This window comes from Phaseolus vulgaris, chromosome 7 (genome assembly GCF_000499845.2).
Source record: "Phaseolus vulgaris cultivar G19833 chromosome 7, P. vulgaris v2.0, whole genome shotgun sequence".
Taxonomy (NCBI): domain Eukaryota; kingdom Viridiplantae; phylum Streptophyta; class Magnoliopsida; order Fabales; family Fabaceae; genus Phaseolus; species Phaseolus vulgaris.
In genome coordinates, this window is record NC_023753.2 from 21609704 (window position 1) to 21681792 (window position 72089).

The 72089-nt window shown below is 36.6% G+C and overlaps 4 protein-coding genes across 4 annotated transcripts in view; 3 read left to right on the forward strand and 1 right to left on the reverse strand.

Moving 5' to 3' along the window:
- Nucleotides 1-1484, forward strand: part of LOC137828833 (receptor-like protein kinase) — a 4143-nt gene extending 2659 nt beyond the window's left edge. Inside the window, exons 1-2 of the mRNA XM_068635565.1 lie at nucleotides 1-771; nucleotides 893-1484. The exon at nucleotides 1-771 is cut by the window's left edge and continues 2659 nt beyond it. Of these exons, the coding sequence (XP_068491666.1) occupies nucleotides 1-771; nucleotides 893-1230 (1109 nt within the window). The 3' untranslated portion in view covers nucleotides 1231-1484. The remainder of the gene's footprint in view (nucleotides 772-892) is intronic.
- A 2976-nt stretch (nucleotides 1485-4460) lies between these two features.
- On the forward strand, nucleotides 4461-5492 carry LOC137829246 (uncharacterized). The gene has a single exon (XM_068636046.1). It carries the CDS (start codon nucleotides 4461-4463, stop codon nucleotides 5490-5492), a length of 1032 nt encoding a protein of 343 aa, XP_068492147.1.
- A 19302-nt stretch (nucleotides 5493-24794) lies between these two features.
- On the reverse strand, nucleotides 24795-47661 carry LOC137829247 (polycomb group protein EMBRYONIC FLOWER 2-like). Its single transcript, XM_068636047.1, has 22 exons — nucleotides 47606-47661; nucleotides 47382-47520; nucleotides 46968-47023; nucleotides 42287-42392; nucleotides 42011-42173; nucleotides 41848-41916; nucleotides 41586-41725; nucleotides 41355-41429; nucleotides 41125-41255; nucleotides 40765-40794; nucleotides 40008-40039; nucleotides 38685-38737; nucleotides 38538-38591; nucleotides 38395-38454; nucleotides 38042-38076; nucleotides 37807-37940; nucleotides 35299-36394; nucleotides 34741-34789; nucleotides 33442-33525; nucleotides 26018-26094; nucleotides 25423-25512; nucleotides 24795-25107 (listed from the first exon to the last, which is right to left on the reverse strand). Exons 1-22 carry the CDS (start codon nucleotides 47659-47661, stop codon nucleotides 25002-25004), a joined length of 2835 nt encoding a protein of 944 aa, XP_068492148.1. The 3' UTR covers nucleotides 24795-25001.
- Nucleotides 47662-52567: 4906 nt separating this feature from the next.
- LOC137829248 (uncharacterized) lies at nucleotides 52568-52969 on the forward strand. Its single transcript, XM_068636048.1, has one exon. The coding sequence runs from the start codon at nucleotides 52568-52570 to the stop codon at nucleotides 52967-52969; it is 402 nt and encodes a 133-aa protein (XP_068492149.1).
- The last annotated feature ends 19120 nt before the right edge of the window (nucleotides 52970-72089 follow it).

A 72089-nucleotide genomic window follows, 5' to 3' on the forward strand; every position in this document is an offset into this window, starting at 1 on the left:
ATCCTGGCTTATGTATCTCAATTTTCACTGAAAGAAGCTATTTAAGGCCATGTGATACAAATTCAAAAAAGTCAAAAAAGCTCAGTGAAGTTGCAATTGCGATGATAGCACTTGGATCCTCAATATCTGTTGTTCTGCTGCTGGGGTTAATTTATATATTCTTTATCAGAAAAATTAAGCAGGAAGCCACAATCAATGAGGAAGATAGTTCTCCATCCCTTCTCAATATGGTTATGGAAGCAACAGAAAATCTAAATGATCAGTATATTATTGGTAGAGGAGCTCAAGGAGTTGTTTATAAAGCAGCACTTGGTCCAGACAAAATTTTGGCCATAAAGAAGTTTGTATTTGCCAGTGATGAAGCGAAAAGCTCAAGCATGACCAGAGAAATTCAAATCCTTGGAACGATTAGGCATCGAAATTTGGCCAAATTGGAAGGCTGCTGGTTGAGAGAAAACTATGGTCTAATTGCATACAAATATATGCCAAATGGAAGTCTGCATGATGCTTTGCATGAGAAGAATCGATCACTCTCCTTAGAGTGGAATATCCGGAATAAGATAGCTATTGGAATTGCTCATGGATTGGCTTATCTCCATCATGACTGTGATCCTGTCATAGTGCACAGAGATATCAAAACAACCAATATACTTCTAGATTCTGAGATGGAGCCTCATATTGCAGATTTTGGTATTGCCAAGCTTTTGGATCAGCCTTCTACCTCCACACAGTCAATATATGTCAGTGGTACACTTGGTTATATAGCACCAGGTAATTCCTCTACACTATCCACATGATAACTGCACCTTTTTGTTGTTGTTGTTGTGTAACAACATCTTTTCTTTCTTGATGCTCCTATCATAGTAAAATATTAAATGATTTTTTATGACAGAGAATGCTTATACAACAACAAAGGGTAAAGAGTCCGATGTATACAGTTATGGGGTAGTATTGCTGGAGCTGATATCCAGAAAGAAGGCATTGGATCCATCATTTATGGAGGGAACAGATATAGTTAATTGGGCTAGATCTTCCTGGGAGGAAGCAGGAGTTGTTGATGAAATTGTTGATTCAGAGTTAGCTGATGAAATTTCAAATTCTGATGTGATGAAACAAGTTACAGAGGTGCTTTTGGTGGCTTTGAGATGTACCCTAAAGGATCCACGCAGCAGACCTACGATGAGGGATGTTATCAAGCATTTGAATGCTGATGCTAAAAAGTCCACATAAGAAATTTCTTTAGCCTTACAATTTGTTCTATAATCAGAAAAATTATGTTATACTTAAGTGGAGATTCCATTCTATATTTATTAGGACATATTTGTTAGTGATTTTATTTTATTTGATTTGTAAAGCTTTAAACACCCATTTTTTTTCTTTCATTACCTATTATTTCTTTTCTTAATTAAGTTGTATATCAGTCTATAAATAGAGACTGTAATAACATTTGTAAAATATCTTAGAAATATATCTATTTCTTTCAACTTGGTATCAGAGTTCCTGATCTGGGAGACTCTGCTTCTGCAATCTTTTTTTTAGCAGCCTTCATTGCTTTAGGCTTTGTTTGGATTGAGGAGGGGATTTGTGAGGAGGGGAGGGAGTGGATTTGTGAGGATTGAAGAAGATGTGTGAGGATATGTGAGATTGTTTGGATTAAGGGATGATAGAGTGGATTTGTGAGGATGATTTATTGTAAGTTTACAAAATTATCCTTCTTATTAAAAAATATTTAAATAATGAATTATGATTTTTTTTTTGTAAGTTTGAATTAATTAAATATTTTTAATATATAATATCCATAATTATTTATATTTTTAATAAAAAATTAAAAAATATAATATACAATATTTTGGTGTTAAATTGAAATAAATTTATTAAATACATTAAAATTTATGAAAATAATATTCATTTGTTAATTTATATAACTATATATATTGTTGATATTATAATTTTATTATTTATAATTATATGTTGTTATTAATAGTACAATTAAATATTTTTAAAATTAAAAATAATAAATAAATTTATGTTATATTTAATTTTATATATTAAAATAAAATGCATGTACAATGGTATTTTGGTAAAATGTAATAATCCTACTAAATCTCCACAAATCTCTTCATTTTGTGAAGAAAGAAAAAAGCCCTCCACACTCTCCCCCATCCTCTCCCCCACTCTCAAAACCATGGAAACAAACACAAAAAACACCCCCTCCCTCCTCCCACTTGGAAGCAAACACACCCTTAATCATTTTCCTTGCCAGCCTTCATTGCTGCAATTTTTGTTTTGAATAGCCTTAATTGCTGTAACTTTTTATTTTCCTTATCTTTTCTCCATTGACCACCACCACCACCACCTTGCACCATTGACCGTTACTGCCACCACCATTGACCGCCGACCGCCGCTCGCCGAAAACTGTTGCCGGCTCCGGAAACCACCACCGAAAATTTTTTCCAGAGGATTTTTTGTGTGAACAGGATCAAATTTTGCCAATATGAAAAACTCAGGTTTTGAGCTCTCATGGACTCCCCTAGTAAGCCATCTAGCTATTGTTCCTTCACTATGAGTGGTAAGAGTTCTAGTTTTTTTAATCTTTTAATGCTTCTAGTACTGAAAATATCTGGATTAAAGAATCTGGTGCTACTGATCATATGACGCCTCATTCCTCTTCTTTTTCATCCTACACTACTTTATCTGGGTGTTTCAGGTGGATACCAGGATGGGTGGAAAGGTGTGGCTTTTGAAACACAACACCTTTCTCTACCTTGGCTGAAAATAAGTGTAGTAGGAACCCTTGAGGATGGCATGGATTTTGGCATGTTAGGAGAGGAGATTATGAAGGGAGGAATGTCAATGATAAGAGCGAGATCCTTAGGTGATAATCTTGTCCTGATAACCCCAAAAGAGGGGGAGGTGATGGAGGTTATTTTGAAGAAAAACAAAGAGTGGTTCGACGCTGTGTTTACAAATGTCAAACCATGGTCGTTGGATAGCGGTGCAAGTCATAAATATGTCTGGGTGAAATGTTATGGGGTGCCACTACCGTTCTGGAATAAGGTTTGCTTTTCCAAAGTGGTCGGAGAGATTTCAAAGGCGGCTAAGCTAGTGTCCATCGACAACTCTACGTTAACATGGGAGGTCCTTGAATACGCAAGGCTGAAAGTCCGGGTTCAGAATCTTGGTAGTGTCAGGCTAGTGAGGAAAATGCGGATTAATAAACATATATGTAGTATTTTCATTGAAGAGGAGGTCAATGGATGTGAAGGACGAGGGTATAATGGCAATCCATATGTGGAAGACTACATTGATAGTGTGTCCTCCATGGATACATATGTAGATGATACCAACTTCTTTGAGGTGAATGGCGAGAAGAAGGGTAGTATGAGGTTCAGGGATGATCACTGGCCAGAAGGGGGAGAAGGCAGAGAGAAGATTGGGGGAGACGATGAACAGTACCAGGGAAAGTCAAACTTCCGTTTTGAGGGGTCTATTTCGAAAAGTAAGGGCTATCAGGGCAAAGGTGGTATGTCTTACATGAATGGAGAAAGTGTGGGTCAGGCGGCAAATGAAAATAATCTCTGTGTCAGTTTACCTGCCCCAGACTGTGCATGGACCAGCTATAGCAACCCTACTCTAGCTGACTTGGCTAAAGTGGTGGTTGAAATAGAATGTTTAAGTAACCAAAACGAATTTTCTGAAGGCTTGGGCCGGGTATGCAGGAGCGAGGCCCAATTGAGTGGCGGTGGGCCCCGTGGATCAGCCCAAAAGAACGTAAGGACTGAGGAGTTAGTGGTCCAGTCAATGTCTGAGGGTTCTGTGATAGGGGAATCACATAAGGAAGGAGATAACATGCAAACAACGCAGGTAGAGAGATCGGAAGTGAGAGATAGTTTAGAAGAATGGCAGACTAATAGCAAAAGGCTAAGTTCCAAAAAAGCAAATGAAATTCTAAACGATGCGAGTAGTGGGGAAAGGGGACTGCAAATCTGCATCGAGAAGCAAGGAGGTAGCGAACATGATGAAGTTGCAGGTGCAATGGGTTCGGTGGAGCGGATTTCTAACCTGGAAGACGGCGAAGCTGGAATCGCCGAGAGGAGCAAATCAAGCTCTCCACCCCGCCATCGTAAGAAGAAAGGGCTATCGGAATTGGGGGACTCTTGCCCTTTTCCGAGGCGGTCTGGAAGGATTAAAGCAAGAATGCCTCAAGCAAGGGCGATGGCTCACACTATAGACGAAATCTCATCATCCTCAATTTCCGAAAAAAACATCTATATGTGTAATTCGCGATTAGATGAACCCGTTGATCGGGCGGGACCATCCAAGCTATGGGAAGTGGGAAAACAAGTCGGGATTAGGTGCCGCAAGGAAGAAGATGAGGTTGTAAGAGAGTATGGGAATATGGAAGTCAGAGATTCAGAGGTCGTTTCACACTCTGAGACGGGTAATAAAATCTTGTCTTAATGATTATTGTGAACTTAAATATTAGAGGTGTGGGGGGAAGTTCAAAAGCGAGGTATTTGAGACAAGTTATTGCTAGTGAGGGGGCGGAGTTTGTGTGTCTGCAAGAAACAAAGGCTAAGGAGTTCTTGGCAGCAAGGTTCTATTCTCTGTGGGGGGATAACAAAGTAGGATGGGTTCATTATGAAGGCGTCAACGGTAGTGGCAGTCTGTTGTCCATGTGGCACGAAGAAGCGTTTAGCTATGCAAACCACGTCATGGGGAAGGGATTCATTGCAGTTTTCGGCAACCATGTTAAAACCAACACTAGCTGTGTAGTGATCAATGTTTATGCTGCTTGTTCCTTGAGTGAGAAGAAGACCCTTTGGGAGGATCTGTCTAACCTTAAAGCGGATTCACAAGAGTTGGTATGGTGCATGTGTGGTGATTTCAACGCCATCAGAAGTCGGAATGAGAGGAAAGGTATAAGGGAGAGGGCTAGTCAATCAGGTGAGATTACTGGTTTTAACAGTTTCATTGATACCAACTCTCTCTTCGAATTGCCTTTAGTAGGTAAGAAATTCACTTGGTTTAAGGCTAATGGATCGGCAAAGAGCATATTAGACCGAGTTCTTGTTTCGGAAGCGTGGATGGAGATATGGCCTATGTGTAAACAGTATGTGCAGAGAAGGGAAGTCTCGGACCACTGTGCAATAGTGGTAAAGAATGTGGAAAAGAATTGGGGGCCCAAACCTTTCCGATCCATCAATGCGTGGTTTATGGGAAAGGGGTTTAGTGAGATGGTCAAGAATAACTGGTCATCATACCCTGTGCAAAGGAATGCTTTCATAAACATCAAGGAGAAATTGAAGGCTTTGAAAGGTGATCTAAAAGTATGGAATAGGGATGAGTTTGGTAACATCCAAACAAATAAGATGAGGATTTTGCAGGAATTGGAGGCCTTATATTTCCATGATTGCATCAACGACCTTGGGGAAGATGATAGGCTGAAAAGGTATGAGTTGGTAGGTCGCTTGAAGGAAACTGAAAAGTGATCCTGCCTGTTGACCAAAAGCGCTGGAGCTTTGCCTCGTCAAACTTGGATCGACGTATGCGCCGTGTCAGCCTCCGTCCTTTACCGCGATCCACCTCAAGAACCTGCAAAAGACGAAACGACGCCGCTGCGGCCGATCGCGCTCCGACGCCCAAGTCAGCGACTGAACCACCAATTACTTAAGAGTAAAACTCAAGAACTCTAAGGAACCGTGACCAGTTCTCTCTCAGTATACTCAAGACTCGCAAGCGTAAAGAAGACAATTTGAACGTGCGTACCTCAGAAGTTCGTTGGAAACTCTTATATACCTGGACACTTTCTCTCTCCTGGCAGTTACACATCTGGACACGTGGCTCGCATCCAGCTGTACACGTGCCATCATCTGGAGCATCCTTGACTTGGGCGCTACTTCTGACTCTCCTTTGGCTAAGTTACTTATGCATGGTATACTCAGTGCATAGTTGCCTTGGAGCGTGATCTCTTCTGGGTGGCGAGTTCGGGTGCCTTCGTACACACCTTCCCTATGGTCTCGTCGGCCGCCTTCATGATCTGCACCGCCTGTTTCACCGTATATGCTCAAGTAAGCTGTCCCCCGACCTCATCCTCTGGCCAGCTGGGAAGTGTCTATTTGCCTTCATCTTCGGCGATGTCCTTGTTTCGGCGATCTCTAATCACTTGGTCGCCTGGGTTCACATCTGGCGACTTCATCTTCAACTTGGTGACCGCCGGTTTAGGCATAATGGAGATCGGAGCACGCCAACTTAATAACTGGCGACCACGCGAACCCCCCGACTTCCTCCCCTTCCGCCAGCCAGGTGCCCCATCCAACACGCCTATATAATAGTTCGACGCCACGTCATTACTCCCGACTACCAGGGCGGTACACAAGCCCCCCAGTCTTAAGCGAAGACTTGTCCAGCAAAAAGACTAAAGGAGTCACGTCACTGCCGATCTACGTGGCGCTGGCGCAGAATTCCAAACGTTTGTACTTTCTGCTTTCCTGACGCTCCACCAGACACTCTTCCAATCGCTCGACACGTGGCTCCATCAACGGTTACCTTTAACTGCCGTTTGCGCTTCCAAAACCCATTCGAAAAACCCTTAAACCCATTTCACTTCTATTGTTCCATCACTTCTTCGCTTTCTCAAACGCTTCAACCTTCTTCTGCAAAAACCCACTACGCTCTTCAACCTTCTGGATTCTCAACTTCCTTCGTCGTTCTTCCGATCATAAAAAGGTACTCCCTTTACTTCTTCTGCTGATTTTTCCTGCATTTTAACCGATTCGCATCATCCATTAACTGTCTGGTGCATACGCTGTGGGCTGTTTCTTCTATTTCTTTCTCGTAACTTAGGGCTTCGTCTTCGTTACAACGAACCTTCGTTCGTTCGTTTTTCACCCTTCTTTCACGATCGAGTCAGCCTCTGCGAACCCTGCTCACCTTTCCTTTTCTTTTTCCTTTGCAGTTTCCGCGATGGCTCGAACAAAGACCACCGCGAATCCTCCTCCCTCGTCACGAAACCCTCCATCTCAAGCTCACAACCCACCACGAGCACCCGGTGCTTCTTCTTCCCAAGCTGAGAGGCCTGCAACCTCCCGCCCTAACCTGGCTCAGGCTACTCCACCGGTCGCCGGAGGAGCCTCCATTCCTTCCCCAGACTTCAAAAAGCTATACCCATGGGCCAGCTCGGCACTGCTGAAAGAAACTTCTTCGATAAACTTTGAAACGGCGGTACTCCGACTAAGGAAAGGGGACCAGCCGGATCTTTCCTTTCACAAGGAGCACGATAGCAAGGTGACCGTGCTGCCTTGCCACCCTGAGGAGCCGATCTGTGCTGACGACAAAGCGAGCGGTGGCGAGTCGTTCTGCTTCCTCTACACAACGTTTTTCAAGAAGGTGAAGCTCCGACTTCCTTTCACTCGTTTCGAGAGAGAGCTGCTAACCGAGCTCGATATCGCCCCCGCCCAGCTTCACCCCAACAGCTGGGCGTTCGTAAGGGCGTTCCAGGTCATTTGTGCACATCTGGGACTGCCAGCGTCAGTGGATGTTTTCCTCTTCCTTTTTGAAGCCAAACACCCAGGAGATCGCCTTTGGGTGAGTCTGAACGGGATTGCTGGGAGGTCGATCCTTTCTATCTTCCAGCAATCTTATAAGGATTGGAAGGGGAAGTTCATTCAAATACGCCAAAACGACCAGGATGCCTCGATGCTCGACGGGTTTCCCTTGTACTGGGTAAACAAGGGAAACAAAGACGCCAAGGGAAGCTTCAGGAGGCCAAGAAGTCCTGACAGCATGGGTGCTTTGGACAAGGATCTGTGCTTCTTCTGGAAGAGCGTGGCAGACGCCAATATCACCTTCCTCACCACTGCGCTCATCTCCTTCGAGTTCTTCGAAGATCAACTCGAGGTTCGCATAGGTTAGAGCTCACCTCAGTGTCTAAGTCATTACTCTTGGCGATACTTCTGCTAACTGTTTCTGGGCGTCTTGTCTGTTGTGCACAAGACTTTGGTTTTATTTTTTGTACCACTTATCTGCTTTTGTTGCATACTGACTTATGTGTTTGTCTTTCTCTCTGAGCTAACCCATGTACCTTTGTATTATGCAGATCGTATGTTGGGCAAGGGAAAACTGGCTGAATTGAGGGCGCTCGCCCGAGCCCATGGGTTGGCGTCGGGTTCCCAGACCGTGCCAAATTCAGTGGTGGAGATCGCCGCTGCCTAGGGCAGATCGCCCCCCAAAGGCCCAGCTCCTTCCGAGGCCCAGCCCGCCCAACAACGCAAAAAACTCGTCCTCAGGAAACCAAAGAGGAAAACCCCTCAAGTGGTTCATGAGGATGAAGAAGAAGACGATGAGGCGACTGAGGATGGCCTTATAACTAAGAGGAAGAGGGTGGCGCCTTCTTCACCACCTACTCCACCTCCTCCCCCAACATCAACACCACCTTCCACACCAGCTCCACCTCCAACACTGCTTCCTCCCCCAGCTCCCACATCGCCAGTCCAAGCAGTTCCCCTGGCATCTGCACTTCCTGTGGTTGAGGCTGCCGAGCCCAACTTTATGGAGAACCCCCCGAGCGCCTCCACGCCCTATGTATCAGCTGGAGGGGGTCCTCCTTCAAACACCTCAACCGCAGATGCTGCACCAGGCGGGGACGAAGGTGCTCACAACTCGCCTATCCTCATCACCGAATCCCCGTCGTCGCCACCACGCCAAGAAGCTCCCATTCAACAACCAACTCAAGAAGGTGGTGGCGAGAACCAACAACAAGCTCCCCTGGTGCTCCCACGGGCAAACCTCTCCCTTGAGGTAAAAAGGGTGTGGGAACCCTTCTCAGCGAAACTCAAGATGATGGCGGAGGACTTCCCCTCCATCATATCCAAAGCTGTGGAGAGTTCCAGCAAGAAGCTCCAGGATGACATCTCCGTGCTCCAAGAGGAAAATCGCACAATAAGGATTGAGGCGGAGAAGTTATCCTGCAATCTCATGCTCGCGGAGATCGATCACTCCCGAGTGGAGGATGCTATGAGCACCGAGCTTCGGGAGGCACGCAAGGAGGCCACCGATCTACGCCATAAGGTGCAGCTCTTAACTCAAGAGAAGATCGAGCTGGAGAGCAAGCTGGTCCCCTATCGCGTCAAAGTGGCTGACCTGGAGGCGTTGATCAAAGCAGATGCCGCCAAGGTAAAAAACCTCGAGAAAAGGTCAGCAGATCGGGAGGTCTTCTTGGGAAAAGTTGAAAAGGAGAGAGACGACACCATGGCCAAACTCGCCGAGGCCAAAGAGGAAAATGGGAAGGTCGCCGCAGAGCTGATCCAGGCGCAGGCGGAGAACAAGAAGGTTACTGAAGACCTTCTTCAAGCTCGGGAGGGAGCTGAAGAACTGAAGCAGCAGAATGAGGGGCTCAAGAAGCATATTGAAGAACTCGAGCTGAGCTCCGCCCAAATTCTCGCTGCTGGGTTCGAAGCCGCCTTGGAGCAGTTCGCCTGCCAATACCCCGATCTGGACCTCTCCATGGTGTCTCTCAACAACGAAGTGGTGGACGGGAAGATTCTTCCTTCTGAAGACTGACTGCTTCCCTCCATCTACGATTCCTGTGCTTTCTCCTTTAGATGTACTTACTTGTAATACACTTTCCCTTTCCTTGTACATGTATTCTGAACTGGTGTTACTTATGCTATGACATTTTCCGCTTCTTTTTATACTCTCTTCTTGTTAACTTTATCTTCCTTGCACAAATCTCTTTAGACAAATTAACTTAGTAACTTCGTAAGCGCAATTGCATACTATCCGCCTCGAACCATCAGCTTTCGAACAATAACACTCTAATCAACTTGTAACCTCAAGGTAACGGACCTTAGCGTGAAATCGCTCTTCAAATAACGAACTTCAACCCAACTAATGGCTTAAGACACAGCTCATCTGATCTGCCTTATCAAAACGGGTCTTGACTTTCTCGTCATTGCTTGAATTTCTCCTGGTCGCCAAAGACTCTTGGCGATATCAGCTTCCTCTTGCCTTCACAACTTGGCCATTGTTCCTTTATCTGGGGGTAGAGGCGCCTTTCGGATCCTTCTCTACCTCCCTGAGCTTCAGAACAAAAGACCGGGTGGCTAGGCGTTCTCTTCGAACCTACCTTAGCCACCCTCCAAACTTCTTCCATCCTTTACACCATACCTGAACTCGTTCGAGACGAGAAGGATTTTATCTTGCCTGAACTCGCTCATCGGCGAGAAGGTCTTTAACTCGCCTGAACTCGCTCATCGGCGAGAAGGTCCTTAACTCGCCTGAACTCGCTCATCGGCGAGAAGGTCTTTATCTCGTGCCTCTACACTGCCCCAGGGGTTACATCTTCTCTCCCCCAGAAACACTGAGGACTTTTTGCTGGTGCCTCTACATTGCCCCAGAGGCTACATCTTCTCTCATCTGGAAGCACTGAGGACTTTTTACTGGTGCCTCTACATTGCCCCAGAGGCTACATCTTCTCTCCTCTGGGAGCACTAAGGACTTTTTACTCTTCCTCGCTTGCACTCGCTCGACGGCGAGGAGGTCTTTATCTCGCCTCAGGACGCGCGAGGGCGTTGAGGTCTTTTAACTGGTGCCTCCGATCGCCGAAAGACGATGAGGACTTTAACTTTAACTGAGGCCGCCAATCGCCAAAAGACGATGGGGACTTAGAAACTTTTTAGAAAGCATGCAACATAACTTCAACTTGCCTTAAATCACATATAAGTGACAAGGTCTTTCTTCAAAACTTTCGGAAAACAATAAGCATGCAATCTAAAACACTTTAAACTTTGAAAACTCTTCTTTATTGGGCGGCCTCATTAAAAACCCTCCTTAGGGAAAAAAGAGTGCCCCCTCCAAACTGTTTTAACAGAAACATTGTAAAGCTCTTCGTGTTTGTTTTTACTTACAAAGTTCTTAACTGTAATATATCTTGAGGTGCGTGGCGTTCCAAGTGCGAGGAATCGCCCCTCCTTCCAATGTTTCTAAGCGGTAGGCGCCGTTCCTAAGCGCCTCGGTTATTCTGAACGGTCCCGTCCACTTAGGCGACAGCTTATTCTCCATCTCGTACTGGTGGGCCTTCCTCATCACCAGGTCGCCCTCTCTGAACTGTCTTGGCATCACCTTCGAGTTATATCTTCGTTCAATCCTTCTCTTCACCGCCTCAGCTTTCAATCTCGCCTCCTCCCTGACCTCATCCAGCAAATCCAGATTCAGCCTTCTTTCCTCATTCGAGTCTTCCGCTACAAAGTTCTGGAATCTCGGCGAGCTCTCTTGGATTTCTACTGGAATCATTGCGTCGCATCCATAGATCAGGCTGAACGGGGTCTCATGGGTTCCTGACTGCTCGGTGGTGTGGTACGCCCAGACTATACGGGGTACCTCCTCAGCCCAACTTCCTTTGGCTTTCTCTAGCCTTCTCTTCAAACCTCTTAGCAACACCCGATTGGCTGACTCTACTTGGCCATTCGTCTGAGGGTGCTCGACGGATGCAAATACTTGTTGAATTCCCACTCCTTCGCACAGCTTCTTCAACAGGTGACTTGCAAACTGAGTCCCATTGTCCGACATCAGGCGCTTGGGCACACCAAACCGGCACACAATGTTCTTCCACACGAAACCCTCGATCTTGTGTGCGGTGATCTGGGCCACTGGTTCTGCTTCGATCCACTTGGTGAAATATTCAATCGCCACCACCAAGTACTTCATCTGCCTGATCGCCAGCGGGAATGGTCCCAGGATGTCGATTCCCCATGTATGAAACGGCCAAGGGCTGTAAATCGACTTCAACTCCTCGGGAGGCGCCCTGTGCCAATCGGCGTGCTGCTGGCATTGTTTGCAGCACTGCGCATACTTCTTGCAGTCTTCTCTCATTGTTGGCCAGTAGTAACTTGCACGGAGAGTCCTTGCGGCCAGAGCTCGACCCCCGACGTGGCTTCCGCATATCCCTTCATGGAGTTCTGCCATAATTCTTATACATTTCTCGCCGTGCACACATTCCAGGAGTGGGTGAGTGAACCCAAACCTATACAGCTCGCCATCAATCATTGTGAACTTGCTAGAATTCTTCTTTATCTTCCTAGCCTCCGTCGGATCCAGCGGGAGAAGGCCATCCGCCAGGCATCGCTTGTACTGCGTTACCTAGGTGTCTGGCTCTTGTGCAGCGCAGACCTGCATCATGTTCACCCTCTCTCCCCGACACGCTCTTATTCTTGGCGATCTCAAGGTTTCTTGAGTCAAAGACCTGTGACTCCTCGCCGCTTTCTCTGTCGATTTGCCTATCTGAAGAACCAGGTGATCTGCCACAAATGCTCTAGGCGTCTTCAGAGTTTCTTGAATCACCGTCCTCTGCCTACCCCCCTTGCCCGAACTGGCGAGCTTAGCTAGCAAGTCGGCTCGGGCATTCTGCTCCCTGGGCACATGCACCACTTCAAAGGAGACAAAGGAACTCTTCAATTCCTGCACATACTCCAGGTAAGCCGCCATTTGTGGATCTTTAGCCTGGAACTCGCCTGTTACTTGTCCCGTGACTAACAGCGAGTCACTCTTAGCCATCAGCACCCTGGCTCCCATCTCCTTAGCCAGCAAGATACCGGCGATCAGCGCCTCATATTCTGTTTGATTGTTGCTGGCCTTGAAGGCAAACCTCAAAGATTGTTCGATCAGCACGCCGTTGGGCCCCTCTAAGATGACCCCAGCACCGCTACCCTGCTGGTTTGACGATCCGTCCACTGAAAGCACCCAACGGAAGTCATTCCCTTCAACTCGTGTCGCTTCAGACGAGAGCTCGACCACGAAGTCCGCGAAGATCTGCCCCTTGATCGGACCTCGGGGCTCATACTTGATGTCGAACTCCGACAGCTCCACCGCCCACTTCACCATCCTCCCCGCAACATCGGGCTTCTTCAAGACCTTCTGGATGGGCAGGTCGGTCATCACCAGTATCGTGAAGCTATGGAAATAGTGGCGTAACCTCCTTGCCGAAAAGACTACTGCCAGTGCAGCCTTCTCCAGGGCCTGATATCTCGTTTCGGGGCCCTGCAGCACCTTACTAACAAAATAAATGGGCTTTTGAGCCTGATCTTGGTCCTGGGCGAGCACCGCACTCACCGCCCTCTCAGTTACAGCAAAATACAACCTGAGAGGGGTTCCCACCAGCGGTTTGCACAAAACCGGCGGGCTCGCCAGATACTCCTTAAGCTTGACGAAGGCTTCTTCACACTCCTTCATCCAGGCAAACTTGTTATTCCGCCTTAAACACTGGAAATATGGATGGCCCTTCTCTCCGCTAGCCAACACGAAGCGAGACAGGGCAACCATCCGACCTATAAGCTGTTGTACTTCCTTCACAGTGGCCGGGCTCCTCATCGTCAAGATGGCAGCACACTTATCAGGGTTGGCTTCTATTCCTCTCTCAGTTAAGAGGAAACCCAAGAACTTTCCAGCCTCCACGCCAAAGATGCACTTCTCGGGATTCAGCTTCAATCTAAACTTGGCGATTGTAGTGAACAACTCCTCCAAGTCCGCAACGTGCTTGCTTTTCTCTGGCGAGGTCACGACCATGTCATCCACGTACGCTTGCACATTCCTTCCCAGCATTGGTGCAAGTACTCGATCCATCAACCTCTGGTACGTGGCCCCCGCGTTCTTCAGCCCAAAAGGCATCACCTTGTAGCAGTAGCACGATCTTTCGGTCATGAAGGCGATCTTCTCTTCATCCATGGGATGCATCTTGATCTGGTTGTACCCCGAGAAGGCATCCAGGAAACTCAACAACTTACACCCTGCAGCACTGTCCATCAGGGCGTCTATGCTTGGTAAAGGATACGAGTCCTTTGGGCAAGCCTTGTTCAGATCAGTGAAGTCGACGCACATGCGCCATCTCCCGTTGCTCTTCTTCACCAGCACAACATTAGCCAGCCACTCAGGGTACTGGACTTCCCTGATATGGCCTGCAGCGAGGAGCTTCTGGGTTTCGTCTCTAATCGCCTGCCTCCTCTCCTCGTTGAACTTCCTTCTCCTCTGTCGCACTGGTCTCACCTGGTTGTCCATCGCCAAATGATGGCACAAGAAGTCGGGATCGATCCCGGGCATGTCCGAAGCGGACCATGCAAATGCATCCAGATGCCGCTCTATCACCTTGGCGATCTGGTCCTGGAGCTCAACCTCCAGATATCTTCCCAGCTTGAAGATCTTTCCTCCGATCTCTCTTTCGAGCCACTGCTCGACGGGTTTTGGCTTGGTTTCTCTGGCGATCACCGCCCTGGCGATTCCCAGCTCCCTCGCTTCCTCGGGGCGATTCCTCGCCTCTTCTTCCTCTAGATCGGGGTTCCCCTCCCCCAGCTCAGCATCCACCATCACCACGTCACTTCCGGCGGTCTCTTCTATCACCGTCGGTCTGGGCTTCACACCAGGAGGCGGGGTGGTTGTCACGTAACTCACCGACCTCTTGTTTTTCAGGCTATTCTCATAGCACTTCTTCGCTTCTTTCTGGTCGGATTTGATGGTGATTACCACCCCCTCCATAGACGGCAACTTCACCTTCATGTGCCGGATCGACGGTATAGCGCCTATTCTGTTGAGCGTGGGTCTTCCCAGCAGAATGTTGTATGCTGAAGGAGCGTTCACGACAAGGTACTTGATTTTCTCTGTTCTCGAACCCGCCTCATCTGTAAACGTAGTCCTCAACTCAATGTACCCCCTGACCTCCATCTAGTCACCAACGAAACCATACAAACACCCTCCATAGGGCCTCAGTTGGTCAAGGGGTAGCTCCAACTGCGTGAAAGTCGGCCAGAACATCACGTCTGCCGAGCTTCCTTGGTCCACCAGAACCCTGTGGACCTTCCTTCCTGCTGTGATCAGCGAGATGACTATGGGGTCGTTGTCATGAGGCACAACGTCCCGAAGATCTTGCTTTGTGAACGTAATGTCCACATCCGGCGAGTGGTCTTCGAACATATCCATCGTCATCACAGACCTCACATACTTCTTCCTCTGTGACGCGGTGCATCCACCACCCGAGAAACCTCCTGCAATGGTGTGGATTTCCCCGTGGGTAGGCATCTCGTGCTGTTGAGCCTCACCACCTGCTGGTTGGGAGCTCGACGCGCCCCCCGTCCTTCTGTCCAGCAAGTAGTCGTTTAGGAACCCGCTCTTGACCAGATCGTCGAGCTGGTATCCTAAAGCCACACACGAATCCACGGTGTGGCCAAAGCCCTGGTGGAACTCACACCAGGCGTCTGGCTTTGGTCCCAGCACCTTGTCGCCCACCTTCTCGGGCGCCTTCAGCCTAGCTGATATATTGGGAATGGCGATCAGGTCCGCCAATCCCATGACAAACTTGTGCTTTGGCGGGCGATTGTACTCCCGGCGTGCTGGTTGAGGGCGCCCTGGGCCCCTGCCCTTGTTCTTCCTTGGATCATAAGGATGGCGAGTCCTCTGATCCCTCCTGGCCGCCGCTGTCTCTAGCACCCTCTGTGGCTGGATCCTGGTCTGGGCACATGGCCTAGCGGGAGCCACGCTTCCCCTCTTCTCGGCGACCTCACTCTCATCGGCGATGTGGGCCACCGCAAGTCGCCTGACCTCAGCAAATGTGGCAGGGTGAGCCCTGATCAATGCCTCGCAGAATGGTCCCGGCAGCACGCCCTTCTTGAATGCGTAGACCAGCATCTCTTTGTCTTTGGCTGGCGAGCGGACCATCTACGCCCCAAAACGATTCAGGTAGTCCCTGAGGGACTCTCCCTGATACTGCCTTATGTCGAACAAATCATAAGACACCCTGGGCGGTGCCTTGTTCACGATGTACTACTCGACGAAGATCTTTGAAAACTGTTGGAAGTTGGTTATGTGACCCATAGGCAGGCTCACGAACCATTCCAGCGCCGTTCCCTGGAGGGTGCTCACAAACATCTTGCAGTACACGGCGTCTGATCCTCCTGACAGCATCATCTGCGTATGGAACGTGGTGAGATGTGCCTCAGGATCCTCCACGCCGGTAAAAACAGCCTTCACAGGTACCACACTCGCAGGGATAGGCGTGTCGGTAATCGCCTGAGCGAAAGGCATAGGAAAAACGCGAGGCGGCGTTGACGGCGCGACCTCTTCAGCGACTGGACGCCCTCGCTGCTCCTGAAGAGCTTGACGCAGTTCTTCAGTCACTCTGCTAAGCTCATCATTCCTGGCCCGAGAGGCGACCAGGTCCTCGTGCATTCTTGCCTGCTCTACACGCGAGGCTTCCACATTCGCCTGCAGCGAGCGCATGATTTCCACCATCTGCGCCATAGTCATGGCGCCTTCAGCAGCAACGGGCGCAACTGGACTTGAACGGTTGCTTCTCATTTTTCTCATGAAAACTTGACAAATCACAGACAGCAATGAACAACACCTTCTTCAGCGACGATCGATCGGTCAGAACTTCGCGAAACTTCGAAAGAAACCTCAAGAACACAACGAACCTTCACAGAAACCCGCAACTCCACCAAAAACCAAAGCTTCTTCCACGAAAATCCAAACGAGCCAAAGAACTCAGATCTCACCGATCAAAACTGGCGTAAGCAGCAAAAAACTTCACCTCACCGAACAAAAACCCAAACGAACGGTGGAAAACGCGAAATTACCGAACAGAACCTAGATGAACAGTGGACAATGGTTGCACCAGCACACAACCACACAGAAACTGCAGAAACCTTCAAGAACTTACGCTGTGGATGGGAACAGGTTTTACACGGCCCCACGGTGGGCGCCTGATGATCCTGCCTGTTGACCAAAACGCTGGAGCTTTGCCTCGTCAAACTTGGATCGACGTATGCGCCGTGTCAGCCTCCGTCCTTCACCGCGATCCACCTCAAGAACCTGCAAAAGACGAAACGACGCCGCTGCGGCCGATGGCGCTCCGACGCCCAAGTCAGCGACTGAACCACCAATTACTTAAGAGTAAAACTCAAGAACTCTAAGGAACCGTGACCAGTTCTCTCTCAGTATACTCAAGACTCGCAAGCGTAAAGAAGACAATCTGAACGTGCGTACCTCAGAAGTTCGTTGGAAACTCTTATATACCTGGACACTTTCTCTCTCCTGGCAGTTACACATCTGGACACGTGGCTCGCATCCAGCTGTACACGTGCCATCATCTGGAGCATCCTTGACTTGGGCGCTACTTCTGACTCTCCTTTGGCTAAGTTACTTATGCATGGTATACTCAGTGCATAGTTGCCTTGGAGCGTGATCTCTTCTGGGTGGCGAGTTCGGGTGCCTTCGTACACACCTTCCCTATGGTCTCGCCGGCCGCCTTCATGATCTGCACCGCCTGTTTCACCGTATATGCTCAAGTAAGCTGTCCCCCGACCTCATCCTCTGGCCAGCTGGGAAGTGTCTATCTTCCTTCATCTTCGGCGATGTCCTTGTTTCGGCGATCTCTAATCACTTGGTCGCCTGGGTTCACATCTGGCGACTTCATCTTCAACTTGGTGACCGCCGGTTTAGGCATGATGGAGATCAGAGCACGCCAACTTAATAACTGGCGACCACGCGAACCCCCCGACTTCCTCCCCTTCCGCCAGCCAGGTGCCCCATCCAACACGCCTATATAATAGTTCGGCGCCACGTCATTACTCCCGACTACCAGGGCGGTACAAAAAGAAACTAGACTCCCTCATTTGTCAAAAAGCTAGAGCAAAATGGTTCAAGTATGGGGATACGTGTACCAAGTTTTTTCACTCATCTTTGAGGTGGAGAAGACTCAGGAATGAGGTGAAAGGGGTTGAGGTGGGTGGTATCTGGTGCGAGGAACCTTGTACAGTGCGTCAAGAAGCCAAGAAACTTTTTGAAAACAAATTTACGGCTACGAAGGACTTTGGTGTTAGACTGGATATGGTTGATTTTAAGTCTCTATCCAGGGAGGACAATATTTCCCTTACAGCTGCTTTTTCCGAGAGAGAGATTAGAGATGTGGTGTGGCTATGTGATGGTTCAAAAAGCCCAGGGCCAGATGGTTTTAATATGAACTTTATCAAGAATAGTTGGGGGGTTCTAAATGAAGACATAGTGGCAGCGGTGGCTTTTTTTCATGAAAATGGGCACATTCCAAAAGGTTGTAATGCCTCCTTCGTAACTCTTATACCCAAGGTAAAAGATCCGGTTAAGCTTGAGCAATACAGACCTATCTCCCTAGTAGGTGCAATTTATAAGATTATTTCGAAAGTTTTGGCGGGAAGGATGAAGAAAGTCATAGGCTCGGTCATTGATGAATGCCAATCGGCTTTCTTAAAGAATAGAGGGATTCTGGACAGTGTGCTCTTGGCCAACGAGGTGGTAGAGGATCTGAGGAGGGGTGGAAAGAGTGGTTTGTGTTTTAAGGTGGATTTTGAAAAAGCCTACGACTCAGTCAGATGGGAGTTCTTATATGAAATGTTAATTAGGATGGGGTTCGACAATAGATGGGTCAGGTGGATCAAAGGCTTCCTGGAAAGCGCAACGGTGTCTGTGTTTGTCAATGGTAGCCCTACGGAGGAATTCAAGCCGTCAAGAGGGTTAAGGCAAGGCGATCCTTTAGCTCCTCTGTTGTTTTTAGTGGTTGCGGAAGGGCTGGCTGGGCTGGTAAGGCAAGGTGTGAAGGCAAATCTCCTATCTGGGATAAAAGTAGGAAGAAAAGAGGTAGAAATTACCATCCTTCAGTACGCAGATGACACCCTTTTTCTATGCCAGGACTCCTTTAGTAATGTTATCACCTTGAAGTCTATTCTCAGGGGGTTTGAGCTAGCCTCAGGGTTGAAGGTTAACTTCCACAAGTCAAAACTAGTAGGCATAAATGTCTTGGAAAGCAAGTTGGACTGCTATGCAAAGAATCTGAACTGTGGCCAGATGGTTGTACCTTTCAACTATCTAGGCTTAGAAGTGGGGGGTAATCTGAGGAAGAAAAAATTCTGGGAACCTGTCCTAAACAAACTAAAGTCAAGACTTAGTGTGTGGAAAGGGAGGTTTCTCTCAACGGCAGGCAGACTGTGCTTATTTAAATCTGTGTTATTCGCTACACCGCTCTACTACCTGTCTCTCTTCAAAGCACCAGAGGTGGTCTGCAAAAGTATCATTAGTATTTAAAGGAGGTTTCTATGGGGGTGGGGAAAGGAGAAGAGGTCTATATCTTGGGTTAGCTGGAGAGACTTGTGCAGAACAAAAGAGGAAGGTGGTCTGGGAATCAGAGATATTCGGAAGTTCAATTATGCTCTTATGGCAAAGTGGATGTGGCGATACAGCTCTGACGAGAAAGGGAGGTGGAAGGAAGTGATTGAATCGAAGTATGGTCTGGGTATTAAAAGTGATTCTGTGCCTATTAAATACCAATCATGGTGGTGGAGAGATTTGACGAGAATATATAAGGAGGGAGGAGGAGACGGATGGTTCCAAGACGAAATTGGATGGAGAATAGGGAGTGGAGATAAAATTCGTTTCTGGGAGGATGTGTGGGTAGGAAACTCAAAGTTGAAATCTTTGTTCCCGAGATTATACTCCCTGTCGTTAAACCAAGGCCACAAGCTGGAAGAAGTGGGAGATTGGGATGGATCGGTATGGAGGTGGTCCTTAAGATGGAGGAGAGGTAGATTTGAGTGGGAAACCTCTTTAGAAGCTGAGCTGGAAGGCCTCATATCTAGGGCCAAAGTAAGAAAGGATGAAAAGGATGCGCTCGAATGAAGATGTGAGGCTAACGGGTGCTTCACAGTGAGCTCCGCGTACGAGTGCTTAGTCAGGGAGACTAGGGGACCTCAAATCGATGTATTCAAACACCTCTGGAAGACGAAGACGTTCCCCAATGTTATATTCACTGCCTGGAGGGTGTTGCTGAACAAAATCCCAACTAGGATGTGCTTGAGAAGGAGAGGGATCCCACTTGACACATATGTATGTGCCCTTTGTGAACTTAAGGAGGAGTCCTACCAACATCTCTTCCTGGAGTGCAAGGTTGCCAGCCGTGTATGGGATCTATGCCTCAGATGGATTGGAATTCTCTACGTCCAACATAACGACGTTAGGAACCATTTTGAGAGTTTTATATCGACCCACGACAGTAATAAACAAAATCAGATCTGGAGAGGGGTTTGGGCTACCATCATACGGTGCTTGTGGAATCATAGGAATTCAGTAGTTTTTAATCAAAGTGTTGTGGATGCGGAAGAAGTCTTTCAACAGGCCTAGATAAAGTCATGGTTATGGTTAAAACATAAAGGAAATAAGTTTACCTACTCTTTATCTGATTGGGTGTTGAACCCAATGATTTGCATTAGTAGTTATAAGTAGTTTCTGTGCTGCAGTGGAAGGTTTAAAGTTTGTTGGTTGGTGGCGGAATAGAGAAAGGAAAGGGAGATCTTGCTGGAAGAATGAGTTGAGGTCCGAGGAAGGTGCTGTTTCGAGCTGAGACCGGGTAGATAAAGCGGAGTTCTCCAGTTGTGAGTAGTCGGTGGTCGCCGAAGTTATGCAAGGTCAACATGATCGCCGGACGATGAAACGGCGATCTCCACGCGTGTGTAGTCGGTGGTCGTCGAAGGTATACAAAGGTCAACATGATCGCCGGTCGTTGAAGCGGCGTTCTCCATAGGTCAACATGATCGCCGATCGATGAAGCGGCGTTCTCCATATGTGTGTAGGTGGTGGTCGCCGAAGCTATATAAGGTCAACATGATCGTCGGTCGATGAAATGGCGATCTCCATGCGTACGTAGTCGGTGGTCGTCGAAGTTAGGCCAACCTGATCGCCGGTCGATGAAACGAAGATCTCCATGCGTGCGTAGTCGGTGGTCGCCGAAGGTATACAAAGGTCAACATGATCGCCGGTTGATGAAGCGGCGCTCTCCATAGGTCAACATGATCGCCGATCGACGAAGCGGCGTTCTGTCAACAAGATCGCCGGTCGAGGAAGCGGCGTTCTCCATATGTGTGTAGTCGGTGGTCGCCGAAGTTATGCAACGTGCATGGGTAAATCGTCGCTTGGCGAGGTGAATGTAGGTGGCCTCGGTTATGGGTGTTTTGGTAAAGTTGAATGATGCTTTGAGGTGTGCGTAAGGATGGAATAGATTCTACGATGGTTAGAGTAGTAAAATGTGTGGAGCTATAATCTGGTGTAGCTGGAACTAGGTGGTGAATACATATGGGAGCCGAGTAGACGCAGAACAAGCTGGAGCTGCAGAAGAGGTCCCGATGATGTAGAGCTACGGTGATAACAAGGATTCATTCCCCTTGCGACTCTGGATGCGGAAACTCTTCCTATGCCAAGGCTTTTGCTGATCATTACAGTGTTTCATGTTTGGGATAGCATCGTTGTTAGTTAGTTTAGTGCCATCAGGTTATGCTTTTTAGCAAGATGGGATTAAGAATTATTTTATTATGTTGTTGTCTAGCTTTTATTGAAAACGTGGTGAAACCCACGTATGTAGGGCCTTGCTGTGAGGTTCATCTGCTGCAGGTTTGGAAGCCTAAATTACATGGGGTTCCACATGTGGCGGATGGGTTTTTGTATAAGGGTTGGGACATTCCTGAAATGTCCCTATTAATTTATTTATTCTTTGTTGATAAAAAAAAAAAAAAAGCTAAGTCTCTATTGAGGTAAGCGTGTTATTGCTTTTTTGTTTTTACATTGATTGCTCTAGAAGAAGAGAAATTAAGTCTCTGGAGAGGTAGGTAAACGTGTTAATGCTTTTTGTTTTATATTGATTGTGCACTGGTCAATCTTAATGATTTTTTTGTTTTCCATTGAATGCATCACTGCCAATTCTCACAGCACAGTCTTAATGTTTTTTTTTTTTTAAATATCACATGTACGTGGTGTGTTACTACTTTTTTGTTTATATTAATTGTGTACTGTCCAATGCTAATGCTTTTTTGTTTTCCAATGAATGCATACATATGTCAATTCTGAGGACACGGTCTTAATGATTTTTCTTTTCTATAGAATGTACAATGTCAATTCTACATATTTGAATTTAAAATTCTTTTATTGAATTTTTAATATTTTCAAATAATTTACATATAATTTATTATATAATTTTTATTTTCTATTCAATTCAATGAGCACTGTAATTCTAAACAAAGTTTTCATTTACAGGAACTTTGAATTTAATTTTTAATATTTTAAAATAATTTAAATATAATCTATTATATAATTTTATAATATTATATATATATATATATTCTTATATAATTTAAATATTTTATTTTTAAATTACTAACATCAAAATAATTTTTTTATATTTTAAATATTCACTTAATTTTTTTTAAAAAATAATATTTTATAAAGATAAATTGAACTTTATACTTAAAAAAATATTAAAGATAATTTATTTCATAATAATTATATTAAAAAGAAAAATATAAAATAACCTTATATAAATAACATAATAATTGAATATTTTTTAGAAATATAAAATATATTATAATTAATATTTAATTTATTATATTTATTTAGTAAATTTTTTTATTTTAAATTTAATTTTATTATATCAAAGATGATCATACTTTTAATAATAATTATGTTGAAATTAAAAATATAAAATAACCTTAAATAGCATAATAATTGAAAACTATTTTCAAAATATATAATATATTATATTATAATTAATTTTTAATTTCTTACATATTTTATTTTTTATATTCATAATTTGATTTCTATTAAATGAATTTATTTGATTTCTATAGGTAAATCTTTTATATTTAATTTATTTTGTTATAGGAGATTAAGATGAATATACCTAATCAAGCTACCGAACAAGAAGATAAAACAAAACCTTTGTGGAGATATGTTTTAAAGGAAAAGCTTCTGGTGGTGGAAATAATATGATCAAGTGTAACTTGTATTCTTACACTCGAGTAAGAGCTCATTTGTTAAAAATTACAAGGAGATGAGTTAGAATTTGTCCAAATGTGGCCCCGTTAAAACTTATTGAGTTTAAAAAATTAGACAAAGAAGCATCATTGAAAATAGAATATTAAAAAAAAATATTCCTCTACCTCATGTATCTGATAAAGAAGATCAGACAAACAATGATCTTAACCCAAAACTCAAAGGTTCTTTACAAGTTGTTTTCAATATTCAAGCGAGGGATACTCTTAATTGTGAAGTTGCGAGAATGTTTTATTCTTCAGGACTACCATTTCATTTAGCAAGAAGTCCTTATTATAGGAGTGCATTTTCTTATGCAGCTAATACTTTTAATCTTAGTGCATATGTACCACCAACATATAATAAATTGAGAAGTCATTTACTTTCAAAGAAAAGAAGTCATGTAAAAAACCTTCTGCAACCTATAAGATACTCATGGAATCAAAAAGGTGTAACAATTGTTAGTGATGGGGGAGTGATCATCAAAGAATACCACTTATAAATTTTATAGTTATCACTGAGTGTGGACCAATTTTTTTTAAGTCAGTAGATGAGTATGGTGAAATAAAGGACAAAGATTTTATTACTAAACACATGAGATATGCAATTATGGAGGTTGGGCCGAGAAATGTGGTACAAATTGTAACTGATGATGCATCTGTATGTAAGGTAGCGAGTATGCTCATAGAATTAGAATTTCCTTAAATCTATTGGACTCCTTTGTGTAGTGCACACCTTAAATCTTGCATTGAAAAATATATGTGCTATAAAAAATACCGAAAAAAATAGTGATACTTGATCTCACAAATTGCTGATGATGCTACATTTATTAAAACCTTTATTATGGGGCACTCTATGAGATTATGTTCAATAACTTCTACTCATTGAAGTTGCTTTATGTTGCTTTATGTTGCTTCAACATGATTTGCTTCAACCATGGTCATGCTAAAAAGGTTTAGAAGTTTGAAGAAAGAAATCCAAAAGATGGTTATTAGTGATGAATGGTCTTCTTACAAAGAGGATAATGTGGATAATGCACAATTTGTGAAAGAAACTTTGTTGACTCATAATTAGTGGATGAAGGTTGATTACATACTTGCTTTTATTGCCCCTATTTATGATGTTCTAAAAAAAACAAATACGGATGATTGAAAATGTGAGAAAAGTCATATACCAACATGAAAGAAATATCGAAGTTGAACATTCATAATTTTTTAGGGTAGTAAACTTAATATTAATTGATCGTTAGGAGTAACACATCTCTTCATTATCTTACTCATTCTTTAAATCTAAGGTAATACAATATAATTAAATTATTTTATAATTATATTTTATCGAGTACATAATATTATGTTAATTTATGTTTATATATTTTTTATGTAGTTATTATTGTCATGAATGGTTAAATGAAGATTCACAAAGACTTGTCCCACGTCAAGATAAGGAACTTACTCCGAAAAGGAAAAAATATTTGAAGAGGTACTTTGATGATGCAAATGTAATATAAGTGTTTTTACTTTCATAAACTTATATAAGAAACTATGAATTTTTTTAAAATATAATTAATCAATGTTTTAATTACTAACTAAATTAAATTATAAAGTTATTAACTAAAATTTTGGTAATTATTTAATACTAATTTAAAATTTAATTTAATTTTTTTTATTAATAATAAAAACTACTTTATACATTGGTCTCTAAAATAATATCTAATTTAGTAATTAATTATTTTGCTTCTAAAATTAATTTTTTTAATGATATATTTAAAACATAATTTATGTAAAAAATGAGTTTTTTTTAATTAAAAGTGGTATTTTAAAAATATGGCTATAACTTTTTAAAAGTCTACTTATACTAAAAGAAATCTTAATGTTGATTTAATAATTAAGAAAAGAAGCATGGAAGTGCAGAATTCCAAACATTACCAAAGGAATCAAGATTGTAAACTCAGCTAGCTAACAAAGTTATATGTAATAAGAGTACAACAAAGAGAGCAATTAAAACTAATAAGCTTCCTTAAGATGGTGTCTGCAATTTGCACCTTGTGAAGAGAAGTCTTTTTCTACGTCATTGTCTCTTTTGATTTTGATTTGTAAGGGTTAGGAATAAGGTTTAATATTTTCTTTAGCTTTTGGATCTCATTTCTGGCTCCGATATTGCTGAAGAATAGTAGAGCATGCACGCACGGTCGCTGTCTTTACAAGACCCTGATCATATAGTTTTATCATAAACATTCTCCAAGACCTGCCAAATTATTAATTTCATAATTATTTGCACATCCAAATAATTCAAGAGCATATTGCATGGCTTTTGGCTAAGCAAAGCCACCCAAAAGTGCTAAAATCACATAATATAGTACACTATGACAACCAAAATATCCCGACAAAAAATGTTTGTGCATGTTGTGATGCTACTAAACTCGAGTTTTAACTCGTAAAAAATAAACGAGTTTACTATGTCAGAATCTATGTCTGAGTTAAGAAGGCTTACAAAATGATGAAAACTGCAGACTTAGGTAAAAAATATTAGAACAGGAGACACAAGTGATGTTTGTTTTACCAGGCTAATGAGGTGGACTCGGCAAGTTCAGCACAGTGATATTTTGTGAAAGCTTCAAATGCCCAATTCACATGACCATCTGCCAGCACACTGTCACAAGAAAAATATATATTAATGATGCATACCAGAAAGTAGAAATGCAAATAGCCAAGCATGTCACCTTTCAAAAAGTTGAGTTTTCCAGCTAGTTTGTGGTTTCTTTTTACTTTGTTATATTGAAAAGTTAAACCTTCAGTTATGTAAGAAATAGAAGGCTGAGAAAACAAAAGATTTTTTTATCCGAAAAATAAATTAATAATTATAGTAAATTAGATTAAGTTTATTATTTATAATACAACAGCACAAAAAAAAGAGATGTGTATTATATATTAGAGGTAATATGATTAAATTGGATGTCACGTAACAATCATAATTTATAAAGAAATTGATTTTTTTTTTCAATTTTATCTGAGTAATTACTCCATGTTTTTTTCAATTTTATCTGAGTGATTACTCCATGTATCCAACATCAAATCTGAAAGGAACATTGAGCATAAAATATATTAATAAACCCAACAAGAAGTAAACGACTTGAATCAAAGTAAAAACAACTAACCGATGTTTCTTAACAAATGAGTCCCACATAGTTTGGAGCCGCTTCTGATCCCCGGAAATACCAAGAAGTTCCAGTTTCTGCGTATCAGTTGTGTCAATAATGCTTCCTCAAAACATAACAAATATGTGGAAAATAGTAAAGGGTGTGCTCGAAGGTAGTGTAATGCATAATTGTAGGATATGCTTGAATTATTAGGGTAATTGCAGAATTATTTTATTTCATTATCAGTGTAACATATAAAAGTTTGGGGTTTGGAGAGAGGTGGTTCTATATAAATACTTTAACGAAGATAATAATAGAAGAACCATGTCAAGTAGAGCACAATGATGTTGGTGGAGGGATTTTTGTGATTTGAGCGAAGAAGGAAACGAGGATAGTTGGCTTTATAAGCAAATAAAATGGAAGCTGGGAAAAGGTACCAAAATCATATTCTGGGAGGATAGATGGTTCAACAATCAAGTGTTGAAACAGGAATACCCAATGCTATACCTCATGACGATAAGAGCAATCTATATAATAGGTCGGCAAATGGTCAGAAACGGGATGGAATTGGGTTCTGATTGGAGAAGGCAAATTTTTGAAAGGGAAAGAGAAGAAATGGACCAATTCTATTTATATCTTATTAATATGAAGCCACAGAAAGATAATGGGGATAAGGTTGTGTGGTTAGCACAAGGAGGATGGCATTTTTTCTGTTAGTTCTGCATATGAACTCATTCAATCTATCACTCCTTCTGTGAAAAGTGAAGCTATGGAAATATTATGGGATATCAAAGTGATTCCTAATGCTTTAATCTTGTTTGGAGAATCATTAAAGGTAAGGTTCCAACAAGAGTAAATCTCTCTAGAAAAGGTCTGTCTTTGCCTTCTTTGTTATGTCCCTTATGTAACCAGGAAGAAGAAACGGCCCATCATCTCTTGTAACGAGTTGTACACTCTCTGTCTGGATCTATACCCTTGGAATTGTCAACTTGCGCAGTAGTATCTGTATCCGAGAACTATGGTCAGGTTGTCTGCAAATTCAAAGTAAGGCTGGAACGAGAAGGGGTATATATTGTAAAACAAGCAATCACTCACTCACACTTAAATTCTCTCTAAAAGAAACACTCTTTTTTGTAATTCTCTCTATTGTATTTCTTTTTGTGGTACATCTTACAAATGAGAGAGCATCCTTTTTATAGGCTTTAGGAAGCTCTTCTAGAAAGATCTACATTATGACCTTAAAATCCCACTAACAACATAATTAAAATCCCACTTACAACTTTTGACTTTTCACCTATCCAAACTCTCATTCTATAATATTCTAGTAACTTCTAATTTTAAAACCAACAAACTAACATTTAAAGTTTATTCAACAAAACTCCCCCATAAACTTAAATGTTTCTACCATCCATCATGCCAATCATCTTCTTGTATTTGTCGAAAAAGACTTTCGGTAGCGGTTTTGTGAAGATATCAGCAACTTGATCTTGACTTGCCACATGCACCAATTCCACACTTCCTTTCTTCACATGATCACGAATAAAGTGAAAACGAACGTCAATGCGTTTGCTTCTTTCATGGTTCACTGGGTTCTTTGCCAACTCAATTGCTGATTTGTTGTCAACTTGAATCACAGTTGCATCTAGTTGCTTTAGCTCCATCTTACTCAACAAGTTTCTCAGCCATATCGCATGACATACACACCAAGATGCTGCCATATATTCAGCTTCACACGTTGATAGCGTCACGATCGGTTGCTTCTTTGAAAGCCAAGAAAATGCTGTGTTGCCCATAAAGAATACATATCCCGATGTACTTTTCCGATCATCTATGTCTCCACACCAATCACTGTCCGAGTAACCCACCAACTTGTAATCTTCTGCTTTTGAGTAGAACAATCCAAGTGATATAGTACCTTGGATGTACCGTAGGACTCGCTTCAACGCCTTCCAATGTGAGTAAACTGGTTCCTCCATGAATCGACTTATGATGCCGACACTTAATGAAAGATCCGGCCTCGTGCATGTGAGATAACGAAGGCTTCCTACCAAACTTCGGTATCTACTTGCATCGACACGTTCTCCTCCATCGAACTTTGAGAGTTTTGCACCTGGTTCCATTGGTATTGATACTGGGTTGCAATTTTCCATCTTGTACTTCTTCAAAATCTCTTTTGCATATGTCTCATGTGATACAAAAATACCCGTCTCTTTTTGTCTAACCTCCAAGCCAAGGAAAAACTTCATCAATCCCAAATCTGTCATCTCAAATTCCCGTCTTATTGTGCCCTTAAACTCTTCTATCATCTCATTATTGTTACCCATAAAAATGAGATCATCAACATAAAGAGCAACAAATATCATGTTACCTCCATTGTTCTTTGCGTAAAGAGCATGCTCGTAAGGACATTGCTTGAACCCGTTCTCCTTGAAGTATGTATCGATACGAGTATTCCATGCCCGCGGTGCTTGCTTCAACCCGTAAAGTGCCTTCTTCAATTTTAGCACCTTCTTCTCCTCTCCGATTTTCATGTACCCAGGTGCTTGTTCGATGTAGACTTCTTCTTCAAGCACACCATTCAAGAATGCCGACTTGACATCCATTTGAAATATCGGCCATTTAAATTGAGCCGCTTGGGAAATGAGCAATCGAATTGTCTCCATTCTTATAACGGGAGCAAACACCTCATCGTAGTCAATTCCCTCCTTTTGTTTGTATCCCTTCGCAACGAGTCGCGCCTTGTATCTCTCTATCTCGCCTTGAGCATTCATCTTTTTCTTGAATATCCACTTCACACCAATGGGCTGACTTCCCTCTGGCAATTCTGTTAGCTCCCATGTGTTGTTGCGGTCAATCGCTTTAATCTCCCCATCCATGGCAGTTTGCCACTTCTTGTCTCGCACCGCCTCTTCAAAGCTGATATTTTCTGCATCTGCCAAAAGACATACTAGGTGTACCTCATTTGTCGAATCATACAAATCATGCAAACTTCGAATTTTAGGTTGTCGTGGTTCATCTTCATCATCGGTTGTTTCAGAATTTATACTTGTCGGTGATGATTCTCCAACTTCAATCATAACCTCTGAAGAATTGTTCCAATCCCACTCGCTTGCTTCATTTATTTGCACATCACGACTCACCGTCACCTTCTTGCTTATTGGATCAAGTAGCTTGTACCCTTTTGTCTTCTCATCATATCCAATAAAAACATACCTTTTGCTTTTGTCTTCGAGCTTCGTTCTTCGTTGATCTGGTACGTGTGCATAAGCCACACTACCAAACACTTTGAGATGAGAAACTGTTGGCTTTTGTCCACTCCATGCCTCTTGTGGTGTTTGATCATCTAACTTCACATGTGGACATCGATTTTGCACATAGATGGCGCATTGCACAGCTTCCGCCCAAAATTCCTTTGGCATCTTTTTGCTCTTAAGCATTGATCGAACCATGTCGAGAATGGTCCGATTCTTCCTCTCGGCCACACCATTTTGTTGAGGAGTGTATGGTGCAGTTAGAAATCGCCTTATGCCTTGCTCCTCGCAATACTCCATGAAAACCGTTGAAGTATACTCACCACCTCTATCAGATCGTACAACTTTGATCTATTTATCAGTTGTCCTCTCCACCATCACCTTGAACTTTTTGAACACCTCAAATGCCTCGGATTTTTCTTTCAGAAAGTAAACCCAAGTTTTCCGTGAGAAATCATCAATGAAGGTAATGAAATACCTTTTACCGCTGAAGGACTCTGGAGTAATTGGTCCACATATGTCGGTATGAATCAATTCGAGAGGTTACTTAGCCCAATATTGAGCCTTCTTTGGAAACGAGGTTCTCACATGCTTGCTGAGCACACATTCTTCACAAAATTTTCCCTCGTAGTCCATGTTGGGTAGCCCGTGCACCATATTCTTCTTCGCTAACTCTTTTAGTCCACCATGATGTAGGTGACCAAAACGGAGATGCCACAACAATGCCTTATCTTCTATGTTGACTTGCAAACATTTTTCTCGTATGCTTCTCAAATTCAGCTTGTACATCCGATTTCTTGCCATCTCGATTCGAGCAACCAAACGCCCTTGCTTGTTCTTCAAGTGTAGGAGTCGATCTTTCAAAAATATCGAGTAACCTTTCTCCATGAGTTGCCCCATACTCAAAATGTTGGTCTTGAGGTCTGGTACGTAATAAACATCTTGGAGTGACCCAATTAAGCCATCCTTTTGTAAGTAGCAAACCGTACCTCGGCCTTTGACCTCCACCTTTGATGCATCTCCAAATGACACATGACCATCTTCAATCTTTTGCATATCTTTGAATAGGTACTTGTGACCGCACATATGGTTGCTTGCTCCTGAGTCGAGGTACCACAGAGTGTCATTGTTAATGTTGACTTCATCTTGAGCCATCAAGAGAACACCTTCATTCGTTTCGACTTCCAAGGCTAGGTTGGTTGTTTCTTCTATCTTTATATCAGCACGACAATCTTTTGCAAAATGCCCCACTTTACCACAAGTGTAACATTTGTCAGAGTTACAATCCTTCGCATAGTGACCATATTTGTGACATTTGTAGCACTCGATGTTGGAATAATTCGATCGGCCGCCTCTTCCTCTACCACGTCCTCTTCCACGCCAATTTGGTTGGCTCGACTGTTCCTTCTCCTTATAGTACCCTTCATGGTTGCTGCCTTTTCCACCACGACCGTTTCCACGACTTCCACGACCACGCCCTCTATATTGAGAATTTTGATGATAGAGTACCTTTTCGTCTTTGATTGACGCCTTGGTTTGAAGTGCTTGCTCGAGTGTTTCCTCCTTCTTCTTCTTCTTTCGTTGCTCGTGTGCCTCGAGAGAACCGGCGAGCTCGTCGACTGTGAGCGTCGCAAGGTCCTTTGACTCTTCTATCGCGCACACAATACTCTCAAAATTGTCTGTTAATGTTCTCAAAATCTTCTCCACAACTCGTGCATCGGCCAGAGTTTCACCGTTTCGGTTGAGTTGATTCACCACAGCCTGTACACGCGTGATGTAGTCAGATACACTTTCTGACTCCATCATCTTCATGTTCTCCAACTCGCCACGCAGAGTTTGTAGACGCACTTGCTTAACTCAGTCAGCTCCTTTGAACACCTTCTCCAATATGTCCCATGCTTCCTTTGAAGTGGACGCACCAGCAATCTTCTCAAAAATTGCCTCATCAACAGCTCTATACAACATGTACAAAGCTGCCTTATCTTTCGATCGCGTCTCTTTCAACGCCTTGGTTTGAGCCGCCGTATAACCCGTGGTATTTGTTGGTTCTTCTAAACCTTCTTCGACCACCTCCCATGAATCCTGAGAACCGAGAAGAGCTTTCATTTGAATGCTCCAGTTGTCATATCTGGTCGCCTTCGTTAACCGTGGTAGCGGTATTTGACCCGTCACATTCGCCATTGGCTCTTGATACCAAATTGTAAAACAAGCAATCACTCACTCACACTTAAATTCTCTCTAAAAGAAACACTCTTCTTTGTAATTCTCTCTATTGTATTTCTTTCTGTGGTACATCTTACAAATGAGAGAGCATCCTTTTTATAGGCTTTAGGAAGCTCTTCTAGAAAGATCTACATTATGACCTTAAAATCCCACTAACAACATAATTAAAATCTAATTAAAATCCCACTTACAACTTTTGACCTTTCACCTATCCAAACCCTCATTCTATAATATTCTAGTAACTTCTAATTTTAAAACCCACAAACTAACATTTAAAGTTTATTCAACATATATTGTGAGGCCTAGGAAGCAGTTCTAAATCCTACGAGGAACTATGTAGATAGGTATGGAGTGAGAAGATCCCTTCAATGCATATTATTGTTCTCATAATAGTGCCATCTACACTGATTTTGGGCTTGGCTGAAAAGCATCTTTGTTTTTTGCAGGTTTGAATCAGAAGAGGACTATTTTAGAAGCAAGACCAGAAGTATGTCAGCATGGTTTATTCTTTGCGGTGCATGCCTATCTAACAAGTAAGTGGCAGTTGTGATGCTTTAGGAAGGATCTAAGAAAGACAGGGAAGTATTGGAGGAAGAAGTTGGTGTCAATGTAGAACAACCTATGCAATAACAAGCAGGAATAGCAAAGTCATATGATGTTCATACAGTGCAGTTTTGGTGTTCTATGCTATGTTAATGGTTGAGTTCCAAAAGTAGACTTAATTGAATTTTTGTAATCTGTTTTCGCCAAAGGAGGATCCAAAGAATAGCTGCAGTAAAACTTGTAACTGCTGTACTGTTGGTGGGTTTCAAAGGAGACTTAGTTAACTTCGAAAAGGTTGTAATAATTTTGGTATAAAGGTTATGACACTTTTAAATTATTTTTTTTATTTAATTTATTTATTATTGATAAAAAATAAGCTCTAGAATATTAAGCTAAACAAGAAATCATTAGAATTACGGAGCACATGTGCCAATGAACAACTCATCTTAAGCTTTGGTCACAAGATGGGACGGGAGAACCATTACCACAGTTGAAATGGGTGCCATTTAAATTGGTGGATTAAAAATATATTGTTTTAATTAATTAAATATGACTAGTTACTAATTTTTGTAATTTAAGTATTTTTTGTTTTTTTTTTAATTGTTGTCTATATGCAACGATGACCAACAAAAATGATTACATGTTATTAGGTAGATGATGGTAAAAAATAGTTTTCTTCGATATGTTTTCTTCAATTTTTGTTTTTCAAAGTTATGCATACATTTTTTTTTATCAGCAATGAATAAATAAAACTGTTTAGCTCCTCTGCTGTTTTTAGTGGTTGCGGAAGGGCTGGCTGGGCTGGTAAGGCAAGGTGTGAAGGAAAATCTCCTGTCTGGGATAAAAGTAGGAAGAAAAGAGGTAGAAATTACCATCCTCCAGTACGCAGATGACACCCTTTTTCTATGCCAGGACTCCTTTAGTAATGTTATCACCTTAAAGTCTATTCTTAGGGGGTTTGAGCTAGCCTCAGGGTTGAAGGTTAACTTCCATAAGTCAAAACTAGTAGGCATAAATGTCTTGGAAAGCAAGTTGGACTGCCATGCAAAGAATCTGAACTATGGTCAGATGGTTGTACCTTTCAACTATCTAGGCTTAGAAGTGGGGGGTAATTCGAGGAAGAAAAAATTCTGGGAACCTGTCCTAAACAAACTAAAGTCAAGACTGTGTGTGGAAAGGGAGATTTCTCTCAACGGCAGGCAGATTGTGCTTAATCAAATCTGTTATTCAACCACTAAAAAGTTATGCATACATAAACAGTTTTATTTAACAGATTAAGATATTCCTAATCTCATATTAATTCATTCTTTTATTAATAAAAAAATAAAATTCTACTAAAGTTTTGCTATTTATCAAGAGTCACGGTTAAAGAAAATGAAATTGCAGAAAATGAGAACAGAAGATGACTTATGTAATTGTACATACCCTTTTATCTTCAATCTCTCGAGCGCCCTCATTAATTTCATCCTCGCTGTCTTCATCCTTTACCACTTCTTCAAGTGCCATAGCCTTCGCCCCCAAAAAATAGGCAAAAATGAGTAAAAATTGTCAGACATATGATATTAGATAATTACTAAAAATCAATAATCACTGTTGACTTTATTTCAGTTTGAGTTCAATGAAACCCTAAATATGGAGACAATATTTAATAGAAAATGGTGTTAACTCTTCTGGTCATAAACTAATACAATTAACAAATTAATAGTAATCAACTTATACACAAAGCAATGTGCAACCATGAGTTCAAATGATACCAATAGACTCCATATCTTCACAGCCTAAAAGCATGTAATGCTCCTATTTATTCATTATTTATTATAGATAAAAAAAATCAGAATTAACATGTCATTCCTACTCTCAAAGTTTAAATAATGGGTAGGTTCAAAATTAGGATTTTCTTTATCTAGAATATGAAAACAGATCTATTAGTTGAATTAGAGATCCAATAAACATAGCATCTTTTTTAGAAAAGGTTATGCAATATTTATACCAAATATTTATATTGTAATAAGCGAAATGATAAAAGATAATATATGATGGGAAAAAAAAGTCTACAACTAGCGAAAGAATAATAAAAGTCATTGTAAGCTTTGGTGTAATTGTTTCTTTTAACCAGCAAATAATAAATTAATAAAAAAGAAACATAAAGAAATATTTCAACCCTTATAATTTTAAAAATACAAAACATCATTCTCTAAACACCCTATAAAAATACAAATCTATCAAAACAAAGTAAAAAGGTTAAACAGAAAAAACTCAACATAGAAAAATTGTTTTAATGTGTGATATTATATGCTATAATAAAAAAGTTACGTAAAATATTTCTCAGAAAAAAAAATCAAAATTTATATATTTTATAAACACTATCCTACTATTTACAAGTCATAAAAAGACTATATAAAATAATATTAGTGTCTTTGATAAAAAAAAAATTAATCATATCTATTGGGATACTATAAACTTACAAATTTTTTATAAAATATCAATTTGTTACTATAAACTTAAAAGTTTTGATAATATCAATTTTTTTATTAGTCTTTTAAAATTGTAATCTTTTACATATGTCAAATCGATGTTAAGTGAACCAAATAACATCCACAATTTTGAATCAAATGTATTGAGTCTATAACTCTCTGTTAATTTTCACAATTTTAACAATATTTTTAATGGCGAGATGGAAAGAAAATGAAGTACAACAAGAATTGATAAAAAAACATTCTTCACCTGGTACGTGTGAGAGTGATAAAATGTCCGCTTCTTCCACCGAGCAATGCTGAAATGTTGTGAAAAGAATTATGTCAAATCTATATTCATTGTGATATTTGTACCTTATGCCAGAGTTTCAATATCACCTATCTTTTGATGATATCCTATCCAATCAAACACCTTCATTTTCATTGTTTAAGATGTACTTATATAAGTTTTAATGTTTCTAATATGATATTAAGAATTAACTTTAAGTTTAACTCAGCCTTACAAAATCGGACTTATAAGATGAGATTTGCACACAATAAAATATCTTTATCTCTAATTGATGTTGGATCTCCAACCATCCTTAACCTTACTAAGGTGAAGTACTTTGTTATGTGATAGTATGAAAACAAACCATTTTGTATAAAAATAGAAAAAAGAAATTACAAGATGAAAATATTATTGTTTGGAAAATCATATTTCATCAACATTTTATCATTAAACTCGTATTAAGACATATATAAAGTTTCTATAATTTAAGGTAAAAACTGCCATTTGTTTTCTAATAAGAGAGAAAAGACTAGGACTTACAGATTTGGGTCAAAGAGTTCAATTAGTGACTTCTCTTTCTCCTCAACTTGTGGCATTGAACTTGTTCCTCCTTCCTCCATAGCTATTGATGAACTAGAATCTAGACCAGGATGTAAAATTATTGCATTTGAAACATCATCTTCCAGTGCAGCACGTGTCCCATTATCATGGTCAAAAATTGGAGGGACACAATCCTTATCCGTATGCACAATAGTTGCATTTGAAACACCCTCTTCTAGGCCAACATGTACCCTATTATCATGGTCAGAAATTACAGGGACACAATCCTGATTAGTATGCAAAACAATTGCGTTTGAAACCTTGTCCTGGTCAACTTCTAACACTCCATTTGTTCCATCTTGAGTAGAAATTAAAGGAACACAGTCTTGAACATTATGCAAAATAATTGCATTTGAAACCTTCTCATGGTCAACTTCTAACACTCCACATGTTCCATCTTGATGAGAAATTGGAGGAACACAATCCTGACCAGTATGCAAAACTATTGCATTTGAAACCTCTTCATGGTTAACTTCTAGCACTCCACATGTTCCATCTTGATTAGAAATGGGAGGGAGACATTTCTGACTAGTATGCAAAACAATTGCATTTGAAATCTCTTCATGGTTAACTTCTAGCACTCCACATGTCCCATCTTGATGAGAAATTGAAGGGACACAATCCTGATTAGTATGCAAAACAATTGCATTTGAAACCTCTTCGTCGTTAACTTCTAGCACTCCACGTGTCCCATCTTGATTAGAAGTGGAAGGGACACAATCCCGACCAGTATGCAAAATAATTGCATTTGAAACCTCTTCTCGAGAAACTTCGAGCACTCCATTTGTTCCATCTTGAACAGATATTAATGGGACACAACCTTGACAACGATGCAATATTGTATTTGAAACCTGTTCATGATCAACTTCTAACGTTGTATGTATCTCATCATTCTGATCAACTTCTAACGTTGTATGTATCCCATCATTCTGATTAGGTAAAATTGATCCCATATGTATAATTGCATTTGAAAGCTGTTGAGGGCCAACTTGTTCCGTTGCAGGTAATCCATATCCAGATATCAATGGATCATAAACTAACCAATAAATGAAACAATTGCATTTGAGTATGTGATCACGGTTTACATTTCAACATTAGTGCTAGTATTCTACAAAAATATAGTCTAATATGTGACTTTCAAAATAATTTGGAGAGATTTACAATTTAAATTGCTTTCGTAATGCAAAACCATTCTTAGCAAAAAAAATATTTTCAAGAGTGTTGTCATAAGCTATACACTATAGACTTGGGTTGATGCGGATATGAGCCTTGGATTTTCCAAATATCTATAGACTTGTCAGAACTAGACAACTGTTAGGTCATGATCATTTGCTCTAGTAATTAAGTAACATAATGATGCAACAAATTTCATGGAAATTCTACTGTCCAGGTTCATATCACACTCCTTTATACCATAACACATCCCTAATCACATAAATGCAATTAATGCAATTAGGACATTTACATATTTGTGATCTATGCTCTTTTTCTTATCCTCTTAGTTAAAAAAACAACCAGTAATACTTTGTTTAGATTCAAGAGGAAATGAAAACAAAAAAGCGAGACTGTTTAAAATGAAAAAAGAAATTAAAAACAAGTGGAAAGTTTGTTATATATGTGATAGATATAATAAAATAATTTTTAGATATTAATATGTATAAAATAATTAATAAAATAATTTTTTAGAAATTAATTTGTAGAAAATAATTAATAAAATATTTTTAAATGATTTTAAAATATAACCTTGAGTTCAAATAAATTTTAAATTATAATAAAAAATGTTATAAAATTTAATAAATACAAAATATATTTTAATAATAATAATATATTAAAATAAATTACTATAAATTTAAGATTTTTATAATTTTTATTTTAATTATTGATATACAAAATTTAGTTATAAATAAAATGTAAGCCTATATAATTAATTAATGATTTAATTTGTAATCAATTATACATATACTTTTCTACTCATTTATTGTGCAGACCATATTAACAATTTTTCATCTTTAAAAACAAACAAACTCAAAGGCAAGCTTAGATATAAAAGGTAATTAGGACAGCTAATACCATTACATAAAACAAATTAATAGTTCAAAAACACACTAAAATTAGCAATTTTATTTCTAGCATAAATTTCCCAAATTTAGATTTTTCTACCCTTTTAGTAAATTATATATTGTTAACCTTTTACTTATGTGCAAAGATATAAATATAAATTGCAGATATTGGGTAGGCATTGTTACTTATTCCTGGGCATAATTCAATACTAGAAATAAATTATTAAATATAAATTAATTTTATAAAAAAATTAATTATTATATTAATTAAATTAGATATTATTTTATAAATTAAAAATTGAATTTTCTCTCAAATTTTGCAAGCTGTAAACATAAATTTTATCACCAACTAAAATATTTGACATAGTTACAAAAATAGGTTACGTACCAACATTCTCCAATAGCTTGGGATCCCCATTAATATCAAGTTCAACATCTAGGGATAGCTCGTCTGCATAATTTCTTGCAAATATTTTTGCATGTCGTGAAGGATTCAACTTTCTGCGCTTTGGTTTTTTTGCACTTCATAAAAAAATATTGTTACTTTACCATTTTACTTCATAACATGAATCTATATGAGGGGCTCAGAAATTTCAGAACAGTGGGAGAGTAAAATAGCTTACCAATGCATAAAAGTGTCTAGTTTTGGATCAATCAACTGTGCAACAGTTTAAAGGAAAATTAATTAATAAATTTGAGAAACAATACTAAATTCTAAATGCATCCATGCTAAAACTTTAAACAGTTTAGTCACTCTTTCATACATCGAGAATTTTATATCCATTAGTGATATAATCAATTTTAAACTAAGGAGACCTTACACAACAATCCTAATCCTAATTTTAAGATGATCGTAAAAAGCCTTATTACTATTTCCAGCAATAAAACACATAAACTATAAACTAAGAAATCATAATCAATTTGACGTGAATAATGTTAATAGATTTGTAAAAATTTGAGGAGAAACTGTTCGAACCTGTTGCTTCCAGTTAGGGTTCTTCACAGATAGAGATACAGTTGGAAATTCCTCTGATTCCTGCAAAGTTATTCATACTTGAAACCATGGTTTACTATAACTTAGTGATGAATAAGCTAGCAAGAGTTTCAAAAATTACTTACCGAAAATTCGAAACTAAATAGCTCGTGCGATGCTATCAGGTGATGTTTTAAACCCTACAACAGTAATGTCATCAGAAACATTAACGACAGATTTATATTATCAGTACATAAATTTAGAGTTTTGAATCAGTAATCAAAAGTCTTAACCTGATAGTTCACGCACTGAACTAAGCATATTGCGCATGTGAAGTTTTCAGTGACTGCAATCAAACCATTTCAGTTAATAACTAATTGCTGTAAGGTAATTTAGAAGAGTAAAAACAAAAGTGACTATCAGATAGGAAAAACTAAGATTCAGCTTAATATAATTAGTAATTAATTATTCTAATCAAATCAAAAATATTATTATTGCTATTTATTTCATCATTTTTAAATATTTGAATATAATCAATAGTTTTTTTTAATCCGTAAAAGAGTAAGATATTTAATATTGAAATTTAGTTCTAATTTATTAAAAACTAGATTGAAGACAGAATATAAAACTACAGAGTTATAATTTTCTTAAATTAAGTGAGCCAACTCATTTTGTGATTACCCATTACAACAACTCTTTCCTGCACCCATTAAATTTGCTTCCTACACCAATAAATTTAAAATTTCAAAATTGTCCTTCATTCTACCACTGGAAATCTGAAATTTTAAAAAACAGGAAAAAGGAAAATCTAGAATAGATATTTTACATTTTCAAAATAAAATTAAAAAATAAAAATCTTATTCTGAAAAAGAAAATAAAAAATACACATAATACGACCATAAAATATTTTCTGGAAAAAAAAACTATAAACATATTATTGAAAAAATGATTACAAAGAACCAGAATTTGAAGACATATTTTTGAAAAAGGTTATTATGAAAAATTATTCTAAAGTATAGTTCAGAAAAGTGTTGTGAAAATCTAAATATAAAAATGTATTATAGAATACCAAACCTGAAATACATTTTCACTTGTACCTTTACTTCTATTTAAAACTAAAAAGGAAATTTTAGTTATTTCATGTCAATTATAGGATGCAGGTTTAAATTTATTGGGTGTAGGAAGTAAAAGCCCAACTCCAATACATATAATGTTCTTCTCCCACTGGGTCATATCACTCTCCAATACATATAAAGAGATATAATTATTGAGAAACTTTGTTAAGCCACACATTTGTTTTGTTTTTTCAATGAATAATTATATATATATATATATTATTTATTGATTGATTTACAAAATCAATGATAATAATTTAAACTGACAAAAAATAACCTTTATCCTAATAATTAGTAATTGACTATTCTAATCTAAAACATCTTGTTAGCATCAATAGGGGACTACATATTATAACATCTTTGCTAATATATTTTTTATATAAATGTAAATCTTCTAAGATGCATTAACTTCTATCAGCCACTAATTTGTTTGGAAATTGTTAATCTGAAAGAAATATACTAAATGAGCAAGAGAAAGCGTAAGAACAATATTTAAATTACCTTCAGTTTTTTTTAACTTATCTTGGTAATACCTGTAGTAATTTTCAGAAGAAAAAAATGATTAAAACAGACAGAGCAGAGTAATTATCATTTCTTCTATTAGCAGAAAACAAAAAACAAAAAAAAAAACGATAAAAGAGGAAAATATAGTAAAAGAGAAACCAGTTGCATCTTGTGCTTATGCTAAGAAGGTCTGGAATTGAATTTTTCAAATTTTTTCTTTCTTTAGTCATCAATCTATTAATCATGTAATTTGCTTTTATTTCTTCTCCTAATAGTCCTACTATTATGAATAATAATAGACTTGTTATTTAAAAGCGTATATAATTAATTACCAAATTTTTTCAATCACATATAAAATTTAAATAATTAGTAGTTAAAACTTTGATAATTAATTATATATTAAATTAAAAATTATTTATTAATAATAGAAACTACAATAGAAATCAATAATTTTTTTAGTCTTTAAATATTTATATTTTATTCATTATATTAACTAATTATTTTTTTTAAAATTTTTTATTTATTTAATAGTTTTCATAGTGATAATTTTACTTAAATGTTCTTGACATTCAGATTAGAGAAAAAACTCTTCATGTTAAATCCTAAACTTCTTATATGTTAGTTGAAATTTTGAAATTGGGATGATAAATTTTTATAATGATATCTAAACTTGTTTAATAATAATAAAAAATAGAAAATATCTGAAATTGGGTGAAATTATCCTGTCAGAAACAAAGAAGCGAAATTGTCATACCTGTAGTGAAATAAGACATTTCCTAGCAACCTGAACCATGCAAGCAATTAGAAGTTAAAATGTAAACCAAATTGCAGAAATTACAAGAAAATCACCAGCAAAATAAATAAATAAGAATTTAATACTATTTAACAGCTATAATGTATAAATTCAGAGGTAAAGTACCAACAGTGTATGGACACTATTTAACAGCTAAACAAGCACCAGCATAAAAAATAACTAAAAAAGTGGACGACTAATTCAATACTTATTTATATATTATTAATCGATTTGGAATCTTCAAGTAATAAGACTAAATAAAATTAAGAACATTTGATATAGTACTCTTCTACATAAGTTCATGATAAAAATGAAATTTACCAATCGATGTGAGGTAACGATGATGACGAAGATGCCTCTTCATTCCTCTTCCGTCTCCTGCAAGGAGGTGGTTCCCTAGCTGCTCCAAATTCTTCAAAACGAGTTGAGATTTGAACATTCTTTAACTTACCCTTTCAAAACCATAACAACAACCGTCAATACATGTTAAAGAATTGAGTTGATATGGTGTTTTTGCTTGGTGGATAAATGATATCGATGCTAGAACAAACCTCCACTTCAGAATCATCGGAACTTCGAATTGAAATGGTCCTGTTCTTTGTTCGACTATATTGTTGCAAACAATACTGCAACATGATAAAAAGTTTAAGTACTACATCTATCACACTTCTAACGGTTATTTTAACAATTGCACAGTGAAATATACTAATTTTTATAACTACAATATGGCACAATGAAACAACATTCAGCATCGACAAACCACATATAATTAGATGTCATACCTTCAAATTACATGCACGAAATTCAGTGCTAAATTGAATCTCAGTTCGACCTTGCAAAGGACAATCTGAAGACATCTTCAAAATCTCATAAAGAAATTTCAAGGATACCTTTCCTAATAAGCTTCTTTCTCCACCCAATGCTGTCAAGTACAGAAGCAAATCATATGAACATATATATCAGCAGTTCAAAAATCGCCATTTTCAATAACAAAAATGATTCAGTGTTTTAAAGCGGAAGTTAACAACTGAACCATATTCTCACATTCATTAGAAGCCACCTCCACAGGCATCGTGCTTTCATTGAGTTTAGACAAGGAAATTGGGTTTTTCGCTGGAAAAAAAATGGTTATAACAAGGAGTTTAGCAAAAACAATGAAGCTATACATGTTCATGAAATAGCTGGATCAAAACAACCATATGCATACCAGAGGCCAAAATGCAGAGAAAATATTTGTCATAATTAGTTTCCACAGCTAGCTTTTCCTGTTGAGGAAGCATAAATTTTACTAGGACAGAATGATTCCCGTGCAAATCAGTTCCACAGGGACCTTGAAATGTGAATATCCGACCAACATGATACTTTTCTTCCTTTAAAAGTCAAAACAAAAAAGTATTAACCACATAGAATAAATTCATTAAACAATAAGAAATTTATTGAGTGTAAGAAATTGAAAACAACTAATAAGAGGCACTATTCCTACCCCTGTAGCTTCCCTGTTCGGATCCAGCCTTCCCAGACAGACACACAAAGGAAACAAAGATTGAGTTTCATGAACTTTCAATGACAGCGTAACTGTCATTAGAATCCTATATTTTCAAATCAGATACCTCGTTAGCATCTCAATAATATTGATATTTATATTAAACTATTATCATCTAAAATAAGACACTAGCAGAATTAAAACAATGACTCCAAATCTCTCTAAACTAGCAAATTTAACCATTTCTGACAGAAAAATGTCATTCGAATTAAGGTAAAAAGAAGATGTATCACAAGGTCTTTAAACCTCACCTGTCTTTAAACATGATCTCATACTAAACAATATTACAATATTGTCCATTGCTTTGGATGATATAAATTTTTTTAACATTATTGTATTATTAGTATGAAGTATTTACCAGTTTTTTCACTAAGTATGGGAAATCTGATTAAGCATCATTATTCAAATCCAATCAATTGTTTCTATTCACAGAGTTTGAATCTAAAACCTTGTTTAAAAATTATAAATTCATTTTCACTTAGATGAAATTTTTGATAGATAGGTATGTATGGATGTTGAATAATGTGTTGTCATACATGTTTAGTGAAAATTGAATGTTTATTGAAGGTCTTTTAGAATTTTAGTACTATTTATATTTGTAACAGTTAGAATATTACAATAATATTCAAAGAGTTACTTTGGTGTTTAAGATGTATTTGAATGTATTTCATAATGTAATCAAAAAATAAAAAATCAAATACAGAGTAATTTAGTTCTAAATTTGGAATGACACCAGTGATGTCAAAGCTCCAGATGCTTGCAACAAAATAAAGTGACAGTGACAATGAATAACACTTCAAAATCTAGTAAGACAATTTATAACAATTTTTAAGTTCGTTTAAATGAAGGATAAAATTATGATCTTTGGGCTATTAAAATGAAAATTTTGTTTATCTCTATGTGAATGTCTTAGTTAATAAAAACAGAGCATCAATTCCAAGAATCATGAGAATAAAAGCATCAAAGGAAGCATGAGATATGTTAAACAAGAGTTTAAAAGAGATTGATTCAAATGTAAATACAATCAAACTTTAATCTCTTAAGAGCGATTTGGAGAATGAGAAGTGGAAGAAACAAAAATTTGAATGAGTTCACCTATATATTGTCTTAATTGGTTAATCAAATTAGAACTCATGGAGATGCAATCAATGATTGAAGAATTGTTGATAAGATTCTTATTAGATTGATTGAATAATTTGATCCTATGCTACTTCACATGGAAAAAATTAAGGACTTGACAACCTCGACTATTCAAGGTTGATAAGGTCACTTAGAACCAATGAATAAAGATGGCTACTCCACAGTGAAAAATCAGATGAAAATGCATTTCAATCCAAACTCACAATGAATAAAAAAAAATGGTGAGTCTTCTAAAGATGGTAGATTTGGAAAATGCAAAGGAAAAGGAAAAAAACACACATGGAAGAGGAAGAAGGTATTAGGAAAAGGAAAAAAACACACATGGAAGAGGAAGAAGGTATTATGACAGAAGAAAAAATAATGAGACTCAACTAAATGGTGTAGAATTGTAAGAAGAACAAAGATTGGAATAAAGACAACCACAATGTTATAATTTCAAAAAGATCTGACAAGTTCAAAAGAGTTTTTATATGAAAATCAATAATACAAATCATTTGCTAAACCAAAAAAGTGGTTAAGAAAACTTGCTCTTTCCTTGTCAAAAGACAACTCAAGAGTTGAACAATTACTACAGTTCATATAACCATACATAAATAAGTTTTTGTTAACATAACCTCTTTATTTATCTCGAAAATTAAATTAAAAAATGGAGAGTATGTTAAAGTAAAAGAAAAATCAAATATTGGAGTTACAATAAAACAATAAGGTAAGTTGATTTATGATACTCTTTATATATGTGTCAAAATTAGATGAAAATTGAGCATTGACCAACTTTTGGAACATGACTATTTAATAAGAGAATTGCAAGTGCAAAATTTTTATTTAAAAGCAAAATTGTTTTTATTGAAAATGAGAAATAAAAGAAGATTTAATTTCACTTTCTCTTTGTTATGAGAGAAAACTCAACAAGGTTAGAGAAGAAAACAACTAGTATCTATGACACAAAAGACCTACACACTTAAATTGCAATGGTCTTGTTTAGACTACAAAAGATTGAGAAGAAAAATAAAGTGTGTGAAATGTGTATACTTGACAAATATCAACACCAACCATTTCTAGAAGAAGGAGTAAGTAAAGTTAAAGAAGTGTTAGTGGTTCAATGTGTGCTATTTCTCATACTTAAAATAGATACTTTATCTTATTGATTGCTAACTTGACTCACATGACATAATTTATTTTATGATAAAAAAACAAAAGTAAATTATGTATTTATCAAAATCTTGGCAGCAATCCACATGTTGACAAAAAAAAAATATTTCGACTTGACACCAGTTGAAACATGGAGTCGAAGAAAAACTTTAATGAACTATCTTAAAACTTTTGGTGTATTAGTTATGCTCAAATTCTCAAAAATAAAGAATAAAGCTTGAAAAATCAAGTGTGAAATGCATCTTTATTGGTTATAGTACCATGTCAATGGACTTTTTATATATTGAAGACTAAGAAAATGATCACTAGTCAAGATGTCATACTTAATGGGAAGACATTTTGGATTTGGAAAGAAAAAACAAAGAGAAGGAGAAAACAATTCCAATAACTATTTTTCAACCAAATTCAAAACCCGTAAAATGAGGAATTAAATCAAGTTTCCCATCCTCATTCATCCTTCAAGGTGAAGTTCATAATATCTAAGCTTAACTCTTTAAAAAACAAGGAGTTTTAGTGATATTTATGTAAGGAGTAATTAATGCGTTGTGGAACTAGAAAATTTTGATAAAAAGGTTATAGAAGAAGCTTGGAGAAAGGTCATGCAAGAAAAAATTGAAGTAATTTAAATACTAAGACATGAGATTTAATTAAGTAGACAAATGATAAAAGAATGTATGGGTGTGAAATGAGTGTACAAAATAAAGCATCATCCAAAAGAGTAAAATATGACTTGTTGTAAAGGGGTATTCACAATACTCCAGTGTTGATTTTGAGTAGACTTTTTCTCCATTGGCATGTTTAGACACCTTAAAAGCTTAATTTCCCTTGCAACTCATAAAGGATGGAAATTATTTCAATTTGATGTAAAGTTAACGTTTTTCAAATGGTGAATTGAATGAAAAGGTCTATATATGTTGAACAACATCATAGATTTGTGATTGAAAGACCAAGAATACAAGGTTTATATGTGAAATAAAACTCTTTATGCTTTGAAACGAGCTCCAAAGGCATGGTACACCAACATTCTATTTCATAGAGAAAAACTTAAAAGAAAAGCAATAAGATATGAACTATATTTTAATTGTTGTACTGTATGAAGTGACTGGATATGCACTAGAAACCATTTATAATTGATTGAAGATTTCAAAAGAGAGATGATGAAGAGATGTGAGATGAACAATCTAGGTGATTGGAAATTTTCCAATAGAATGAAGTATTTTGTCAAAAAAAAAAATGTGGAGAAAACATTGAAGAAATTTGGGATGTTTGATTGTAATCAAATTATTACACCACTAATTATGAAGAAAAATAAAGAAAGAGGATGGAGAAAAGAAAAATGATACTATCAACTATAGAAATATGATTGGTAATTTATTTTAGCTCATTAGTATCATATTATATATTATAATAGCAACAAATTTATTTTATCAGTTGATGAATGATCTAAGTCATTCAAGTGATTTTTGTGATAGTGATGATATGATAGAATGCATGGATGATATTAAAAGCACTTATGGATATGCATTTTTTTTTACTTGGCTAAAGTGCATTTTCAGGGTACAAAGAAACAATAAGTTGTGTTGTGTTTCAATTTTTTTAGGAAGTAAAACATATTTTACCTGGGTTGACAAATATGGTTGAAAAAAATACTTGAAAATTTCAATGAATAACAAGATATCTGATTGTTTGTAAGGATAATAAATTAACTATTGCTATGAACAAGAATTCAATTTATTATGAAAGAACAAAACATTATCAAATATCATTTTATTGAAAATAACTATTGAAAAAAGATACAATTATAATTTTTCATGTTAGATGATCAACCCACTAATATTTTCCGAAACTTTTACCTAAGTTTAAAAAAATTAGAAAATTCTTAGGAAAACAACACATTAAAGATGCATTATTACAAAATGTGACAAAAGCAAAGATAATTAAAACAAAGAGTAATCCAGATCTAATTTATCTTGTTTTAATTTTGCACACTATTTCATTGAAAATAAATATTACTCTGAAATATGAGCAATAATGAAAGGTCTATTTTGGTATGCCTAAAGGTGCATATTACAGTGAAATGCACAAGACAAACCACAACAATAGTATTAACAGGTCTCCATATGTTAGAGGCTCAAAGAAATTGAATTAGAAAAGTCACATTGCTTGATCACAACTCATCTTGATGAGTATTTGAACCACAAAAATTTTCATTTTAAATTACAAAAATAGTAACATAGAAACAGTTATTCTGCCAAACATAGCACATAATGAGCTTATAGCATGTATTAAACAAAAATATTGGTCTAAGGAAGATTATATATAATAGCTTTACCTCTTCTTGTGCTTGTTCTTTATATTGTGGTCCAAACATCTCTCAAGAAAGATTGGCTATAAGCAGAACATGTATATCATTAGAATCAAACAGACAATAATATCATCTCTAGAACAAAAAAAAGGAATTAAGAAGTAAAGCAAATAATATACCCACTCCTCCAACTCATGTATATGATAGTGTTAACAATGAAAAATCTTATTAGAGTAAATATGCAATAATGATATAACAAAATTGGATAAAAGAATATTTCATAATCACAACAAATTCTTACATTTATTTTGGTAAGCAAAAGGCTAAATGTATGTCTTCTCTTGTTATGTAATTACAAAACAATAAGTAATCACAAAAAAATATCAAACAGTAAAAAACTTGTAATCACATAAATAAAATTAACAATGGTAGAAGGAGTACTCGAGAACGGATTTTGTTGTAGAGTTCTACTGGCTCGCAATAAACTGCCAAACTTTTTGATGCATCAAGCTTCTGCTCTGCAGATAAACCATTCCAAATATTTCCAGGGTCTGGTGGTTGATTTGTGCTTCTTGAATATCTACATGGATAAACAAATGTTTGCATTTGTTATGATGCATCATTTTTGAGGTTGGTGGAAAGTTGTGGTAATTCTAGGAACTTACCTTTCAGAAGCTGCAACTTGCCTTCTTGCCGAAGAAGTCTCTGGTAGATCTAACATTTATCTGAACTTTTAGATATGAAATTTTATCTATAACAACAAACCTACAATAGAAGACAGTGTGAAAAATCATCAAAACCTATCTAAGATAAAAAAAGCTTAACCAAGTGACATGTGAAAAAGTGTTAGCGTTAGAATCATATATTGATTATTCTTAGCAACAAACCTACAATAGAAGAAAATTCATATATTGATTCACCCCTTGAATCCACGTAGATACATATTTTTACACAAAAATAATTAACTTCAACAATCAAGTGTTAGTATTAGAATCATACATCATCACTTTAAACCTTTGACTAAAAATATACACATAATTCATACGGGAATCATATAGTTAGCATATACTAATCATAAAAAAAAATCTGTTTAAAATTCGTCACTTCTCCTAAAAGTACTATTTTTTTAAACTTAAATGCTTAAGGTTTTTTTTTCTCAAACCTTAGTTCTTTGGGGGTGACATAAATAGTTTGAGATTTTAAAGATGTTAGACTCAATTTTACGTTCAAGTAAATATCTTAATATACATAGGGTTGAAGTATCCTAAAAATGCTTCATTTAATATAATTCTTTTTAAAAAGATCCATTTTTTTTAAAGATCGGATCTTTCCGAAAAATTAATCCTTTCAAATTGGTTCAGACGAGCAATCACGATATTTCTAATTAATTTAAACACCAAGAATAAAAAAGAAGAAATTAGATAAAAAATCTCTAATCTACGAGATTTAGGGTTTTAAGGAAACTAAAACAAATCCAAAATACTTCAATTTAAACACAACACACATTACTCGTTATTATTCCATTCATAAATAATTCCTCTAAATCTAAAGATTATGAGTTTACCTAAACAAAGTTGGAAATGAATATTTTTAAAAAATAAATCATGTTTCTCGTAATTCAAATAACATTTCTTTATGTTTGTGTCACTCATGAGTGAAAAGGGTGTGAATTGAACAACTAAACCCTAAAAGAGAGAAAAGGGGGGAAGATGAGTTTATTTAATCAACAAAAAATATTAGAAATCTAAATCGGAACACTTAGGTACTCCAACTCTTTTACACAATAAATACATCAAGAATGTTTTAAAGCATTACCTCTTGAATCACAAACTTCTTCCTCAGCTTCACAAAATTCCCACACTCTCAGCATGAACATAATTCACAAATGAAAAAGATAAGTCCTTAGGTTATATATATATATATATATTATTTTTATTTTTATTTTTATTTTTATTTTTATTTTATTTTGAAAAATGTGTTTTGTGTTATTTATAATAGTGAAATTAATTACTTTTAATTTAGACATTTATTGCATTCTATATTATTAAGTGAGATTAATTATATCAAATGTGTACTATAACTCTTTATAATAGAATACTGTAATTCTCTATCCCATTTATTATTATGTAAAGAAAATTTCTGTTATATATTATTTAAATAAGTTATCATTTAATATTAATAATTAATATTTTTTGAAATTATTTTCACATTTATGAAGGGTTGGGATAACGCATTCTTTTTTTAAACATAAAAATAAAAAATCATGTTAGGCATCACCATGAAACTTGTCATCTCAGCTAGGTTCACATACCAGGATCCAACAATCATGTCATTACATGACAAAATATTATTAAACAAGAAAAAAGAAAGAAGAAAAAAAAGTAAAAATAGTACAAACAAGTATAGGGGACTAAGCCAAAACATATACATAAAAAGAAACCTCAAACTTAGACCAAACAAAACATTTTTTTTTATTTAATTTTCCCTTTAGTAAAATGATATAATAAAAAAAAATTATTTAGATAAATACTTAAGATTGTGACAATTGGACATTATATCAAGTTATAAAACTAATAAATATTTTGTGTGAGAAAATAATTAATGTTTCGGGAAGTTGATGGCACATGTGCACATATGCTTGGACGAGTTCGCTATTGATTGCTCAACATCAGGTTATGTAATTCCAATGGTACTGGATATGATCTAATCCTAAATACTAGTTACTTGGAAACATTGAAACATTATGTGGGATAATGTTGCACCATGAGTAGGGTGCCCATGTGAGCAGAATGTTCCCCTAATGTTGGCACATGAGTTGGTGCTCTGTTGACAGGTGATTGTTCTGTTATTATTTTATGCGCTCCTTGGAGATAAGATTTCGTTCTATTGTAGCACCTTTAGAGAAGGCGCCCCTAAACAGAATGGGTTTCTCCTGAGTATACTTTCAGTTGAGATTAGATTCTCATGAGAGAAAGCTGTTACAAGAGGTAAGCTATAAAAGGGGCTTGAGACCATAGGTTAAGGTACGCTGTTTCTAAGACTAAAACTTACTACTTCTTAACTTTTAGTAATCCCTTTACTGACTTGATCGTCGGAGTGCAATCAACAAGTAGGTCCTTCTCTGTTTCAACGAAGCTACGTTCCATAGCAACAAGAGATAAGACGGGTTTGTGAAGAAACAGACGAAGCTAGAGCTTGTCATCAAAGTCAACCAGTAAGAACACTATTAGTGCATATTCTGAACCAGCATAAATATGCATAGAAGGTTGGAACTCTTTTGGCAAGGAAATTGTTTATTAGTATAAATCATTATGTGTGTTTGTTTTGCATTGGTTTTGGTAAATGTTAGAGGTGCCTCGGTGGCTACTCGGTTTAAACATATGCACTTTGGAACTGTTAAAATTATAGGCCTTAAACAAGACGGGGGGGTGGGGGGTAAATTTTCGCAAGTATTGAATGTTGAGTGAAAGACTATGAAGAATCAATCAATTAGAAAACTGTTCAGCCTAAGAGAAAACTGTTTTAAAATTGATTAAAAAAAATCAACCAGTTGTTTTTGCGAAACAACCGGTTGTTTATACTAACAGATTTTAAAACAAAGATAAAACAATTTAACGAGTGTAGGGATAGAGAGATTCACACAAGATGTTTATACTGGTTCACTCTTAACCAAGAGCTACATTCAGTCCTCAGTTAACCACTAAGAATTCACTATGTAATCAAACCTAGATTACAAACAACATACCAAAAATGATGATCATGAACCCCTCAAGAACACACACCACTCTTTGGAAAAACACAGTTTCCAGAACAACCATCTGAAACTGCACCACACCAAATCACACAAAATATATAATGCTCAGAGAAGAAGGGAATATAATACACCTGGGTAAAATCAAATATTAAAGTTGAGAATTACAAGACAATCCTATTCCACACTTGAGATGATCCAAAAGCTTTTTGAAATCTTGAAAACTGTTTTTGATTGATCTCTCTTTCTTAGTTAATGACTAGGAGCGTAAAACAATCTTTTTATACTTCAATCAGATGGTCAAAGCAGTTAAATCAAGAACCAAAATTAGTTTGGATAATTTAAAATAGATTGATACATCTTAATAGAATTTTATTAAGGTTTTCAGAAAAACAACCAGTTTAGTTCTCGAAAGAACCGGTTGAATTGGTTTGACAGCAAAATCAAAACAAAATAACCGATTGAATCGACATTTCAACAGGTTCAAATTTCAAACTCTTTAAAAAACTCATATTTTTCAAAAGAATTAAGATTCAATTAACCTTAGATCATCATAAAGAATGTATTAACAAATTCAAAGACTATTAGACACACACAATCAACAATAAGGTCTTCAAGCATTCCTCTTGGTTTTGGAGACATCAAAGCACCTTGTTTAATAGGAACATGGTGGGAATGGACGATACCCAGAGATGGGGAATGGTGAACGAGGTTATTTTACGGAGAGACTTAATAGGTGGGACAAGAGATTTGAGTTTGTGAGACTTTATGATAACGTAAGGCAGTTGGTGAAATAACTAAACAATATTCGAATAGGAAATGTCAAAGTGCATGTCAACATATTTAGGTATAGAAGGAACTACACTCAAGCCTATCAAGGAGAAAGTAATATGACAACAATGAAAAATGTCAATACAACAAAATAATGGGGCCATTTTGTCTGGTTGGAAAAGAAAAGGAAACCAATATATGCTCAAGCTGCAAAAGGATTGTCCTCGTCTAGGAGCAAATAAGATAAATGGAATGGACCCGTGATACAAACCAATATGAAAAATCTTCCATGGCTGAAAAGTAGTTTCATTGGTCGCATGCAACTAGATTTTTCATTCAAGCAGGTTAATGATGTGTTTTGTAAAGGGGGAATGAGTATGATAAATGTGAGGTACATAGGGGATAATTTAGTTCTCTTAACATAGAATAAAAGGGAAAATGTAGAGGAAATGGTAGAACTCAATAGAGAATGGTTTGAAACCCTATTCCAATCCATTGTGCCATGGTCGGAACAGGAAATGTCAAGGTCACCTCTTTGTGGTGTGTTGGTGTAATATGGAATTGATTACTAATGGAACTCAAAGGTTGTTATGAGAACTGGATGTAGCTCAAGGTTGAGTGAACCAGTATAAATCTCGTTGTGTAAATCTTTTTATCTCTATCTCCTTATAATTGTTTGTGTTAATTCAGTTTCTGTTGCTGGTATAAACAACCGATTAAAACGCAATTTGAGTTGGTCAAAATTCTAAAAACAGTTTTTGTAATATTGGTTGATTGCTTTCCTTAATTGCTTATATGTGATTGTTTGATAAAGTTTCATTCTTAATCAATCTTTGCGAAAATCTTTGACAAACAATTCACCCCCTCCTCTTGTTTAAGCCATCAATTCTTTCAATTGGCATCAAGAGCTAGACTCTTGAAAAATATTTGAGTCTCTGTTTTTTTTCTGAAAAAATCTTTTACATGACTTACAAGTTTCCTTTTGGAGAAGGTCCTTCCATAAACAAACCACCACTGTTTTGTGGTGTCAATTACCAGTTTTGGAAGGTGAGAATGAAAATCTTTATGCATTCAACTGATAAGCTTATTTGAAAAACAATTGAAAATGGTCCCTTTATACCTTAATTCAACTGAGGTTTTAATTGATAAACCTTCATCTGATTGGACTAAGGTTGAAGGTAAGAAAGCCAAATTTGACTGGATTGCCAAGAATATAATAACCTCTGCCTTGAGTTGTGATGATATTTTTAGGGTATCACAGTGTAGCTCAGCAAAGGAAATGTGGGACATCTTTGAAGTCACACATGAAGGGACAAATGATGTCAAGCGAGCCAGAAACCATGCTCTTATTCAAGAGTATGAACTCTTTAGAATGCAAAAGGGAAAGACCATTTGTGATGTGCAGAAAAGGTTCTCTCACATAGTGAATCACTTGATGAGTCTTGGTAAGACTTTTGACAAGGAGGAGCTGAACATCAAGATATTGAAATGTCTTGATAAAACATAGCAGTCAAAGGTCACTGCCATCTCAGAATCAAAAGATTTGACATCGATGACAGTTGTATCATTGTTTGGTAAGCTTAGGGAGCACAAGCTCAAAATGAATAGGCTTGTTGTCCAAGAAAGTGAGGACAAACACAACAAGGGCATAACACTCAAAGCTTGCAATCACAAACAACAACAAGACTCAAGTGGAAGTGATGAAGACATCATGAGTCTACTATCAAGAAAATTCAGCAAGTTCTTGAAGAAGAAAAGTCAAGCTTCAAAGAGGAATGGTTCTAAAAAACCCAGTGAATTTAATATTAACAAGTACCCTTGATATGGCTGTGATGAACATGGTCATATCAAGGCAGAATGCCCCAACAATGAAATCAAAGAAAGAGCAGATTTCAAAAATTAGAAAAGGGGAAAAGCCAAAAAAACATATTTGGCATCTGATGACAATGAAGTATCATACTCAAGCTCTTCTGATGATGAAGAAGCAAATCTCTGCCTTAGAGCATTTGTATCCAGTAGCACGAGTTCATCATCTTCAATCAAAGGTAACAACTATTATCAATTGCTTGAAGCTTTTAATGAAACTCATGAAGAGGCTAACCGATTGACATTTTCTCACAACTAGTTGAAAGGTCTAAATAACTGGCTGGAAAATAGAATCAAGTCTCTAGAAGAAGAGTTGGGAAAAACAAAAGAAGATTTTGAAAACCTTGATTTAATTTACAAAAACTCATGCAGTTGTGAGTCAAAAGTTTGTGAAAAATTGTGAAAATCTTGAAAGAAAGATTCACTATCTTTTTAAAACCTTAGACAAACTTACAACTGGAAAATTCAACTTTGAAGATGTTCTTGCATCTCAAAATTGTGTTTTTGGAAAAACTGGTTTGGGTTTTTATCCACAAAGCAAAGGAAATGGGATTTCAAAACCTTTTTTAACTGTACCAGAAAAACAATCGGTTAAAAGATCGATTCAACCGGTTGTTACATGCTTCTATTGCATGAAGAAGGGTCATTCAGTTAGGTTCTGCAGGTTTCGAAAATCTCTTGTTCCTAAAGGGATCTTTAATTGGATTCCCAGATGTTTTGATGGTTCCAAAGACAAGTCTAACACAAAGGGTCCTAAGTTCTTTAAGGGATCAAACCTTGTGATTTAACAAGTTATGTTTTGTAGATTTTTAACTCTACTTGAAGGGTCAGAAAGATCAGGATCTCAAGAAGATTTGTGTACAAGACAAAGCCTTGTCCTGATTCCATGAACTTCTTACATTTGTGTAACTGTAATATGAGAATAATTTTCTTGTTCTTCTCTTTGTTGAACATTTGTTTTAAATCCAATTTCATTTTCTCTATGTCTATGCTTGGATTATAATTATCTTGTATTTCATCTTTTCCTTATACAATCCGTGTACATTGTAAACCTTGATGTTTGAATATAGCATGACTGATTGAAAATCTGATTTTCTGAAAACTTTTCATCAGTGCAGAATAAATCAGATTCTTCTTATCTTGGAAATTAAAGTTTCTTTTAAAGTTTGGTCAAATCAACATGTGAGTATCTGTACTTTCTATTTGACTAACAAAAATAGCTTTATGGTTCATATTTGATTCGTTTTTTTTGTTTTGAAAACAACCCACATGCCAAATTTGACCAAGAGTTATGGCTATATAAGGATTGCAATAAGCTGTTTCTTTTCACACAAACAACCTGTTATTCTTCTTTTTCCTCTGCTCTAAGTTCTCTGTAGTGTGCAAAAGTTCCTCTTTGAATTAAGCTATGGTTCGAACTCCTCCATCTGCTAAAAGGATGAAGACTAGGGTTGTTAGGAGTGGTGGGAAGCTTGGAGGGTGGTTCTCTGGAGAATCAAAATTGATTGACAAATACCTACATGAAACAAGTAGGAAGATTGTCAATACACCCAAGCTTGTCTCATTTACATGGATGAAACAACAAAATCTGAATACTGTGAGGAGCCTACTCAAGGAACAAAGGTTGAAATGTTTCCTTGAACTCACTAGAAACATTTATCCAGATTTAGTGAAGGTATTTTATACTAACCTTCAATTCAATGGTGAATCACTTGTTTCTCATGTGAAAAGTGTAGATATAGTCATCATAAATGATGTATGGGCTGCTGTGGCTGGATTGAAATTCTCTGGAATAAAAATCAATAGAGGCAATCTAGGGGTTGTCGAAGAGTTCAACAAAATGCAATTTTACACAAGTTGTCTCAAGAATCCCCTCTCCAAAGTAAGATTTTTTTTTCTATTGGAGGGTTAAAGCTTGAAGAAAGGCCCATAGCCTTCATACTGTCATGGATCATCACACCGAGCAATCACTCCACAATTTCTGAGGAAGACCTACTGTTGATCTTTTGCATCATGAATAAAGTGAAGATCAATTGGACCCACACCATCAAGGAGCATATGCAAAAATCCATAAGGTTATGTGATTTCCACTATCCCTATGCAATTTTAATCTGTAATTTTCATCACTATTTTGAAGTGGATATAGAAGAGGAGCTAGCTGAAATTACCAAGCCCTCAAGTGAGATTAATAGTGGATACCTAAGAAAAATTGGGTTTACTAAAATTGGTAGGAGATGGGTGAGTAAAGATGGTGATCAAGCTGGCCCAAGTGGAACCAATGAGGGTGATGAACCTGAAGATGCAACAACTTAAGATGAACCTGCTGCTGAGACTCAACAGGCTGGTCACAATGATGCTTACATGGGAGAAAGGATGACCACAATGTCTCCTTTTGAAAGATTGATGATCAATCGCATGGACACATTTGCTAAGAATCAAAGCAATCTCCATGATTTGTGTGAGTCAAGGTTCAGTCATATGGATTCACGCATTTCAAACCTGGATGAACAAAGAGAAGAGGTTCATAATCAGATTATGGATTTACAATTTGAAAGGGAGAACAATCCTTCTTTCTAATTCTCTGGTTTAAATTTCTGAACAATTTTATTTTTTTCTTTTATGCTGTTTTTTTATCCTTCCTTTTGTCTATTTGATAAGACAAATAGGGGGAGAAGTATTGGATTCTGTAATTTTCTTATTACCTACATTTATTACTACTTTAAACATTGCTGCTATAACTGTTTAACTGGTTTAAATTTGAAATTTGTTATAACTCTGATACAAAATTTCAACCGGTTATTCCTGCGAAATAACCAATTGTTTATCTGTGTTTGCACCTTTCTATGTTGACTGGTTTCTCATATGATTTGGCTGATGTTCCTCTTTGGAAATCACCTAGTGGGAACTAGTTTCTGGTGCTTTATTGAATGGAATAAATTATCCTGTGTTCCTATGTTTGCTCATGAATGCAGGTTATACAAATTCTAAACAAGAACATTCCTAAAAGCATCCCAAGGATTTGTCTCCATCAAATAGGGGGAGATTGTAGAGCATGGGAGCTTTGATGTTTAAAATCCAAGATGAAGCTTGAAGCCTTGTTGCTTTTGGTTTGGGTTTATATTAGAATGTTTAGAATCCATGTAAAGATTAGTTTTTGTCACTTGCTTAAAGCTTGCCCAATCTGTTTTAAAAAGCAAAGGAAAAAATAACCAGTTGAATTATCGAAATAATCGATTGTTTGTCACTTACAAAACATAATATAAAGCAGTATATCATAGTAGAGAATGAGAGAATCACACAGAGAGATTTATACTAGTTCACTCTTAACCAAGAGCTACATTTTAGTCATCAACTAACCACTGAGAATTCACTATGCAATCAAAACTATATTACGAAACACACACCAAGAATGTTGATCTTGAGCCCCTCAAGAACACACAATACTTCGTAGCAACACCACAGTTTCTTGAAACCCTTTTTAAAACTGACTTACGTACAATTCTAGTATTCAAAGAAGGAAATAAAAGACATATGGGCTTTATAAAGCAGTAGAACAATTGAATAGAAAACTCAGATCCTACTTCACACACAAAAAATGATTCAAAAGCTCTTGATTATCTCTTGAAAACGTTTTTGATAATGTTTTCTTTTTTCAAAAGGACCACAAGACAATGTTTATATAGACTTTAAGAAGTGGTTAAAACTGTTAAATTATTAATTGAAAGCAGTTGGAACCATTTAAAATCAGTTTGGAATTCATAACAATATTTTGTTTGAAAAGTAGTTGATTATTTTAAAATAAAATAATTGAATTCTTTTTTCTGTTAAAGATTCAACATAAAACAACTAGTTCTTTTATCGAAATAACTAACTATTTTTGCCTCACAGAAAAGACAAGAATGCCAAAGTTTTTTTCAAATCCTTTGAGAAACACTAAGTGTAATTCAATCGGTTGTCACAACAAATCAACTGGATGAAAAATTGGTTGTAGTAACCAGACTTTGAGCAACACCTTTTTCAACTGATTGAAAGCTCGAAACAACTAACTAAATTAACACAGTTTTTCAAAAAGAACTTTTTTTTAAAAGAGATTAAGAATCAAGTGAACTTGGATCAATACTAGATGTGAATTGACAACTCATAATCTACTAAATAACATACACAAACACAGTAACAGATTCTTCAAGTCTTCAAAGCAGATTTGGAAACATCAAAGCACCTTGTTCAACAGCTAGCAAAGAGATAAAATATATGAAAAACCTATTTGCATAAATTGGGTCATGTTCAAGAAAGATATGTTCTCCATTGTGACAACCAAAGGGCAATCCACCTAGCTAAGAATCCTACATTTCATTCTTGGACAAAGTACACGAATTATCGTTATCATTGGATACAAAATGCTTTGGAGGATGGTGATTGCAGCTAGAGAAAGTTCATACAGATTACAACTGGTCCAACATATTGACCAAGGAAATTTTAGTTAAAAAGTTAATAGATTATTGTAAGGGAGTTGGATTATTGATACCCCTCAATTAAGTTGGGAAATGGGAGATTCTTTGAAAAGATCTCCTTAATTAATGGGAGACCATGATCAATGAATTTTAGTAATTGACCCATTGAATACATTCAATGATGGAAATTCTAATATCTTGGAATATTATCTCTCTTAAAGACTATGAAGTTCAACTTAGAAAATTGATGATAGTTTTTTCTAGGTATCTTGAAAATATGACGAGCATTAATTATGCATGATCTCTTTATGAAGAAGTATTTCTCTCCTGCTCTATATAAAGGGAACTTGTGAGGAAGATTAAAGCAAGGTGAGAAGAGCGACATAGAGAGTAAATGAGAGAATTGATATCCACCATAGTGTGAGATTAGAAATCCTAGTGAAAGGCTAAAGAGACATTGTATTTTATCCTTGATAGGTGAGATTAAGTGTTAACCTCATAGAGTGAGAAAAACAAATATTGTAATCCTACTTTCTTAGTGGAGACATTTTTTGGACTAGGTCCACCATCTTGTTTCTCTCTGCTCAACCTTCACTGAATAAATCTTATTTCTTTAACACCAAATAAATCTTCAATAAACACGTACGATAACTGTTTTAATGTTAACACGCACAAGAATTGCTTTAATATTTTTTATGAAAATTTACTATACCTGGTATATTAATGCAATAACATTAACTAAATATTAAATGTAATTCAATATTAAAATATTTTTTATTTAATGATAGTTAAAATAATTTATCTAAACAAAAAGTTAAAATTTAATATAAAGATTTAGAACTTAACGAACGTTAAAAAAAATCTCCGTTATTTTGTTGCTAAGGTTTTAGGATAAATATTTGGAACTTAACGAAAGTTAAAAAAACCTTCATTATTTTGTTGAAGTTTTAGAATAACCTTTTAAACTTAACGAAGCTTAAAAACACCTATGTTATTTTTTTGAGGTTTTAGAATAAACCTTTGGAACTTAACGAAGGTTAAAAAACCCTCTATTAATTAAATCAATTCATGGGGTTATATTAACCTCCACTAAATAACATCCATTAAAACCCTTTTTTCTTGTAGTGTGTAAAGAACTTAAGTGTTTGGCCCAATACAAACGAGGCCCATATATTAGAATTAGAGGCCTAAACAAGAGGGAGTGAATTTTTTTTGAAAGATTTTCGCAAAGATTGAAGGTAGAGTGAAAAGTTCTAAAATATAAACCAATTGATTTTCTGTTCAACTCAATAAAGTTTGTGTTTTAAGTTTGATTACAGAAAATCAACCTGTTGTTTTCACGAAACAACCGGTTGTTTATACCATCAGAAATTAAATCAGTGTTAAAACAGTTTAAGAGTGTAGGTTGATTTTCTGTTAAGGTTTTCATAAAAACAAGCAATTGATTTATCGAAACAACTGGTTGATTCTGTTTGACAGCAAAGACAAAACAAAGCTAAAGCTAAGGTTTTCTAAATAATTTTAAAACCATTAAGTGTTAAACAATAAATTGATTCGACATTTCAATAGGTTGAAATTTCACAACCTTTTAGAAAACTCATCTTTTAAAAAAGATAAAGATTCAAATGAACTTTGATCATCTTAAAGAGTGAATTAACAAGTTAAAAACTACTAGACAACACACACCCAACAACAAGGTTTTCAAGCTTTCCAAATGGATTTAGAGATATCAAAGCATCTTGTTCAATACCAAATACATATACGAGGGTAATGCAAGTCCAATACAAAGCACTGTACCGAACGATGTAGGGCCAGTATTAACAAAGGAGAAAATCACCATCAGATTAAACACGAGTGATGACTTAAGGCACACGATAGGGGACCTCATGTTCAACCTAACCCCAAATAGGGACCATTTTCAAGGAGATTCATGTGGCGGTCCAACAGATGATCAACAATATTACCGTACACCTTTTAGCGTAGAAGAAAACCATGGAAAAATCAAGCTGATATTAAGGAAGTCCACATTCAACATGGTCCTTTGGTGGAGGTAGGACGCTTTGGAAAGGTGATTCAAGTATGCAACATCAACAGAAGGCATCAACCAAAGTGGAGAAAACACAGACTCTGCAATGGAGTACAACCAGGTTAGTAATCCATACCCTTTGCGAGTCAATTTCATATAGAGACATTTCCAACTGTAATAGAATGCAACCAATAAAAATATGGCAATTGGGGAAGCAAATAGGAGTACCATGTATAGGGGAGGAGGAGGACGTAATTAGCGAATTAAAGTGCAAGTAAGTGAGGGACATTGAGTTAAAAAAAGAAGAGTGATAAAGGGAGAACAGGCAAAAGATTGGTGAAAATAATAAGTCTAAATATTAGAGGATTAGAAGGGGTTATTAAATGGAGATATATAAAAGGATTAATCTCAATGGATGAAGTGGAAATTTCATATATTCATGAAACTAAATGCTACACTATAAGGGGGAGTATTTAATTTTAATTTCATTAAGAATGGTTGGAAAACCATAAAGGATGACATTTTATAGGTAGTGAACTATTTTTAGAGCACAGGGAAATTCCCTATAGGATATAATGCATCCTTCATTACTCTAGTACCCAAATTTAAGGACACAAGTAAGTTGTAACAATACATGTCAATTTTTCTGGTGGGTTCCCTATACAAGATAATATCTAAGGTGTTGTCCAATAGATTAAAGTGTGTACTACCTTCTATCATACATCATTCCTAATCAGCTTTCATAAAGGGTAGTTGCCTCTTTGATAGTATATTGGTGGCTAATGAGGTGGTAGAGGATATAAGCAGTCAAAGGAAAAGTGTAGTAATAATCAAGGTAGACTATGAGAAAGCTTACTACTCAGTAAGTTGGGAATTCATGTATCATATGATGAATAAACTAGGCTTTGATGATAGATGAATTAGTTGGATAAATGGATGCATGGAATTTTCATATGTATCTATTCTAGTGAATGGAAGCCCAACCCAAGAGTTAAGGCCTACTAGGGGGTTGAGACAAGGGGACCCTTAGGCCTCATTCCTATTACTTATTGTAGTCGAACGATTGACTTGGTTAGTGAGACAAGCTGTAAAGAAAAAAACTTTTCCAAGAAGTGAAAACGGAAAAACAAGTAATACAGGTAAATGTACTACAATTTGCAAATTACACTCTATTTGTAGGTGATTGTAAATTTCAAAATATTTTCACTATTAAATCTATCCTTAGATGCTTTGAACTAGCATCCGGCTTGAGGGTCAACTTCCATAAATCAATTATTAGGGCTATAGGAGTTGAAAGGGGAGCATATATTAGTTAAAATTAGGTCTAAACTCAAAACATGGAAACGAGAATATCTAACTTTTGCAGGGAAAATCTTTCTCATTAAGTCTGTCCTTAATGCATTGCCTTTTTTACTATCTCTCTCTTCAAAACTCAGGTTTCAGTTTGTCGGGCTCTCAAGAATATACTAAGGAAACTTCTATGGATTTGGGGGAGTTAGGAAAATAGCTTTGATTAGTTGAGAGCGGATATGTAAGACAAAGGAGGACGGAGGGTTAGGAGTAAAGGATATATGGAACTTCAATAAGGATCTACTTGCTAAATGGAAGTGGAGACTTGGCTGAAATAGAAGGTAAGTGGAGAGAAATCGTTCTCTTTAAATATAATATAAAGGATTAGCAAAATAGGACTACAGTAATGAACTTCCAGCCTTGGTGGTGGAGAGATTCAATAAGAGTGACTGCAGAAGGTTACAATGGTAGGTGGTTCGATATGAATACAACCTGAAAAATTGAATCTCAAAATAAAGTTAAAATTTTGGAGAATATATGGTTAGGAAAAATTAGTCTTATGAATAGGTTCCCTAAGCTTTATTCCATTTCAACCCGTCACTAGTGCAAAAAGACAATATATATATATATATATATATATATATATATATATAAACCAATGGTGAAGAAGAAAGAGAACTTAAAACAAACTTACAATGGCACAAAGAAGACAATGAAGGCTCATAGAAAACGAAAGGAAGCAAGAGAGCAGAAACAAAAGAGAAAATGAAGTGTCAGATAACCCTTCGCCAATGCAAGAAAACAAACAAATAAGTGAAACGAAAAAAAATTATAAACCAATGGTAAAGAAGAAAGAGAGTGAATCGAAACGAACTTACAATGGTATGAGAACACAATGAAACTCACAGAAGAAGAGAGGCACACCAGAGCAAAAACAAAGAGAAAAAGAAAGAAAGTATGAAAGCGTAAGTGGCGCACTTTAAAATTAGGGTAAAAAATGATTTAAGAATGCGGCTATTACAAATAGCCGCATTCGTAAATGAAATTAATTTAAAAAATGCCATCGCGTTTTGAATGACAACGACTAACCCTAAAACCGCATTAAATAAATAGTCGTTGTTTATACATTTTGTGCTATTGCGTCAAAGGAAAATAGTTTGAGAATTAGCTAACTGGTTAGTGAGGGGATGGGAGTGGTCTTTACATTGGAAAAGGAAAATATTTGATTGGAAAAGTGTACACGGATTAGAATTGATGAGTGAAATAAACAAGGTTCACTTGAACACAGATAACCAAGACATATGGACATTTCTAGGAGAAGAAGATGGAGCATACTCAGTCAAATCATCCTATTCTTTATTGTATAACAACAATAGAAATTATACTAGGAGGAAGGAGATATTATAACTTTAGTTTTGTTATGGAATGCTGCCTATTTATTCAATTCTCTATTATTTTGTCTATTCTTAATTACCTTTTATATAAGGCTAATATGTTTAGCTTTACTAGTTCTTTGTCATTCATGTCATTCATGTGTGATTTTCATTTTTGCGCCAAAAAAAGAGAGCAGAGTTTAGTAGTTGTCCAAGTTGGGAAAGGAAAATGTGTGTTGGTTTATGCTGGTAACAGGTACTAATGTTAACTTGAGGGAGAAAAAATCATGGTGGCCACAAATAGATTTTCTGGGCTATTGTAGAAAGTAGATTTTCTAGGGTATTGTGGATTGGCATAAACAAATTGTTGAGTTTGATCCTTGAAAATTGTTTGTTGGAGATCCCACATTGACTAGAGATTAAGACATTCCATTGTATGTAAGTGGGTGCAAACCTCACCTCATGAGCCGGTTTATGGAGTTGAGTTTAGCTTAAAGTCCACTTTGTAATATGGTATCAGAGTCATTTCGAACCTATCCTAACGAGTGTTTGTTGGGCTTATCAGGCCACCCGCTATCGGGCCATTATCGGACCACCCATAATATGTTATCTCACGCATGAGCTATCTTTCTCGACGTGAGGGGGGTGTGTTGGAGATCCCACATTGACTAGAGATTAGGACATTTCATTATATGTAAGTCGGTGCAAACCTCACCTCATGAGCCGGTTTTATGGGGTTGAGTTAGGCTTAATATTCACTTTGTAATATTGTTAGATGCAATCAAGGTTGTAGAGAATTATGCAGACTTTTGTCCAAGAGGATTACTATTATATTTCTCGAGGATCAAGATTATATTTCTCGAGGATCAAGGCAAGAGTTATGTAATTGGAGAAGTTTTTTGTTTTGATTTTTTCTAAAGAACGAGTGTGACCGGTAACTTTTTTTTTTCCATGGACTGGATGATCCTTGCTTTTTATTAATTTAATTCTTTTGTTGATAATTTTTTTATATAGTTATTATTTTTTATCTAATTAGTAAAACGATATAATTTATTATACGTTGAAGAATACAAATAAATTATTTTAGAAAGTTACTAGATTTAAAAAATGTTATATTTATATATTATCAATCATAGGCATCTAAGAGAAACATTGACTTTCTGGTTAATGTATGCGACACTAATTACATTCTTTTTTCAAAATGAGTGGTTCACTTTATATGATTAAGAAATGTAAACTTCTTCTTTTTTCGTTTTTAGGTTTAGCATCTCCTATAGAAAAAGTTATAAGATTAAAACATTCATTAAGACTTTATGTAATGTGACAGGAGAAACTTAGAAAAAGTCTTAAAGAAGATAATGGAATAAAAAATAATTATATTTTTAATCTTAAGAGAATATTTTTAGGCTACTAATCTCTTTAATTCACCAATCTCTTCATTTAATTAAAATATTATTTTTATTTAATTATAGTGGTATTAAAAGAAAATAAAATAATAAATTTTGTAATTTATAAAAAGTTAAAATGTAAATAAAAAATATTAAAATAAGATAAGACATTATAGAATGAAAGATCAGGTTTAATTGTTATATATATATATATATGTGTGTAAACTCACTTAAACATAGAAGAAACTGTTTATAAAGTTTCCAACTGTTATTTAATGCTTTTATAAATAAAAAAAATTAATACTTTTACATAAATTAAATAAAATTAAATCACATTACCGTTACATAATATATAAGTATATCTTTCAAACATAATAATAAATTTTATATTTTTAAATTAATTTTAATTAGAGAAACGGATTAGTCCACACTATTCCTCAATGTTGACAGGTTATAAAGAGATCAGTTTGTCAAATCTGACCTGTTTTGTCATGTTTAAATTTAATTATTTAAATAAAATAATAAAATAAATATAGGTGAAGAAGAGTAATACTAAAGCTTTCAAACATGAGTAGAGTTAAACAAATAAAATACACACAAAAAAATTACACGAAGTCAAAACTATGGAAGGAGACTTCAACTATAGTAAGGAGGCTATAAACTGGTTGGTGATTCCTTTTTCTATATAAACTTGGTTGATTTACATATGCAGCAATGCAAATGCTTCATGGACATTACCAATAATGCTCTAAAAGCTGACATGTTTTGCTTATACGAGACATGAACACCATGATGGAAAATATATATATCTAAATATTTGTAATTTGAACTAGTTTTTAGAAATTATTTTTGCTATATTTCAAATTTTAAAAGTATCTTAATATAAAAAATATATTAAATTATTATTATTTAAAAATTAAGATTAGGATATTAATATTATTTAATTTTTGTTATGTAACATCAGAAAATTTCCTTCAATTAAAAAGTGATTTGTGTTTAGTTATTTCAAATTAAATGTCTAAAAATTTTATTTATTAGATAGGCATTATTGAAATTGTTGCGTGTGAAAAGAATACAAATTAAATTTGATTATAATAGCTTAATCATTAAAATTACTACAAAATCTTATTTACTTATTTTAATTATAATGGTGTGCAACTAAGTCTTTTATATATGAATTTTTTATATATTAATTTTGATGAGAAATAATTTACTATATTGAAATATAGTAAATAATTAGATTAGTAAAAAATGTTAAATTTACTTGGTAAATTATTATGCTTGTAACCAATAATTAAATTATTTGAGGTGCAATTGATTGTGATTTTGAGTGCCATATTCTATTAAATTAGATGTTTCTAACTCAATTTCTAAAGTAGTTAAAATTACAATTAACACTGATATACAATTACATAGTATAAATTTACATTGCAAAGAATAAACTCAATATAAATTTATTAATTTTTATAATTAATTAATACCATTAAAGCCTTTTGTTTATCACTAATTTATCTCACATTTCATATCACTAAGCTGCCTACACATCAAGTCTTAAACCCATCTCCATTTAAAACTCATGCACTCAAGTAATCCCACACATTACCTCTCTAATCAGAACATCCATATTTGCATTGTATCTATTTCAGCTTCACTCTCTCAACATTTTATTTCTCTCAAAATAGAAAACAAACACAAACACATCCACCTAAAGAGAAAAGAAGAAAATAAAAAGGAAGAGCTGAGGAGATTGCTGACCTCATTCCAAAAATATCACTTTTTTTTTTTAATTAGCAATAAAGATCCAAAAATATCACTTTCTTGTTGTCTTGTTCTATTTATAAGGTAAAACCCCAACAATGATGGCATAAGAAGTCAAATCTGTTAATCTTGTTTTCTTTATTTTAAAAGTTGAAAAATACTTTTAAATAAAGGGGATTTTTTCAAAATTTTGAATATTTGAGAATACATTAATTGAGCAGTATAACAAATATAGGGATGACAATGTGGGACGAGTCATGCGGGTTGACCACAACCTGCTACTAAAAAGTGTGGTGTAGGTTCATTTATATAGTATGTTGACCCGCTTATTCTCGTTCTACATAACTCGCAGCTCGCGCAAATACACTACAAGAAAATCATGAAATAGAAATCAATTTGTAGAAACCAAAATAATTAGTTGCAATAGTAACTAAATTAGAGACCATTTTAGAAACTAAAAAGAAATTTGATTTCTAAATTAGTTTCTATTATTGTTAAATAGTTTCTAAAGTGGTATCTAATTAGCAACCAAGGTTTTTGCTACCAAATTTAGAAACTAAATAATTGGTAGTTAAAACCTTAGTTGCTAATTAGATACCAATTTAGAAACTATTTAACAATAATAGAAAATAATAAAAACTAATTTAGAAACCAATTTTTTTTTTTTTTAGTTTCTAAAATGGTCTCTATTTTAGTTCCTATTGTAACTAATTATTTTGGTCTCTAAAAATTGGTTTCTATTTCATGATTTTCTTGTAGTGATAGCGGGGCGGGCAAGTTGGCCCTTATCGACATAAATAAAAAATTAATTATTTTATTTTTTCTGCAAAAGAAAAAATAAAAATCATACTCCACTCATTCATTATTTCAGTATGACCTTTATTTTATTTTATTTTAAAAAAATGACTTTAATGTACTAAAAAATGAAATGTTTTATTTTAATAATATAAAGGAGTGTTAATATTAAGAGTAAGAGTGGATCTAGTTTTATATAAAGTCTTATATTTAAAATTTGTTAATTAAAAAATAATATAAAGAAGAGATTTCAATAAGATACATTTTAACAAATTAGTCATCTTCATTAAAATATTTTGTAGCAAAATTATTTATAAGATACTTTGATACATTTACATACATAAAGATGGAAAATAGATGCAAAACAAAACTTTAATTATTTTTAATCAAGTCTTCTAACAACCCTCATATACTTGAATTCATATTTTTATCTTAATTGAATGAATTGAAACATGGATAAAAATTTAATTTTTTTAGCAGAAGAAGTATTTTTTTTATAATTAATGAAATTTTAATTTGTTTTAAAAAATATTTTCTTATGCCGGCTCACGGGCTACCTTGTTAGGAAAGATGGCTTTAAACTAGAGGGGGGGGGGGTGAATAGTTTAAAAGGGTTTTCGCAATCTTTTCAAAAACTATAATGAATTTATCTTATAAACCAATTGATTCATCAATTCAGTTAGCCAAAACAGCAAGCAAAAGTTGTAGTACCAGAAAAACAATCGGTTGTTTATACCAGCAAACAACAAATAAACTGAATTTAAAGAGTTAGAGATAGAGAGATTGTACACAGTTGTTTATACTGGTTCACTCCAAACCAGAGCTACATCCAGTCTTCTCAGAAACCCTGAGGATATCCACTAAGCAACCACACCTTGATCACTTACACAACAACCAAGAGAATGACCTTGAACACCTCAAGAAACATACTCTCCTTGGCCAACACTAAGATTGTTGATCTTGAACACCTCAAGAACACACAGCCAATCTCAGCAAGCACAGAAACAAATTGTTCGACAGAGTTCAAAGATTACACTTGTTACAGATGAATATCTGAAATCAATACAAGTCGAATCCTATTCCAGCACCTTGATAAATCACAAACTCTTAGCAATCTCAGCTCTTTGAAAAACTCTTTAGAAAAACTTTGTCAAAAGATACTTAATTCTCAAATCTGTTTTTCTTAATATATTCAAAGATGTAGTTTGTTATCAAATCTTAACAAACTCTTAAATTGCATTAAAAGATTGGTCAAAGCATTTAATGACTGGAGCGTATACAGTTAAAGCATTTAAAGCTCAGTCAAACACAAAACAGTTTTTCTGTTATGATTCCAAAACAAACAATCGGTTGTTTCCTCGAATCAATCGATTGTTTTGGTACTTAACAGTTTCAACCATTCAAAAACAGTTTTCAATCTTTCTCAAAACACCTAAGTATAAACAATCGATTGTTTCGACAAAACAATCGGTTGTTTCAACTTAGTTTAAAAAAACATTTTACTTTCATAAAGATTGAGATGCTAATTGCTTGAGATTTAATCAAAGGGTGGATTACAACATATAAACTACCCCAGAACAAAGCTTAAACCAGCACAACAACATCAAGCAAAGCAGAGGCTTCAACATCCTTCAAAGGATTTGGATTCTTCAAAACATTGAACACCACTTGGTTCAACATACCTCTCATCCGGGGTGAACCAGTGAAATGAACCCGGATTCCTTGCACAGGACAGGCCAACCTAACCCGCATTTTGTGGACTAAACGCAGGACGGACCTATGCGCGGTGGGCTAGCCCATATTGCCATCTTTAAGAACTTGAGTATTCTTGTATAGAATTCATTGGATTATATATGTTTACAAGAACTATTACTCAGAAATCACGAGCCTAAAGTAGCATATAAGACATAATCAATGTTTGCATAAGCTTTTGAACATATGCGTCTGCATATATATGGTTTACAAATATATAGTTTACAGAGAATTCTATTCAACATATAAACTTCTCTACACTACTTTTATCCCTTGTTGCCAAGCTATCAACATTAAACCATTGTTCGCATCCTAATCCCATGTTTATCTATTTGTCGTTAAATATAAATTCAACACCTAAACATTTTTGGCCATATATTCATACACATGATTATGTTTATTCATGTTGTTTTATACTTCTGAACTAGTTCAACACATATTGGATACATGTGTCTTTGGACATTGATAAAGGTTAAATTATTGTAAAATTCATAACAAACTAGGTATGCATAATGAGTAGAAAACAATCTAAAAGGCATGCATCCCCACAAAGGAAAGCTTGACTCAAAACACACTACAAGAAAAAATGGTTTTAACGGGGATTTATTTTTACATTATTTAGACCCCGCTAAACTATCCCTGGGGAAGGTGTTCCTTGGGATTTTTTTAAACCTCAGGAAAACTCTTTTAGAACCCCTGTTAAATACCATGGGTTTAAGAACCTCTATAAAATACCATGGGTTTCAAACCCTCTGTTAAATACCATAGGTTTAAAGACCTCCATAAAATATCATGGGTTTAAGAACCTCCTTAAAATAGCATGAGTTTCAAAATTTTTGTAAAATGACTTGTCGTTTGAAATAACCTTCAACTCCATTTTACACCATCTCTAACGATCCTCCTGACTTCTCTCTTCCACCATAGACACATTGCTCTCTGGCATAGGCTAGATGGCCGCCAACGGCAGTCCTAACAAGGAATCACAATTCAGTTACACTTATGTTTATTATATCTAAGGATAAAAAAACACTAAATAAGGCATTATCTTCTTTTTACTCAAATATTGCTTCTTCCATCACCTTACTGCCACAACTTGGATCACAAGCCACTATTACCTAGCTCGGCAACAACTAGTGTTTATCATTTCTTTATATCTCTTAAATAATTGCATTATCTGTTAGATGTGGGCTTCAAAGCCATGTGTATTCTTGGCTAAATATTGCAACAACATAGTGCAAGGAGAAATTAACTTTATTACTTCTCACTTTCACAGTGAATTAATTATTTCATGCATTTTAAAATAAAGGCGTTGATTTTAAATATTTCAAAATTATGAGAATTAAATATTAAGAAATATAACTAAACCTAAAATTGCACATAAAATATACGTACATCAAAAGCTAAAACAAAATAAGTCAGATTTTTTAAAGTATCAGCTCGTATAAAAATAACTAGGAATTATATAAATCAACTACCATCAATCATAAGAAATAAGGGTAATCATGGATTGGATTTTTCAAAATCCATATCCATTGAAGCTCTCAGCCTTCTCCAAGCTGAACATGAAAAATCCCAAGTTGAAGTGAACAAGCTTCAGGTGGAGAAGGAATTCTTGGAAAAGCAGCTAGCAACCAAGGACTCCAAGATCGAGGAGTTGGAGAAAGCCAACCGAGACCTCCTCGACGATATGGCCGACACCTTTGATGAGGGGTTCAAAGATGTGAGAACCCAAGGATCAATACTTCCAACTGTGACCCTGACAATCATATCGTCGACGGGAAGGTGGTGCCCCTCGACCTTGGGGAGTGAACTGCTCTTAGTTAATCTTCATCTTTTTGTTGTAAATTTGTACTTACAATGTTCGAACTTATCTGTAACTCTGACACCTAATCTTATTTATTTAAATGCCGTTTGGATGCTACCTTTGAATTCTTGTGCGATCTCAACTTTCTTGCACCTTTATCTGCTTTTGTTTTCTTTACTATGTAAAAGGTGTTACCTCCGATGCATCTCTTCATCGTGTTTGACTTTAACTCTTTAGGTAGCACGTGACCTTCTCTCTTACTCTTCCCTTATGAACTTAGAAAAGTTTTCAACTTGATCTTTACTTACCTGTCTTGAGTCCCCAGGCATTTACCACGAAAGGCATTGCTAGCTTTATCATCGCTCAAGATGAAAAAGGGGTCTCATCTTCTTTTCTGGCCTCTACATCGCTCAAGGGCGAGGGAGAACTTGATCTCTTCTATGGCCTCGACATCGCTCGAGGGCGAGGAAGGCTTATCTGTTCTTCTGGGGCCTCGACGTCGCTTGAGGGCGAGGGAAGGCTTTACCTGATCTGTACTGTGTGTCCACGCTCGAGGAGAGACTTGCTAAACGCGGGGTTGTATCGTCCTCAGCGTGTCTAAACACTTGGGACGAAGTCATGCTTTGATGCCCACGCCCGTGGAGAGGCCTATTACAGCAGCGCCGTATCGTCCACGGGATGTTTAAACACAAAGGCAACTTAGCCCTTATCTCTGCGCGCTTGGTGCCAACGCCTGGGGAGAGGCCTACCCGGGGGTAGTGCCGTTTCGTCCCCAGGGTGTCTGATCAGGCCTACCCAGGGAGAGGCGTGCTGTAAGCATCGCTGTATCGTCCCTGGTGTGTCTAAACACCAAGATGATCAAGGGTTTTGGTGATTACACCCAAGGAGAAGGTTTCCCGAAGGATGGCGCTTCTCCTCAGCTGCGTGTATCTGCACCAAGTGACCTGGTTCTCCACTGCTCCGAAACTTCTTACTTCCTGTTGCCCAGACTCGAAGGAAACGCGCCCCGCCACTTCCTTGCGAGGTGTCTAAAGACCAGACACCAGGGCTAGCTATTCATACCTAAGGAGGGGGCGTCCCGAAGGAATCCCTTAACCCCTGCTCAGGGACTAGACACCCGGATTTTAAGTTAAACCGAACGTACCTTTTGTCTTTATCTTTGGGCATGAGCATGCGCTCCTGCTACTTGCTTTGAATTTGACGCCTGCTCCCTTATCTTGGCGACGCCTCATCTTGGCGACGCCTCATCCTGGCGACGCCTCATCCTTGCGACGCCTCATCTTGGCGACGCCTGCCTCAGGCGATGTCTTGATGTCTTTGTCTTTTGTTTCTTAATCTTTGCTCTTATACTGTGCGAGAGGGAAAAATTGAGACAAAGTTTTCTTCAACTTCCTTTTTTTACTTGGGTGACCTCATTAAAAAACCCCCAAGAGGGAAAAAGAGTGTCCCCTTTACAACTGTGTGTTTCATAACTTTCAACTGAAATAAAATTTTAAATTGGCCGCATTCCAGCTGCGTGGAATGGGCCCCCTTCTAGAGTCTCTAGATTGTACGAACCATTTCCCTTGACTTTGGTGACTCTGAAGGGTCCGGTCCACTTAGGAGACAACTTGTTCTCCAACTCGTAAGGATGAGCCTTCCTCATGACCAGGTCACCAACTTGGAACTATCGTAGTTTCACCTTAGAGCTATACTGATGCTCCATTCTCCTCTTCAAGGCTTCAGCCTTTATCCTCGCTTCCTCTCTGGCCTCGTCCAATAGGTCTAGATTCACCTTTCTTTCTTCGTTAGATTCTTCTGCCACAAAGCTTAGGAAACGTGGAGAAGTCTCGTGAATATCTACTGGGATCATGGCATCTGACCTGTATACTAGGCTGAAAGGCGTCTCCATGGTGGAGGATTGAAGCGTGGTGTGGTAAGCCCACACTATTCTTGGTACTTCTTCTGCCCACGCCTCTTTAGCCTTCTCAAAACCTTGTGAACACGAGGTCTGACTCCCATTGATCGTCCGAATCCCGCTCAGCAACTGAATTCATTGCCCTCACATACCTCTTACGCTGAGAGGCAGTGGTCCCTCCTCCAGAAAAGCCACCAGAAATGGTGTGCACTTCTCCATGGATCGGC

Bases quoted from the DNA above. Each gene is read 5' to 3' on its own strand.
- LOC137829246 (XM_068636046.1), top strand. From the start codon at position 4,461: ATGATTATTGTGAACTTAAATATTAGAGGTGTGGGGGGAAGTTCAAAA.
- LOC137829247 (XM_068636047.1), bottom strand. From the start codon at position 47,661: ATGTTAGATCTACCAGAGACTTCTTCGGCAAGAAGGCAAGTTGCAGCT. The intron at 38,077-38,394 runs GTTCGAACAGTT...ACTGTTGCACAG, and splicing joins ACCCTAACTGGAAGCAACAG to TTGATTGATCCAAAACTAGA. The intron at 25,108-25,422 runs GTAAAACAAACA...ATAATTTGGCAG, and splicing joins GAGTCCACCTCATTAGCCTG to GTCTTGGAGAATGTTTATGA.
- LOC137829248 (XM_068636048.1), top strand. From the start codon at position 52,568: ATGGTCCCTTTATACCTTAATTCAACTGAGGTTTTAATTGATAAACCT.